We start from the raw sequence: 72,089 nt of genomic DNA, 5'->3' as shown, positions 1-72,089 counted from the left end.
TTCTAGACCACGGGTTTTCAACGTTTTTCAGGTCAAGGACCCCTTAGGCGATAAAGACATGGGGCAGGGACCCCCGATCCAAAATGTGTCAAACAGCCACTGATATTAAAATTATTTATTTTAAATAATATTTTTAATGTATGCATCATGACTAACATATATTTTGCAATTAAGATCAGCTTGTTTATAGATGTCCTTTATTTTAATAGATTTGCAGTTTCATATCTTTTCCTTTTACAATCAGGTGCACTGTTATACATTTCGATAACATCAGCTTTAAATTTAATAGAACTTTATTGTAATAGTGATACCTTTTAAACAAAATATTTAATATTTGATGATTTTACCCATCTTTATTTAATTTGTATTAATTATTTTTTGGACAAAAGATTTTTGTGATTAAATATTAATTAGCAGAACCCCTGCAATACCACCGCGGGCCCCTAGGGTCGCAGACCCCCGGTTAAAGACCCATGAATTTTGCATAAAAATCTAGACCAGTGATTGAAATCAATTTAATAAATAACCCGTGTAGAAAACAAAAAAATTATATCCGACCAACGAATAAAATTTTTTGTTTCTATAAAGAGAGAGTAAATTTATTTTACTCATTTCTGCATTCAAATCATTAACTTGTGTATTCGTTGTTGTACCTACATGTTTCTTCAAGCAGGTAATTCCAGGACCATTTAAACCTTTTCCAAAAAAAAAAAAGAAAGAAATTCTTCCCTTTGCACTCGTTATGTACCTAACTAGTAATTATCAAACCTCAGAACACTGGCAGCTGTATAACTCTAGGCCAATATCAATCCTCGTCTTTATCTCCAAGATTCTGACATTCATGCAATTTATTAAGTCGGGATTCACCATAGCACAGAGACGGCACTGGTTTAAGTGGAAAATGACCTGCTACTGGCCTCTGATCAGGGTTGTGTCTCGTTGATTGTGTGGTTTGACCTTAGTGTGCATTTTGACACCATTAATCATCAGTGGTGTTCCTCTCTCCTGGTTCTGGTCTTACTCGACTGTTATCAGTTAAAAATGTAAATGATGAGTCCAGTGATCTGCAAGCATCTCTCCTGGTTTCTTTAAATGTCGATGCTACCTCTGAATGAAAGTGGTCACTTATAAGTTTCAGCAAATTCAGATGATGTTAAGTAATGTGTGAAGATCATTAGACTGCATGTTAACTTGCTTCTAGTACATTTAAATGAGACAGAAATACTTTTAATAGGACCATATGCACCTTAAAGTAAGCTTTCTGATTTCTGTACATTGTAGGTCTGGATGGTCGTTCTGTCTATCTACATTTAGAAAATATGGCCACATCCCTTCTGTCTAATCTACTCTACAATGGTGTCCAATCAAATCTTGCATTGATTATGCAATACTACTACTGAATGGCCTAATAAAACAATACCTGTGTGAAATTTTGGTCTTTTACAATCCGCCACGCCTACTTTAATTAAAAGGTGCAGGCTTTTTGTTGGTACCTCAAACAGTGAAAACTACAGGGTAGATCTTTCTCTTACAAAGCACATCTCATCTTGCTACAGGCTCACTGAATTAATCAAATCTTTACGTCTATAGGGACTAATTTGTGTATATATAATAAAATATTTTTATTTAAATATATCAATTCATGCTTTATTTACTTCTTTAAAAAGAATATTTTTCATCGGATATTTGTTCAAATAATACAAAAACAATTTCAAGAATTCAAGTTTAAAGTCAAAGTGATCCGAGAATGAAGTCGCACCATTTTAACACACAAGTATTTCGACTTTATTATTCTTGTTCTTGTAGATTTTTTGTTTGTTTTTGTTTTGCTTAACGTGGCAATAAAACATTGTAGTTAGCTTGTATTGCTATGAAAGTGAAGAAAAAAAACATTTGTACAATGTACAAATGCTAACCACATTGCCTGTGAACCATTCTGGCTGAAAACAAAAAATGGATATTTATTTGGTGACCTGTTTCAAGTCCTTGTGAAAAGATTTACAGATGGCACTGAATCCTTAAAAATAATGGAAGATTTTTAAAGAAGGTGCTGGAAAACCTGGTGTATTTTACTAGCGGGTTCTTGAATAATAATAATAATAATAATAATAATAATAATAATAATAATAATAATATTATTATTAGTAGTAGTAGTAGTGTTAGTGTTATTAATGTTAGTGTTATTAATGTTATTAGTGTTATTATTGTTCTTATGATCCAAGATAAAAACTGCTGGTCACAATCAGACAATATTTATTTTACTGCTCATAATCTGGAAAGTGAGATGAACCCATTTGGCCTGATGGTGGTGCTATAGTGTTTTTTTTTTTGTTTTTTTTTGTTTTTTTTGTTTGTTTGTTTTTTTTTTTTACAGGGGTAGAGAGTATAAAAAAATTTTATTAATCTCAAATCACACCAGCAGTTTCCACTAATAGAGAAATGCTTAGCATTAGCGATGTTTAGCATAATCTTCAGCTCATCCTGAGAATTGTAATGGGTGAAAGGATGAGGATGGTAAATGATTGTTAGGCGTGGCACAGAGGCGGAAGCCGGAGTAACGGCAAACAGAAACTTTATTAGAACAAAGGCAGAGCCAACACAAAACACCCGTGCAGTTCGGGACAATCCGGCAAACAGCAGTTCACTTGTATTACCCACGGTGCGTTATGGAGGAGGCGCGGCACGGAGGGAAGCGACGGGAAGCGCCGGTAGTCCGAGGTGCGCTGGGAAGCCAAACGCAGCCGTGGAGTGAGCGAGAGTCCGGGCGAAGAAGGCACGCAGCGGAGAAGCACATAGCGAATACACAGCCTGAACCTGCACGACCACGCATGAACGCATAACAACGGACCCGGAATGTGGGTGAGTGAGTGGTTTATATGGTGGCAGGAAATGAGAGGATAACGTGCTTCAGCTGTGTGCGATTTGCGCTGCGTGCTTGGGAGCGCGCAGCGGCAAAGGCAGCCTCTGAAGGAGGCGTGGCAGGCGGATTCCTGACACCACCCCCCCCCAAAGGGGCGGCACCTGACGCCCCCAAGCCGCCAACAGCCCGGTGGGCCCGGGCACTCGGAGGAGGGCCCCTCCAGTCCTCCAGGGTCGAAGGGGACCCGGACGGAACCATCACGGAGCCAGGACGGAACACATCCCCACGCGGAGGCCAGGAACGGGGCGAGGTCCTTGTTGCCGACTGGAGGCGGAGAGACGGCCATCACGGAGCCCTGGAGCGGAGCGACGGCCCCAGTGGAGACAGGAGGCGGAGGGACGACCCCGGCGGAGACCCGGAGCGGAACGACGCCCTCGGCGGAGACAGGAGGCGGAGAGACGACCCCGCGGAGACCCGAGCGGAACGACGCCCTCGGCGGAGACAGGAGGCGGAGAGACGACCCCTGCGGAGACCCGGAGCGGAGCGACGCCCTCGGCGGAGACAGGAGGCGGAGAGACGACCCCTGCGGAGACCCGGAGCGGAGCGACGCCCTCGGCGGAGACAGGAGGCGGAGAGACGTCCTCGGCGGAGACAGGAGGCGGAGAGACGACCCCTGCGGAGACCCGGAGCGGAGAGACGTCCTCGGCGGAGACAGGAGACGGAGAGACGACCCCTGCGGAGACCCGGAGCGGAGCGACGCCTCGGCGGAGACAGGAGGCGGAGACGACCCCTGCGGAGACCCGAGCGGAGCGACGTCCTCGGCGGAGACAGGAGGCGGAGAGACGACCTCGGTGACTACTGGAAGCAGGGCATAGCTCTCGACGGGGCTTACCAGCAGGAAGGCCTTCTGGACGGAGCCCGGAGATGGAGCGACGTCCCTGACCGAGTACAGCGGTTGAGTCGCGACCTCGTCAGGATTCGTCGGTGCGACGTCAACTTCCCTGGAGCTCAGGAGTGACCTGTCTTCGTCCAGGGAGCTTGGAGACAGGATGTCACCGTGAGAGGGGTCCCGAGGCGAGCCGTCACCTTGTGAGAGGCTGTGGGGCGAGCCGCCGCCTTCGGATGAAGCCAGGAGCAGCGGTTCGACATCCCTTTCGCAGTCCCGGAACTGAGGTGAGAGCTCTGGGAATCCCTTGGGAAGAGAGACGGTCTGTGACGTAGTTTCGCCTACTGAGTGCTCGTGGGGCGAGCCGTCACTTCTTGGGAGACTGTGGGGCGAGCTGTCGCCTTCGGATGTAGTCCGGGGCAGCGGCTCGACGTCCCTTTCGCAGTCTTGGAGTGGAGTTAAAAGCTCTGGGGAACGAGAGATGGCCTCGCCCTCAGGGAGACTGTGGGGCGAACCGTCGCCTTCGGTGGAGCCCGGGGGCAACGAAACGACTTCCCTTTCGCAGTCCAGGGACTGAGATGTGAGCTCTGGGGATCTCTTGGTGGAAGCGGAGCTCTGAGATATGGCATCGCCGTCTGGGAGACTGGAGGGCGAGCCGTAGCCTTCGGTGACGCCCGGGGGCGACGGGTCGACGTCCCTTTCGCAGCCTCTGAGACGAGTTGTGTGCTCCGGGACCCCTTTGGTTGAAGAGGTGCATGGGCTTGGAACCGAGCTCTCCTTGGGACTTGGGAGCACAGAGGAGCTTACGTCAGGAACCGGGAGCGGAGCCGCGTTCTCGTCAGGGACCTGGAGCACAGAGGAGCTCTCCTGGAAGCCTAGGCGCGGGAAGGGAGCCGCCTGGAAGCCTAGGAGCGGAGAGGAGCTCGCCAGGAGGCCCTGGGACGAAGCTGAGCTCTCGGGGACTCTCTGCAGCGGGACCGAGCTCTCGGGGACTCTCTGCAGCGGGACCGAGCTCTCGGGGACTCTCTGCAGCGGGACCGAGCTCTCGGGGACTCTCTGCAGCGGGACCGAGCTCTCGGGGACTCTCTGCAGCGGGACCGAGCTCTCGGGGACGCTCAGGGACAGAGAGGAGCTCTCGGGGACGCTCAGGGACAGAGAGGAGCTCACGGGGTCGCTCAGGGACGGAGAGGAGCTCACGGGGTCGCTCAGGGTCGGAACGGAGCCCTCTTCGGAGACCTGGAGCGGAACGGAGCCCTCTTCGGAGACCTGGAGCGGAACGGAGCTCTCTTCGGAGACCTGGAGCGGAACTGGGCTCTCTTCGGAGACCTGGAGCGGAACTGGGCTCTTCGAGACCTGAGCGGAACTGGGCTCTCTTCGGAGACCTGGAGCGGAACTGGGCTCTCTTCGGAGACCTGGAGCGGAACTGGGCTCTCTTCGGAGACCTGGGACGCAGCAAAGCCCTCCTGGAGGTCCAGGTACGGAGCCGAGCACTCACGGAGGTCTTGGGATGGAGCCGAGCATTCATGGAGGTCTTGGGCCGGAGCCAGGCATTCATGGAGGTCTTGGGCCGGAGCCAGGCATTCATGGAGGTCTTGGGAAGGAGCCGAGCAGTCACGGAGGTCCTGGGGCGGAACGGAGCTCTCCTCGGGACACAGGAACGGAGCGGGACCCACCGGAAGGTTCTGGAGCAGAACGGAGAGCTCCTGGAGGTCCTGGAATGAAACAGAGCCAGCCTGGATCTCCTGGAGCACGGCGGAGATCCCTTGGAGGACCTTCATGGAGTAGAGCTGACCTGAGGGCCTGAAGCAGCGTGGTAACCTCCTGAAGCTCTGATGAGGAACGGCGCTCAGCAGCGGGGAGAGGAGATGGAGATCAGCTGTGGTTATCCCGAGTTCCCTGGTGAGAAGCTGGAGGAACTGGGTGCAGGAGCTGAACTCGCCCGCCATCGTGCTCCACAGCTCTCTGGCAAGGGAGAGATTCTCGGTAGAAGAGACATGTGGAGGCGATTTTCGCCTCTTCAGTGGGATAACCGCTGGGTTTAACTCCACATATTGATCCACGCCTCAAAAATCCTCCATTCGGCTCTGTTGCCGGAGAAGCGAGCCGGGAGTCCTATGGCGTCATGAAGGGGGCGTGGCGCTGCCGAGCGTGCCCGAGAAGCGGCTGCGAGCCCGGCTTTCCTGGGGCGGAGCTTGGCTGCCGCTGACCGCGGCTGAACGAACCCGACCTCCGAGACACGGCTCGCGCCGGGACCACGGCGTTAACCCGATCATGTCCTTTTCCTTTTTCTCCTTCTTTTCCTTTTCTTTTTTTTTTGTCCGATATTCCTATTCAGGGGTCCGTTATTCTGTTAGGCGTGGCACAGAGGCGGAAGCCGGAGTAACGGCAAACAGAGACTTTATTAGAACAAGGCAGAGCCAACACAAAACACCCGCAGTTCGGGACAATCCGCAAACAGCAGTTCACTTGTATTACCCACGGTGCGTTATGGAGGAGGCGCGGCACGGAGGGAAGCGACGGGGAAGCGTCGGTAGTCCGAGGTGCGCTGGGGAAGCCAAACGCAGCCGTGGAGTGAGCGAGAGTCCGGGCGAAGAAGGCACGCAGCGGGAGAAGCACATAGCGAATACACAGCCTGAACCTGCACGACCACGCATGAACGCATAATAACGGACCCGGAATGTGGGTGAGTGAGTGGTTTATATGGTGGCAGGAAATGAGAGGATAACGTGCTTCAGCTGTGTGCGATTTGCGCTGCGTGCTTGGGAGCGCGCAGCGGCAAAGGCAGCCTCTGAAGGAGGCGTGGCAGGCGGATTCCTGACAATGATACTATTATTTTTTAATTGCTTGCTTTAGATTTTTGCTGAAAGTTGGCAAATATAAATAAAAAGAATCTCCAAGGTACATCCTAATTAACGATCACCTACTAAATCTTAAATTCAATACATTTTTCGTCTCGAAGTCGCTTTACATCGAGAAATCAGTTATAAACTTGTACAAAAGATTGTATGCAGGTACGACATGGTCGAACAGTTTTTCGTGTCACTCAGCACGACTGGCTCCATCTGGCTCTGTCTGGCTCCGTCTGGCTCTGTCTGGATCCGTCTGGCTCCGTTTCCATAGCAAAGGAGGCTGAATTTTATCACCCATTTTTTTATTAACACGGTCTATTTAATTAACTAGGAAATTTTTTTTTACTGTATTTTGACGTGAAGGAACCACGGACGATGGTTTAAAATAGCGTACAGAATATAAGGCAATAAAAAAGGATAAAATCTCCTGAATAAATTTTTAATATTAGTGATTGAAAACATACAAAGTCAACAACAAATGAGAGAAGAAAAAAAAAACAATACAGCATCTGTGGTACCCAGTGGCAGAAAAAAAAGTGGCACTGGAAATACTTCCTACATGGAAAGTCGTGCTCAGTGACACGATAAAAAGAGTGAAAATCGTGCCCATGAACACGACTTAAAACATTAAATTACGTGACCAGATCACGAAATTGCTTCGTTTACTTCCTAAGTTTGTTCCTTATCGTTATATGTTTATCCAGTGACAAGGAAAGCTCCCCGAGATGGCACAAGGAGGAAACCTTGAGAGGAACCAGACTCAAAATGGGAAATCATCCTAATCCAGGTGGCACTGAATGACCAATTATTTCAGTTCTATTAAACTCAGCAATTTATAAATATGGCAAGTATGATCACCTTTTATAGGTGGCAGGAAGTGGAAATTTTGATATGACCGATTTCACATAACACAACAAATCCTGCCTCATGAGTTGAGTTGGAGGAGGTTCAGCAAATTTGAAGCCTGTGTGTCCTGTCAGTGTGAAAGTAGTGCTTGGCCCCCTAAAGATCGCTCCTTCTGGAATAGTTGCTCCTTGTGGAATAGTTGCTCTTTGTGCAACATGCAAAAGGTGTTAATCTAATTCCGAATCCAAGACAGGAAAGAAAGTATTGCCCTTGGACACACCTCATCCTCAAATCTGGCCCCTAAGCAGCGAAAGGGATTTAAGAAAGCCTCTTAAAGAGAAGAACAAAAAGGTAAGACACCGCGTGGTCAACTGCTGTCTGAAGTTGATCAAAGGTCGACAATCAGCTTTAGAGCGCCATGTCCATCAAGATAGAGATGTTTCATCCCGGATTAAGGTGATGTCAGAGACGAGCTTTCTTTCTAATAGATGCATATGGCTAAGCCATCCTAGCAAAACGAAAGTATTGCTGTGCTCTTTGCTATTGTTTTTTATAGATGTGGCTAGAAGAACCGAATTCAAAATTTTGAGGTATTTTCTTATAACAATGTTATTTTCTTTAGCAAATTTAAAACCTGCCTTTCAGGAAGCACTTTTACACATTACAGTACACATTTCTGTCCGGAAACTATTTGCTATTCTCTCCGTGCATTTTTTTTCTTTGCACTTTTAAACGGAAATGCCTTAAATTCATCAGACACACACACAAAGCAGACTGAATAGAAATTATCCATGTGTGATTCCTTTCGAGGCTTCAAGTTGCATTTCGAGGATCTGGTCAGGTTTAATTGAATTTTGCTCCTGGAGACCTGGAAAAGCTAATTCCTTTATCAAACTAGACTAATGTACCTGTAAAAACCTGTGCACTTAAAAAAATTAAACCATGGAATGACACCAAATCTTGATTTATTTACTGTATAACCCTTTTTTTTATTATTTATAGGGGGGGAGGCCAGACTCCAAACAAACCTTATGTACGTATATGAAATGTAATCTTTAGTTGGATCTATAACAGTAGTTGGTTTCCTTTCACTCTGGATAGAGGTTCTGGTGCATCTGGACAATTTCAGTGTGACTTATATTTGCTCTCAGCTCTTCCCTTGGATCTAAATTCAACTCCGATAGACAATAAAAGAGCTCGTTTTTTGTAGCACCAGACCTATCAAGATGATGAACTTTAGTGAAGCAGAAAATGTTCATCTTCAAGCCAAAAAACTTCCTACCACTTAAAAAGTTATAAAATACAGGTAGTTCCCTACTTACGATGGAGATACTTTACGTCGATGCCATAGTAGGTACAAAAATATGGTGGAAAAAAAAGTGGAAGATGGTACTACGACTATGACGGTCTTTCCTGCTTTATGCTGATGTATAATGTTAATTTCTTGCTCCAAACTAATGACTTTCCTCTTCTTTTTTTTCCATACCAGCAGGAGACATACTTGGGGGCTTGGAAGTCATGCTTTTATAACAAAAATTGCTGTTTGAAACAGAAAAATATACACACTGAGTCTTTACTCTGTAGAGCGTTAGCTAGAGATACGCTAATCCCACCTGCAGGTCCAACATATCGTACATCATACGCTGCTGCCTGTGCCAGTTGCGCGAAATTTGAAATATTTTAAAATTTTGTCGTATCTCTCACGTCATCGTAAGATCGAAAAATCGTAAGTCGAACCATCGTAACTCGCGGACCTTCTGTACATGTAAATAAAAAGAGGGTGAAAAATCGTGATCATCACTGAATCTTATTATAGGATTATTTACGTTTAAGGCATTTGTCAATCGCAATTATCCAGAACAACTTACATTTTAAAGTTAGATACAAGAAGTCAAACATCTCACCCACTGAGCTACCATGTCTCATTATAGGGGTCCATGGGAGCACAGTTTAGAAGATCCAAAATGAAACGACGTGGGACAGTAAGCGTAAATGATCTATAAAATGGGTCGCTTTCAGCAGTTTTAGTAGCCACAAACCAACATTCAGAGAGCAAACAGGAAAATCTTTTTTTTTTTTAATACCTGCAAGTAAGTATTGGTTCATTTCGCAAACATATAATGGCCAAATAATGGTGGTTGTCTTCCTCCCCTGACGTCAATCCCAACGACATTGCATGTATTAGATACCGCAACTAGAAATGCCTACATCCTGCCGAACAGACTTTTATCCCAACAACAGGAAACCCACAAAATGTTCAGCGTATGAGCAACGCGGCTCTGTGGTGCGCCACAATAAATTACTTCAAACTAGACCAGCCATCATGAAATAATATCACTACGAGTTCAGTTTCACAAAGAGCTGCTATTTCACTTGTCTTTAAAGAAAGTCAGTTTTTTTTAACTTGGAGACAGATTTTGGCCGTGAGGGCAACAAGTCTTGATAAAGAGCTATGGGTCTGGGGGGTAAAAAAAAAGAGAAGTGGAACTAGAAGATCCCAGAGTTGAGGTCAATGTGAAGGACATCAAAGGAGACACATCTAATCTGACATCTAATGAGCTGTAAGCAGAGCAGTTGAGGGTCAGATTAGTTGGTTTATAAATTGGAATATGGTTTATGGTCTACAAAGTAACATTGATGCTATATTTTGTGCTTCCCACCAAACAAACTGAACCTCAGATAAAGGGTACTATATCAACTAAATATAGCAGAAGGTGGTAGCTTAGTGGATAAGACATTGAAGTTTGGAACTGAAGGTCCTGAGTTTAAATCTGAGCCACCCCCTTTAATCCAATAGGTTCTCAGTTGTATAAATGAGATAAATGTAAGCTCATAAGGGCGTCTGTCAAATGCCGAAAATGTATATGTAAATGTGCCTACTTATAGAAATGTGGTAGCATAGTGGTTGAAATGTTGGTTCCTCATTTTCCTGATGAGGTTCTCTGTTTACTTGCCTACATCCCTGTCTTTGGTCTGTAGTCCTGGTTTGGGCTCCAGAAGGAAATCTTACTGTTACAGCATACAAAGATATTCTAGATCAGGAAGCTGTTTAATTAGTCATGACTGGCATTCAATACACTATAAGGTGTGGCTTCCGCTTGATCATAATAAAATCCTGAGGCCACACCAGTCCTTTGTGGAAAAGAATTGACAACCTTGTTTTAGATAATTCCACCGATCAGGCATAAATTTATGTCCACCATTCAGACATAACAGTATGACCACCTGCCTAATATTGTGTTGGTCCACCTTTTGCTGCCTTTAACCACATGAACTTGTTCAGCAGTTTAAGCTACAGGAGCTCGTCTGTTGGATCGGACCACATGGGCCAGCCTTCGCTTCCCACATGCATCAATGAGTCTCGGCTGCCCGTAACCCTGTCGCCAGGTCACCACTGTTCCTTCTTTGGAGCACTTTTGATTCACACTGACCACTGCAGACCAGGAAATCCCACAAGAGCTGCAGCTTTGGAGACGCTCTGACCCAGGTGTCTAGACGTGATGATTTGTCAAACTCGCTCAGATCTTTACGCTCGCCCATTTTTCCTGCTTCTAACATCAACTTTGAGGACGAAACGTTCACTTGGTGCCTCATAAATAAATCCACCCACTAACAGGTGCCATAATAAAGAGATCATCAGTGTTAGTCACTTCACCACTCATAATGTTCTACTGTAATGTCATAATGTTATGCTTGGTATTGGTGAAGGCAACTTCTGACGATCCTGCAAGAGAACCACAAATCTGTGTCCAGAAATAGAGAATTCTGTACTGACCGTCACAGCATGTTGCCATTGCAACCCTAACCCAAGACAAGCACCACACATTAACTCACTTATCCCTTTACTTGCAGAAGGCTTTGTTTTGTTCCTTCAGAATGATTTGCCATGGCTTTTTAGCATCATCATTAGTATCAGCAAAGCAGCTGAAAAGAATTAGGAGACATCCGTAGTCTACAGTTAGCTGATGGATTCCGGTGAAACTTGACTCTAAATGTGATTCAGAACACCAGATCGTCCTTTGTGAAGGTTACATAGGCTTTTACTGTAATGAAGCTTCACCGGTTCATGATGTTTAGCTATTAAAGCCGATTGATTTTTATTGCATTTCGATACCGAATGTGTTGAGGTTAATCTGGTTTCCTTATTCATTTACTGAGAGATATTCAGTGAGCAGAATCATTTGAAGGCCTGTTCATTCTTATGTAAATGCCCGTGTTGTACCTCAGGCATTTGAATTCGAAAGCTGCAGCTTTTGAAGTTCTTTTCAGGTGTTTCTCTTCAAAATCATGCATATGAAACATAAATGCAAATGATAGCATACTGGCTAACAACTGGCTAGCATGTGTGCATCTGGCCCCATGATAATTTTATGGTCTTCAATCGGCAACTCTTTGATGTAATTCCCAGGAGTGCTATGTGCTAAGCGGAGGTCTCAATTCGGAAGAGTTTTCCTGCACTTAAGAGACTCTACATTCTCCATTGCACATTTTAGCAGCTATCAGCTTCTTTTTCAGTGTTCATCTTCTTCATTAGCAACTCAGTTTATCCCTAGCAAGCAACTAGCAAAACTAGCAAGATTTTCTAAACATGAACAACATGGAGACTATGTCATTTCATGTGGTCCAGCATTTCTTCAGACTCACAACCTTAGTTCCTACTTGCAGTTAGTTCTCATTTACTGTCAAAATATAAAGAGTACCTTTTTCATCTTTTCCTGTCAGACAAAAGAGACCCAAGCAACTTGATACCTGCTAGCACAAATGTAGGATTTACAGAGGTTTATGGAACATTCAATGGTACCACCTCCTCTCAGAATGAGAAGTAAGTATACTTCATGGTTCTTCTCTGTTCTGGCACCGAGGTGGTGAATCCTTGAGAGAAACCAGACTCAAACGGGGAACCCATCCTCATTTGGGTGATATCAAGAGTGTGATTATAAATCTTAAAACAATACAAAACACCAGAATGAGAACTACCATGAGTACCGGAGTGTGTGATTATGAGTAATGTCCTTTCTATAGTCTTCTACAGCCAGATGACATTGTGAAAACCAGTGGATAATAAGCAACTTATAAAATAGCTCATAGATCATAGATCCAACACCAACTCCTCCGTTAAATGTTCTAAGAGGTCCAATATCAAACTCTACATGAAGTGGAATCAATGTTTGTGGGCATCTACTTCTTAAATGGTCCATAATCTCAATGAGGTGGGACGTGACTTGACCTGGAGCAACTTCAGGATGACTCGGGGTGGTGCTGTTCATTATTCTAACAGAACAAGTTGATAATGTGCATGTAATCAGATGTTCTGGAGCAAAAGGTTATGATATGTGATGTGTGTTATGTGTAGAACTCGCTAAAAAGATACGTCTTTAATCTGCACTTCAACTGGGAGAGTGTGTCTGAGCCCCGAACATTGTCAGAAAGACTATTCCAAAGTTTAGGAGCTAAATGTGAGAATGTTCTACCACCTTTAGTGGACTTTGCTATTCTAGGAACTAATAGAAGTCCAGAGTTTTGAGATCTGAAAGAGCATGATTAGAAGTCTGGAGACATCCATAGGGGCCAAATGATTTAGTGTTTGGTATGTAAGTAGCAATCGTTTGTAGTCCATTGGAAACTTAACAGGTAGCCAGTGTAGGGACGATAAGATTGGGGTTATATGGTCATATTTTCTCGACCTTGTGAGAACTCTGACTGCTGAATTCTGGACAAACTGTAGCTTGTTTATTAATGATGCAGGACAACCACATATAAATGCATTACAATAGTCTATTCTGGAAGTCATGAACGCATGGACGAGCTTTTCTGCATCAGATATAGATAACATGTTTCTTAGTTTAGCAATATTTCTAAGGTGGAAGAAGCCTGTTTTTGTAACATGGGTGATCTAATTTTCAAAAGACAAGTTTCAAATAACTTCCAGGTCTTTTACTGTTGAACTTAAAGAAATTCAAGCTCTGTAGAACGTTTCCTAATTTTCCGTTACAACCTGCAGTTTTTACAGACTTGAATCGGATTTTAGCGAAAGTTTTAAATTCTAAAAGGTGCAAAATATTATTGTTTTGACACTAAAATTACTTAAAAAAAAATTTGGTTATACTTTTGAGTACACAAGACAAAAAAAATGCCCTCGTGTCTTTTGATGTATCGACCTTAAGCTTTGGAAGAGATGAAAAATGTATGGTAAGGGCTTATGTGATACTACACCCCTCCCCCCCTCCCTCCACCCCTAGCTTGGATGATGCATGTCAATGAATTATACATGTGACGATTTTTTTTTTTTTCCCTCGAATGTAAAGCAAATTTCTTCTACAGCAATTTAATCGATACGTCCTGGTTTTTTTTGGAAATATAAACTGAATTTTGAAAGCTGTAAATCATTTACATGAAGAAATTTGGACGTCATAATCAGACCCCGTAACACGCATTTTAGTAGTAAGATAATGACATTTTAAAGTGTTCCATCCAAATGACATTGAAACAGGGTAACTAAAAGTTCGCCTGTGTGAATGTCATTAATCGAACTGCATTTTATACACTGTTACGTGTCTAAGCCAGGGTGAAATTATCGCATATGAAAAAAAAAATAGCCTTTAAACGCAGGAAAACATCGTGCAGACGTGTTTTAACGCATAGCAAGCCAGAGGCAGGAATTTATTCAAAAAAGTCAATGCTGGGAAATAATCGGAAAAACTGGTTATTAGATAAGTAGAAAACATGCAGGAGTATACCTAATTATACATAAAGGCCCAGAGTGGGATTACAAAAGAACAATGAAGATGTGACACCCGGGATCTTTTGCGTCCAGGGTGGAGCTGGAACGGAGCAGAAACGCTTTGTGATTTCAGTGTTTTCTGGAACTCGGCCAGGATTTTAGAAATATGATTACGGATTTGCTTCACTTTGTCTGCAACATGACGGGCAACAGTCTTTTTTGAAGCTCGCATAGCCAGGTTTTGTCAAGGGTCAAAAAGTGTAAGGGACATGCAAATATACAACCTCAACTCGAACAATGGAGGACAAAAGTGCAAATTGTGGTACTAATTCTAATGTCTAGGGCACCCCTAGTCCAAGTGAGAATTTTTAAATGTCCTGCTCGAAAACTGCATGTGCCCTCGAACGACATTGAATCGTAAAAATACATTTACATTTAAGGCATTTGGCAGACGCCCTTATACAGAGGGACTTACAACTGAGCAGGTGAGGGTTAAGGGCCTTGCTCAAGAGCCCAGCAGTGGCAGCTTGGTGTTGGTGGTGGGATTTGAACCCGTGACCTTCCGAGCCAAAGTGCAATGCCTTCACCACTGAGGTACCAAAGATCACATGTAGAAAAATAAACAAATCATGTAAAAATTGAATGAATCACTTGGGATGGGAATTGGTGTAAAGAATCATGTAAGAAATGAACGGGATTTAGCTTGAAAACACGAAATGCATTAATCACGTATGAACAAAATCATGTGTAAAAAGAATTATAGAATGACAGAATCTCAATAAAGATGAATGAAACCTGGGTAAAAATGACATGAGAAATGACTGAACTATGCCCCCAGAAAAAATCATGAGAGGGATGAATGTAGTGTGTGAAAGCATCACGTTAGACATTAGACATTAAGAATTAGAACTGACATTAGAAAGGACTGAATCCTGTGTCAAAATCATGTGAGAAATGAATTTTTGGTTTGAAAAAAAAAACACAATGTGTTGACATGTATTGACGTATCAAAATGATTCAAAGGAGAATCAAATGAGAATCAAATGAGAATCGTAAAATCTGTGTAAAAAAGAATTTGAATTATGGGTCAAAGAATCGCATGAGAAATCATTTGAATCGCAAAAAAAAAATAATAATTTCTTACAAATTCAATGACAAGAAACAAGGATTTAACATTTAGTATAAGTTGATGGGAAAAGAGACCTTATTAATTAAATTAAATTATTTGGAAAAATTTCAGTGGTATACACTGGTCCCCCGGAACTCACGTTCCAAAAATCCACGAATTTTGGACGCAGCCCATATGGTACCTTAGTGAACTTATCTAGACATTGTCACTTCAATACAGTGTTTAAAAAAATCGTATGAAATTGGTTAATGAAAACATCGTTTAAAATGTAATTCTAACACTCCTGAACATTTCGGTCCGGCTGCGGATTCCCACGAATTTAAAGACTTGCTGTTAGTTAGTTTCCAAATGAGAACCCGCAAATTTTCCGAGCCGCGAATTATCGGGGGTTCACTGTAGAAGGAATGAAACACAGTGTGAATTTGATCATAAAGAACATACTGAGAAATGACATACTGCAATAACTTTCATAACATCATACACTTTTCTGCTAAAAAAATATAGATAAAATATAGATATTATACAACTATTGCGGCACAATATTTTTCATGAGAACATTCTCAGCTGAACGGCGGAACAGGAACCTGTATAAAGCCCCTGGATGGATGGCGTGGGGGTGGGCGGAGGGGGGCTATGAGACAAGACAAGCCACTGCTCTAACCTTACACCATCATTTTGCCCACAGCTTCATTCCTAACATAAACTCCCTCGCTCGTGTAACACGACACCACAAGGTGAACCAAGGACTGTCCATAGGCATGTAGAAATATTACAAATGACTCAGAAAATTGTTGAAAGAAGAAACCATAGCCATCGATGATGTCTGTGTGGGCGTACTAACCACCGCTGTGCATTTCCTGTGTAACTTTATAGAAAATATACATAATTGGATAAAAATCAAATTCGGTTGCACTTTAAATGAGTAATGCACCACCGTACGGTGCCAATAATTATAAGCTTGAAAAAGAGTAGGGATAAAATGTCGGTTATATGTCGTTGCCCGGATTACCAAATGATTTTACAAAGGAACAGGAGAAATAAACGAATCCTGTGTAAAAATCACATTGGAAATGAAAAATCATCTATCAAAAAAAAATCACGTGAACTGAATGAATTGTGTAAAAAAAAAAAAAACGTGTGAAGAAACAATTCAACCGTTTGTAAAAATCGAGAAAGAAGTGGAATAAATCCCTCACGTGAATCGTCTTTTGACCATGTATCAACAAATCACGTGAGCAATCTGTTATGAACAAATCACATGAGAAAGAAATTATGTGTCAAGGAATTACATGAGAAAGCAAATAAATATGTATCGACAATTCACATGAGAAAGGAATGAATTATGTATCAATCGTATCATATCATAAATTAATCGTATATTTAAAAAATAAAATCATATGAACGAGCACAGAAAAATCGCCATTTATATATATATATATATATATATATATATATATATATATATATATATATATATATATATACCCTGATATATTTTTATACTCTCTAATCATTATGTAGCTTCAGAAATTCAATCGAAATGTGTTTTTTGTAGTATTTTTGTGCAGAACAGCACACGTGGGTGGAAGGAAGGATTTGGCTGTGCGGAGAAAAAAAACCCCGTACTCAAGTTGTTCATCCTGTTCTGAGGCTGATTCCTGGAAAGAGCTCAATAAAGCATCGAAGCCGCAGACTCTACGTGCATGCACGGCTCAATGCATTGCCAAGCGGCTCATGCAATTTTATTACGCGAGCAACAAGCTCCGACTCATCCCTCAGCCTGGGAACAAATCTGTTTACGTCTTACGCGTACATCTGATACACGTGCATCATGCAACTCGAACTTTATTATTTCTATACATTTTTGTGTCAAAAGTCCATGTGAAAACACGTGAAGACGATATAATTGCATTAATGGTGTTTTATCGGACGTGTTCAACGATTGACAGTGATTTCAAACTTGCAGATTTGACCCGAAGCCCCTCCTTTACATCGCCTGAGTTTTCGAGATGTTCGAGCCGGTGCACTCGTCTAGACTTGATTCTGCGGCTTGAAATATGCAGCATACTTGCTTTCTGTCATGGTAAATAAAAGATGCTAAGCAGGTTGAGTGCAATAGTAGAGTTAACAGCAGACATTCGACATTCGTTATTGGGGACTGCGATTAGATGAAATCGCAATTGTTACAATTGTGTTCGTGAAAAAGTACCGTAATTTCCAGACTATTAAACGCACCCAAATATAAGTTGCACGCACTGAATTTGACAAAGATTTTTATTTCAAACTTAAATAAGCCGCACCTGTCTATAAGCATGTCTACATTGAAACTAATGAACTTTACACAGGCTTTAATGAAAGACAGTGTCTGTTACACGGCTTGTATCTAAACAGTAGCCGACCAAGAAAGTCATTGTTCACTGTCTTCCTCCTTCCTTTCACAACTATTTTTTAGAGTTTATCTTTTGGCATCGTCGTGCGTTTAAAAATCACCATCGGTGAAGCTTTTCTCCCGATGCCGTGCAGTTCAGAACACAGGTGAAGTGTGTTTTCATGCCCGGTTGTTTTCAGTGTGACGAATGATTCACATTTCCTGTAGACAGTCCGAGTGAGCGGCAGGTCAAACATCAGAGGAACCGCATCCATATTTATGATGGGTTGCGGCCCGATTCAGTGGGAGTGCATCTAATTTAATATAAAAAGTTTCATTGGTTCACCTGAACCCGTTCGGCAATTTCATTGGTCTAATGTTATGTGGCTCAGTTTTTTGGCTTGAAGTTTGTGAAACCGGGAAAAACCCAGGAAAAATCCATAAATTAGCCGCTTCATTGTTTAAGCCACGGGGTTCAAAGAGTGGGAAAAAAGTAGCGGTTTATATTTTGGAAAATACGGTATTTAAAAATGCTATACATTTTTAGAATTTTAAAAAATGCATAGCAAACGTCTTTGGATGCTGTAGCATTTAGTTTTCCCTTCACTTGTGCTAGGAACCTGTTCCACCATGAAATGCTCCATGAAGATACGATTTACATTTATTGGAAGTTCTCGAGAGGCTTGATTTAGTATTCAATGAATGAAAAAATTATTTTAGGATTCTGGTCATTTCGCAAAATTATCGTCCCAACCAGGGCTGTTGCGTGAACGCAAATGTATTTTTGTACTTGTTTTATTAACACGCGATGAATGCGTTTCTGTTTGACCGTTTTACACACATATACGCACACGATTATTCACGACGTCCTTCATTTTCTCGGGTATAAACAAATTAATCACTTTTGCAAAAGCTAAACCTTTGTTTTGCATCTCCGTTCGAGCACCAGAATCCGTCTCGATGCACGCATCCGGCAATTAAAACCGTCCGTGTGGAAACATATCAAAAGTTGAAAAATACAGGAGTTTTTTTTTTTTTTTTACGAGCACGGCTCTAAAAACGACCATAGTAATTAAAGTATTAAAATCTTGAAGTGTTTGCTCAAGGTGCGTTTAGAACAGATGAAAATGCGCAATTAAGTTGCGATTAATCGCGATCAAATATTGACTGATGACCCTGATCTCAACACAATGGAGACAATACACATTTTAGGATTAATTTAAAATAAGCAGAGGCTTATTTTTTAGCATATACACAAATTACAGGCCACTGAAAAGGGTGTTTTTACGATCTCATCTATTTCGTAAAGAGCTATAAAAAGAATGCGGGAAACTAGTGGAACACAAACTTTTATTGTTTATTGCACATGACCTACACGTGCGGCTCTTCAGTTTCGGAAATCGGAAACGTTTTACCGCCTGTATTCTTCTCTTCCAACCACGAGAACTTGTGTGGAGCAGCTTTATTATTGTGAGTAATTCAGCAAAGGACATGTGTTCTGGAAATGAAGCAAATCCATTCGCTCTTTATTCCAGATACCCAGTTCAGTTCACATTTCTTGAAATCGGAACCAAACAGGACATGGTTCCGGTGCCAGTCTGAGGTGTTACGTACGGTGTAATGTAACGCCGTGATCGTTCACAACGCTGGGAAGTTTTTCTGTTGTGCTTATGCTGGTGGCTCTCGGTGACATCATTGGGTTCACTGCTATAGATATCAACATGAGGTCATTGTTAACAATGGGAGAGTGGAACAGCGTGAGACTGGGTTTTTGTGGTGTTACATATACACTATTCGGGTATGCTATAAGTCCATGTGTTTGGTATGTGCTTTTATGAACCATCCCAGACCACATTTAGTCTTCATTTGCTGTTATAAGAACTCTTCTGGGAAGAAGTTGGATTTTGGAGTGTGCTTGTGGTGATTTCTGCTCATTCAGCCACACTGGTGTTAGTGTTAGTTTAGGAACTGATGTAGGTGATGTGAGGTGAGGTGAGGAAGCCTGGGGGGCATTTAACGTTCCAATTCAACCCAAAAGGTGTTCAATAGGGATGAGATTAGAACTCTATCGATGGAGATCTTCCACTCCAACCTATGTAAACCATATCTTCACGGTGCTGGCTTTGTACACAGATGAATTATAATGTTCAAACAGATTTGGGTCTCCAAATTAATCGAAGGGCAAAATCCATTTAACTGCATCAAAAGACATAAAATACAATCACGTGCTAAAAGTTACATGGTTGGAAAATTCAGGTGTCAATATACTTTAGTGCATACCTGTATTTACATCATTCCAGAACAGTGTTTTTTTTTGGAACGTATGATCATTAAACATACCAGGATACGAATTTTTACTGCAATGTATGTTTGTATATGCAGGTTAACGCCTTTAAGCTTTCAGATAACTGGACGTACATACAGCACACTCTCACTGATCCTGTACAACACTCCGTTTAGCCATGAAATGTTTCCTCTGGTATCGGGTCAGATGATAAGGTTACGGCTCATAGCCTGGGGAAGTAAAGTAAATACCTAGGGGGTCGAGATGGGATGGGACGAAGTATGGGGAGAATTCATCTTATCCCCAGACACCTTCAGCATTCCAACTTCCAAACTCATTTTCCCATGCTTAACACACAGTCATAATTGCATGTGTTGATTTTTCCATTTCACTTAGCATGCTTAGATAGATAGATAGATAGATAGATAGATAGATAGATAGATAGATAGATAGATAGATAGATAGATAGATAGATAGATAGATAGATAGATCACTAATAAAATTTAAATAAACTTTAGAATTGTCCAATTTATATAATTATGGAATCGAAAAAATATATTTTATGAATTGTCAAATATTACATTACACTGAATTCAAACCAATATTTCGTTATCTTTTTTATTTTATTTTTTTTGCCGTTCATTCACTACTGCGGACAGAGGAAATGCAAAGAAAAATTGGGTAAAAAAATGCGTTTTAAAATATTGATTGTGTATCAGAAAAATTGCTGATACACAAACAATAACTTTTTTTATGTACAGCGAATTCAAATTAATTATTCCAATGCTACAAACAATATTTATTACCCACAAAATTAGAATCATTAAAGGATTTGCTTACAGTTTACAGTGTAAAACATTTTGATTTGCAATGTTTATTTTTTTTATTTTAACATGTCATGTAATAGTGAACGTCATTTAAATTTTTTAATCTAGGGTTTTTTTTTGTTCATCTTACCTGCAAAACCTTTCAACAACTTCTGCTACAGAACCTCACAACAGACTGAGAAATCCTTTCTGAAAATTCTATCGTGTAAAAAACTACAAAAGCAACGTAAAGACTGAAAGTTGGAACCCATACGGTAAAAAATTATATATATTTGTTAAATATTTTGTTAGCTTCTTTTTTCTTATTTTGTTAAATTCTGGTAGCTCAGTGGTATTTGACTTTGGATCAGAATTTCACAAGTTTAAATCCCACCACCACCACCACCAAGCTGCCACTGCTGGGCCCTTGAGCAAGGCCCTTAACCCTCCCCTGCTCAGTTGTAAATTCGCTCTGTATAAGGGCGCCTGCCAAGTTTCTTGAAAAAAATAAAGATTTTCTTGAAATCTTTCATGTAAATGTATTTTCTTGGATTAAAATATATGGTGGGCAAAAATAAATTTTTAAATGATTTTAAAATATATTTTCGAAATATACAAAAAACAGGGCAAAAAAAGATTTATAGAAAATACATTTATGTAAATATAGCAAATAGCAAATATATTTTTTAGCCATTTTTTCTATATTTCAAAATAAATTTCATTCAATTTATTTTTTTTCTATTTGAAAATATATATTTTTTAATGTATGGGAATAAACAACCTTATAAATATATGCATACTTGATGTGCATATTTCATAGTTAGATCCATTTTTGTATGTGTTTTTGCTTAAAGTTAATGTTCCCTTTGTGAGGGCGCTTTAGGGGTCGAGACGCTGTATTCCAGTCAACGCTCAAGCCATGAGAAAAAAACGTGAAACTGTACTTCCTGCATATCAGTATATCAGTAAAAATACTAATCCTTTGCTTAAATATAAAAAAAACTCTCGCGTTTTAATGGATTTAAGTACGAAAAGTAGTGATCTGAAAACTGTATGTGAATAATTAGATGCAGTTGGGTTTTTCATTCAGTCACAGACTTTTATAAGAAGGTATAATCACACACACACAATGAATGACTTTTTACTTCACACACACACACACACACACACACACACACACTCTCACACTATCACCAGATCCAGTAGGTTACACTTGTACTTTTGAAAAAAGGCAAGTTTTGTGAGTGAAGTAAAAAAAAAAAAAAGGTCTGAAGTACAAATAATTCAAGTCAAAGTTTGCGTAAATGAAAAGTACACAATCTCTCATATATAAAATCAGACGTAAGTACTGAAGTGAAGTAGAAATGCAAACAAATATATTCACAATGACCTAAATTGAACTGCATGTGCAAGAAACAACTTCTTAACTAGATTTCCTGTGAAACCTTCTGGAAAGCGTTTCCGTCTGGTGTGACTGAATATACAAGCGAACTGTGTTGCAAAACAACAAAGTCTGTCTGAAATTAGGAAGCTGTTTTTTTTTATTTTTTTTTATCAGATATACAGTGATGGGCTGTGCATTTGGTACCTGGGCCTTCAGTGGGGACGTACCCGACTTAATCCACCTCTTAATACCACCACTATCACGTTGCGATTATAGAAACCATCAATACAATTCAAAAACACAGTATAACACGTGACATTACAGAGAGAGAGAGAGAGAGAGAGAGAGAGAGAGAGAGAGAGAGAGAGATAGAGATTTTACATATGGAGGTGAAAACCAATTTTACTAAAGCAAGAAACCCAGTTAAGACTCCATTCCTCTACACTACAACCACAACTGTGCACCTACAACATCTGGAGCAGTTCAGAATCAATATTTGTGTAATAACATGACAAAAACATTAAAATGTAAATAAAACACAACCTACTCACCAGAGATGCAGACTCATAATGTGCAGCGCCCCCCAGAGGCTGTAATCCAGTGGTACCGCTCGTATTCACTGGTCTGGAAGTGAAGAACAAACCCTTTCCAGGGCTGAGACAGGCTAGCTAGCTTCGAGGTTGGCAGACTTCCTCACCATGTCTAGCTTTTCTTCAAAATGGATTTTTAAAAATGTCTGCTTCCAAATCAATCTCTCTTCCTCCGTAGGCGTAAAAAAGTCTAACTCAGATGTATTAATGTGTGCAGAGCTACACACGTGTTTTGCCAGTCGAACAAACAGTTTCCCTCTGACCAACCAATCAGAGGACGGAAAAATGCTGGTCCAGCGAGCTGCCCTGTGAGGAGAATATGAAATATGATTGGTTAAAGAAACAGAGCTATTTCTTAAGGAGACTGTGCTAAAAAGGCCAGCAGTACTGACTTTGAAGGCTCTGGGCAGATTAGATTGACATGGCAGCACATAGAGGCTAAAATCTGATTGGACAAAAATCTAACATCTACATACACATACTGAAAGCAGTGCAGCCAATAGAAACTCTACGAAATGAAGAGAATAAACTGTTGGGAATAAATTAATACAATTTCATGGAACAAATATTAGAATTTAGGTTGCAAATGTAGGTCAGTGCTTCTAATAGTGTTTAGTCCAGTAAAGAAGGATTTACTGACCCTGATCACCCGCCACTGTCAAGCTTAAATGTTTACATGGTGTTATAATGTAAGCATGTTTTTTCCTGGGAAGATTATGCAAGTGGACACCTGACCATAAGAAGTAGATGCCGAACTCGCAAACATCCCATCTAGGGACGTACCAGTGCCAATTGGATCCCACTACATGTGTGGTTTTGACATTGGACCTGCTGGAGTGTTTAAAGGCTCTGGCATGGAGAAGCTGATGCTGGATCTGTGATGATCACAAATGTTCAGCTCAGTAGCTCCTAGCTCATAGACTGTATAAGACTGTAGAAAGAACATTACTTATAATCTTATACTCCAGTACTCATGTTAGTTCTCACTCTCCAGTGTTCTGTATTGTTGAAAGATTTATGATCAAACTCTTGATGTCACCCAAATGAGGATGGGTTCCCCTTTTGAGTCTGGTTCCTCTCAAGGTTTCTTCCTCATTTCATCTAAGGAAGTTTTTCCTTGCCACATTCGCCACGGCTGCTCATCAGGGATAAATGCACACCGTTCACCTTGACTGTTGATTTCTGTAAAGCTGCTTTGAGACAATGTCTGTTGTGAAAAGCGCTATAGAAATGAACTTAACTTGACTTGACTTGACCATAAGATGGTATGCTTTTTGACCATCCCATTTTACATTTAGTCCAGAGTTGCCGTTATACTGATTTCACTCTTCTGGGAAGATGATTCCACTCAATTCTGGAGTGTGTTTGTGGAAATTTGTGTGGATTCATTCAGCCACGACGGTGTTAGAAATGCTAGTGGTAGAAGTGCTAGATCTCAGGCCTTGTGTATCAATAAATCTGAAATGAGTGCGCACCACTGTCCAAACTCATTAAATCTTTTATTTTATTTTTTTTTTCTAAAAGGTTCATAAAATGTTATTTGTGTTCAATTTATTCGGCTGTCAGCACTTTCCCACGGCTGTTCCTCAGTTCGGGAGATTTTCTCTGAGAAACGTTTTAGAACGAACAGAAAAACACGTCATGCCACATCCCACCCGCGAAACGCAGTGTTTATTAAAGCATGGCGTGTCCTGGGAGGTTGTGATCTTCAGAGCTGCTGATGGAAACATTGCATTGAAAGAAAATAAGCGGTGAATTAAATGCACTCAGCGGTAATTATGACATTATGTTCGTTGTGTTTCGCCGTATCGATCTTGAGGACTGTGTAAAAAGGAGTTTAATGATTGATGTGCAAATAAAGAAGCTCTGAAAAACATGAGTTTGTTGCAACGTCTTGGGGTCTGGCACACAAATGTATATATTTTTTAAATGTCTGAGGTAATGATTGGAAGGTTGGGGTTGGGGTATCACTAAGCTGTCACTCTTGGGCCCTCGAGCAAGGCCCTTAGTCCCTTTTCATCCCCTCAAGGACCCTTGCATATAATGTAAATGCTTATATGTTTTCTGCTTCCTGTTCCTTTTTTGTTCCACTTGCAAATTATAATATTGCAAGTAGTAATGATGTCAATTTACATATAATGTGCAAAGTGGAAAAACATGTGAAATTGTCCCTAATTGGCCTAAAATTTGGATTTGCTTTATTGCTTTTAGTGTAAACATGTAAATAAAGAACTACGTGTTTATATAGCTACATTTATTGATATCAAAAAAGTACCAGACGTACAGTCTGAGATTACTGTCTTTCTCTAGCGCTCTCTGTCCCACTGTGAGTATGCTGGGAACTCGACCTTGGGTTACAGAATCTCAGAGGTCCTCGGTGTCAACACCTTTTTAACACTGAGGGTCCCTGAGAGACTGCTGCATAGCTGTGAGAATTAGAGGTCAACCTGGTGTTCAAACCCAACCGAGGATTCGTAAATACACTCCATTACAACACTTCGTTTAACACTTATTCCCATGCAGGAACGCAAAAAAAACTTATTACCAATTACGGTTCATAACTATAGTTAGTGTGTAATGTAATGTAATGATGAAACTAACTTGTGAATAAGTTCTTCATGTTTGTTGAATTTAGAAGGAGAATGAAGAGCTTTGATGCTGAAATCAGTGAACTAATAGGTTAGGATTACGTCAATGAAACAGTCAAACAGTTTTCTCAAATAATAATAATTATAAACTAAAAGGATAAGGAAGGAAGTCAAGAAGTAATTTGTACTTTAAAATAGAAACCTTGTAAGCATAGCATCTAGATCTCCAAAGTTTGACCATCAGTCTCCATCATAAAATCACAGTCATCATGTTTACTACAGTGAAGCATCCTCTGTTTTTGTCTATTTACATTTGGGGACTGAGGAGACCTGATACTGGAGTTTTGGTAGAGGAATTTTGTCCTATTTTGTGACTTACACAAGATTCTTGCTGTCTAACAATCCTGGGTCTTCTTTGTTGTATTTTTCATTTCATGATGTGCCAAATGTTTTCAACTGGTTAAATGTCTGTTCCATATTTAATTGTTTTCACAGACAGTGATTTCTGGAAGTGTTTTTTGAGTAAGACGTTGTTAAACCTAAACACAAACCATAAACAGGTTTGTGTAGCAAAAAGCAAAAAGAAAAGAATGATATGTATTCAAAGTGTTAATTTTTTTTTCCTTGAAGTTCATTGCTTTTAGTTTCAGAGTGGTTTTTTTTCCTCACTGTACGTTTTTCTTGCAAAGTTACATTCAAATGCTTTTGAAACCACCGTAATTCCATAAGCTAACACTGTTACATAACGTAGAAAGCTAAATTGGCTTCAGTAGCATCAACAGAAGTCTTTTTAGTAGGTAATAGTTTGACTTTAAACATATACAGTGAGGAAAATAAGTATTTGAACACCCTGCTATTTTGCAAGTTCTCAAACTTAGAAATCAGTTGAACTTAGTGGACTTAGAAATTGTCATCGTAGGTGCATGTCCACTGTGAGAGACATATTCCAAAAAAAAAAATCCAGAAATCAAAATGTATGATTTTTTAACTATTTATTTGTATGATACAGCTGCAAATAAGTATTTGAACACCTGAGAAAGTCAATGTTAATATTTGGTACAGTAGCCTTTGTTTGCAATTACAGAGGTCAAACGTTTCCTGTAGTTTTTCACCAGGTTTGCACACACTGCAGGAGGGATTTTGGCCCACTCCTCCACACAGATCTTCTCTAGATCAGTCAGGTTTCTGGCCTGTCGTTGAGAAACACGGAGTTTGAGCTCCCTCCAAAGATTCTCTATTGGGTTTAGGTCTGGAGACTGGCTAGGCCATGCCAGAACCTTGATATGCTTCTTACAGAGCCACTCCTTGGTTATCCTGGCTGTGTGCTTCAGGTCATTGTCATGTTGGAAGACCCAGCCTCAACCCATCTTCAATGCTCTAACTGAGGGACGGAGGTTGTTCCTCAAAATCTCGCAATACATGGCCCTGGTCATCCTCTCCTTAATACAGTGCAGTCGCCCTGTCCCATGTGCAGAAAAACACCCCCAAAGCATGATGCTACCACCCCATGCTTCACAGTAGGGATGGTGTTCTTGGGATGGTACTCATCATTCTTCTTCCTCCAAACACGTTTAGTGGAATTATGACCCAAAAGTTCTATTTTGGTCTTATCTGACCACATGACTTTCTCCCATGACTCCTCTGGATCATCCAAATGGTCATTGGCAAACTTAAGACGTGCCTGGACATGTGCTGGTTTAAGCAGGGGAACCTTCCGTGCCATTCATGATTTCAAACCATGACGTCTTAGTGTATTACCAACAGTAACCTTGGAAACGGTGGTCCCAGCTCTTTTCGGGTCATTGACCAGCTCCTCCCGTGAAGTTCTGGGCTGATTTCTCACCTTCCTTAGGATCATTGAGACCCCGCAAGGTGAGATCTTGCATGGAGCCCCAGTCCGAGGGAGATTGACAGTCATGTTTAGCTTCTTCCATTTTCTAATGATTGCTCCAACAGTGGACCTTTTTTTACCAAGCTGCTTCGCAATTTCCCGTAGCCCTTTCCAGCCTTGTGGAGGTGTACAATTTTGTCTCTAGTGTCTTTGGAAAGCTCTTTAGTCTTGGCCATGTTAGTAGTTGTATTCTTACTGATTGTATGGGGTGGACAGGTGTCTTTATGCAGCTAACAACCTCAAACGGGTGCATATAATTTAGGATAATAAATGTAGTGGAGGTGGACATTTTAAAGGCAGACTAACAGGTCTTTGAGGGTCAGAATTCTAGCTGATAGACAGGTGTTCAAATACTTATTTGCAGCTGTATCATACAAATAAATAGTTTAAAAATCATATATTGTGATTTCTGGATTTTTTTTTTTTTTTTAGATTATGTCTCTCACAGTGGACATGCACCTACGATGACAATTTCAGACCCCTCCATGATTTCTAAGTGGGAGAACTTGCAAAATAGCAGGGTGTTCAAATACTTATTTTCCTCACTGTATTTTTAACATTTATTATAATTGAATGTATGAATGAAATGTAAAAGCTTTGTGCATAAGTTACTCTTTTTGCTAAACAGGTTGAAAAAATCATCATGTGGACTGCTATAATAAACCAAATATTAAAACCCACTTTCCGTGTGCTAAGACTGAACCAGGATTATGGACAGGGTTTATTCCTTACAGCAAAACAACTCCTGAGGAAGCAAGTTGGAATGCAATATTCGAGACTCACACATGTCTAAAACAACAGAAACAATTTTCTCTCTCTGTTTTATGTGTTATCTGAAACTGGAACCACTCACACCTGTCCACTCGACCTCTCTCTTATCTCTCACTGCAACTCTTACCTCATTAACAAGTCCCCAGGGTCTGATTAACATTCCTCAGCCTTCACAAGCCTCGACCTACCACGAACAAACACAGTGTCTAGTGAAACGCCTCATTCACACCTGTCAGGGAATTGATTATGGCTTAACAGCATGCTAGATAACCACTAACTTGCTGACATGCCATGTTATTTAGCTTGAGCTGGAGCTCTGCTGACCTCCAGATTACAGGAGCAGGAAAAGGAGAATGAATAATTGTGTAGCGTCTGTTGCTATATTAGAAACGTTTTATTTCCAAACAAAACACTGAAAGCATATCAAATGTTCAAACAAAGGAAATTGTAAGGAATAATTAAGGTAAATACATTAAAAAAAAGTTTACTATTAGCTTACCATTGTGTAGCATTCCCTGTTCTGTCTGTTTACATTTGGGAACTGAGGAGACCAGTAGCTGGAGTTTTTTGAGAGGATTTTTTCCCCATTTGTGAGTAGCTGTCTAACAGTCCTGGGTTGTCTTTGTTGTTGTTCAATGTTTCCAATTGGTGGAAGGTCTGGACTGCAAGCAGGCCAGTTTAGCACTTTTCTACTATGAAACCATACTGTTGTAATACATGGAGTATGCGTTAGCATTATTTTGCTGAAATACGCAAGGGCTTTCCTGTAAAAGACTTCATCTAGATGGAAACATTTGTAAATAAACAACACCTGTAAATACCTTTCAAAAGTGATGAAGCCTTTCGACATGTGCAAGCTGGCTACTCCACACATACTAAAGCACCCCCATAGCATCAGTGACACAGACTTTTGAAGTAAACATTGATGATGGTCCCTATTCTCTTTAGATAATGCAGCCTCTATGGTTCCCAAAATAAAACTTTCTTTCGGCTTCACCCATTAGGGGTCGCCACAGCGGATCCTCCGCATGTTTGATTTGGCACATGTCTAGTGGTTAGGATGCAGCCCAGGTTTGATCCCCGGTTAGGGAACCAACCCCAGCCACTTTCAGTGCTAGTCCCAAGCCTGAATAAATTGGGGAGGTTGCGATGGGAAGGGCATCCAGCGTAAAAACATGTGCTGCGGTTCCCAAAATGAATTTTATATTTTGATATGTCTAACCAAAAGAACAGTTTTCCACTTTTCTCGAAACATTTTAAATGAGCTTCAGTCTAGAGAAGTCGATAGCATTTCTGGATGAGGTTCACATACAGGATGGCTTCTTCTTTGCATGATAGAGCTTTAACCTGCATTTATGGATTATTTGTAATAAACAGGATATACTATTTATACCCAATCATCTTACAGACCTCTTGCCAATTAACCTAATTAGTCCAAAACTGTTTCTCCAACTGTTTAATTTTAATAACACCTACTTTTTCCAGGCTTTTTTTTCTCCACTTCCCAAAACTTTTAAAAAGAGAAAGCGAGCTGCACCTTTTTTTAATTGCATTTAAATCCTAGTTTAATTTTAAAGTTTAAATCTTTACAAAATGCCACAACAAAATTCGATTTGGCAGTCACTTTGAAGAAATTTAAGAGAGAAAATGTCTTTTTAAAACTGCACAAGTTCAAACCAACATCTATAACCGCAATGGATAGCGATATATAACGATGCACCCACCACCATGTTTTACATTTATGTTTGTTTGCCTTTGTTTGCCTCAAGAACATGACTTCCTGTAAGAATTAACCCTTACAGCCTGTTCAGGTCAAATTTGTTTGAATTTTGACAGTGAAAACACCCTTGAGTTTTTTTTTTATATAAAATATTTTGTACGTTTGGCACATTCATAACAACATTATTTTTTGGTCACAACATTTTTTATAGCACACCCTGTAGTATGAAGGAGGTACTAACTTAAAACCTGTAGTAACTGCACTATGGGGATAAAATTTCTCCTCAGGGATGGATTAAATGGAACAGAGAAAAGTAGATATGTGAATTAATGACTAATAACTGCATTTTTAAGTGACAAGTTATAGATTTGTATGCCATTATGAGCTATTTATTATTTCTTTATTGCTGTTTACCTTATTTCTTGTAGCTTTGTTCGCATGTGCTACACTAAGCTGCACATTATACAGGTACTCAATACACAGTTAAAGTTTGATATGTTAGGACATAAACAGAAAAAAGTAATTATGACACATGAAATATGTTGTTGCAACTCAAATTTGTTTATTTCATATCTCATTTACTCATGTTTTTTCATTCTGTCCTATTCCAGAATTCTAGCAAATTCACATTTATATGATACATGGAAGTAAATACAAGGAAACACTACAAGAGTACAAGAGTTTTGTACAATATTTCCGCCCCCTTCTGGATAAATTACCCACAAGCCAACTGGCGTCTCCTTCTTTGGCTCCTTCATCTCCATCATGCAACTCAAATAAGTACATGATCTTTTTTTTTTTTTTGACTCAAGTCTGTGATACCAGGACCTGCACATGACATCCACAGACAAGCTTTTGTCGGAAAGCAGCGTGTCCATTTTTTTCCCCTCAGTAAATGACAAACATAGACAACTACATGGTGAATGATCGCCAAAAACAAGATGACGGAAAAGAATCGAGGATTAATTGCAGTTTTTGCAGAATGATAGAACTCTTTCAATCAACAAGAGGCAGGGCTCTTAATACAATTTTAACCAATCAAAACGATTCGTTTGACATGACCATTTTGCATTAGGTAGCATCTGTTCGAAGTCTTCATAGGTTGTGATATAATTCTTAGCGTCCGATAATCCCTAGCTAGCAAACCAGGACATATTTGTTAATATTAGTAAAGAGTTAGCTGGGGTGTGTCAGACTACTGCTGCGTTGTACTGAAATAGCCGGTTAGTTTTGTTAACATTACAAAGTTCATAGCGCGTAAATAAAACCGTGATTTTTTTGTTTTGATGTGGTCGATGTAAGCTCCTTGAATCAGTGGTTTCTGTTGTTTGAGAAATCGAGGCGGTTATTCGTTGAAATCGTGAATGTCAAAGTGAAAAAAAATGGACAAAACAACAAATTTTTTTGCAACATAAAATATAAACAAACCTGATGCTTCTTTCAGGCACTTGTGAGACTCAATATAGTTTTATAAGTGCTTCACCTTATTCTTGTAAAAATAGAAAATAATAACTATTGTACAAATAAAAAAAAATCATTATTAACAGTTAAAAAAATAATAAAATCAAAGCCTACTTACACTTCTGAATAGGAAATGAGAAAACTCCCTCGAAGAAAGAAAAGGGAACACCTTCATTACAAGTGAGAGGTTTATACAGTGTGTTGGCATCATTTACAACATTATTAGTCCAAAAAATATCGTAAAGTCTTTGCCGTGTGTGCGGTCCCTGGATTTGCGAAATATCACTACATATTTTTACAAGGCTACCACGCAAGAAAAGTCGGCTTGCTGATGTGGTTTAGGACACAGTAGGACGTCCTGTTATCCTCAAACATCAAATTTACTGTGTAGCTCAGAACTGGAACGCTACCCCCTGTGGAAGGTCGGCCATCTTGGATTCATAAAGGCGAATCCTGCGAGTTGTTAGCTATGTGATGGAATGTGCATGTTAGCGTTTTTTATTGCCAGGAGCTAGCATGCTAGTTACTCAGGTTACCGATCAGAAAGGCAGATAAATTGCTGGATAAATGCATATACTATGTGCGACAGAAATACATTAGCTATTAGCTCTGTTGATATGGGTAAATCGATGACATCGAACTCAACACTGACCACACCCACTTTTCCACTACCCTGGGTTCTGGAAAATTCAAATACATTTTTTCCATGTAGACATCTTTTTTTATAGAAGTAAAGCCTGAGCGAAGGAATGGCCATTTCCATAATGCACTGTAAATACATTTTTTCCTGTTTATTTACTTTCCGGCTCTTTGAAACGTCATGAGTTCAAATTCCAGCCCCACTAAGTTGCCATTCCTGGGCCCCTAAGCAAGGCCCTTAAACAGTTCCATAAATTTCATAGGTGCACAGTTTTATGAATGAGATAAATGCTCTGTATAAATGTAAGTATCTCAGGGTATTCCTTTTTAATTTGTTTGATTCATGTCAATTATTTATTTTTTATTTTTTTAACGTAGAGTATTCCGTATTTTTTTATTAGTAGTATCTTGGAGTTTGGTCCTGTCTGGTATTTTTGCTTGGTTTTATTATTAGTATTTCAGGGTATTCCTTGCTAGCTTATTTTTAGCATCTCAAAGTATTCCATGCTAATTGTTTTTGGTACCTCATGAGTATTTTTATCTGATTTATATTTAGCATCCCAGTTGGATTCCTTGGATTAACTTGGTATCTCAGAGCATTTCAGCCTAAAGATTGCTTTGGTTCACAAACAAAAATGGCTGACGAATCCTACACGATTCCTTCATGACTATTGAAGGATTGGGAAACGAGGCTTATGACTCTTTCCTGTCAGCTACGTTAGACTTCTCGTGCATTTTGATAAGAACCAAGCGAATTTTTAGCATGCCGATGATTTCGAAAGATAATTCGAATCAAATAAAAAGCACAAGGCCAGACCAGTTCATCGCTTCTGCCCCGACTGTCTCCTGAGGATTTACGGCTGGTCGTTCCACACTGTCAGAATCAAAAGAGAACCGTACGACCTCGACCCTGAACACCGGCCTCCTGTCATCTTCAATCCGTCATCAAAAGCCCCGCTCGAACCCAAACGTCTTTTCAACTTCATGTTAACTCAATAAATCCTCGTTCGCAGATGCCTCAAAGCTTTCCAGTGGACGACGGGTGTGACGTTTTAAAAGGTTTAAAAGTGTCACCGGGGTAAAACCTCAAGATAATGTTCTGCCTCTGGATATCTGTATCTTTTTTTTTTTTTCCAGTTCGCTTATTAGTAACACACAGACTCATCAACCTGTCCAGAGTCATTAGAGTCAGAGAAACTGCAAAGGCTGGAAGGAAACATGCTCCAAATGTAGATGGTTGTGGTGGTTTATGGTGGTCTAAGGGACTAATGTTGCTAATAAACCAAACCTATTCAATGTTTCAAGGTGCTTTCACATACAATGTGATTGTTCAAGTAATCCTCAGGCCTGAGAACGTCTGTTCAAGGTGGACTTTTTAAACATTAAACATTAAACTTTTCCAGCTGGTTCTTCCACAAAATTATAGGACGTCTTTGGAAGCTCTATGAACTATGAGCTTTTACATAGGTTATAGTGGAAGATCCCCTGCTATCTTCTCACCTACATCAGAACCTGACCTCACACAAATCTCCACACTCCAAAACCTAGTGAAACGTCTTTCTAGAAGGTTATGAAAACAGCAAATGGGGACTAAATGTGGAACGGCTTCGCAATATCCTGCTACGGCCTTGTGTTCGAAACCACATCAACAAACTTCACTTCACACACCTCAACTGTCTCGGCTAATGGACATTTCAATTTCAGATCAGGTCTGAACGCCTGAGGAACGACAAGGCAGTGATGTTCTGCGTGTTGTGCTGTTTGTAGCTCGTGTAAAAGCAGTGCTCACTGTGTGCAGCTTCTGCGGTGTCCTGTTTCTCGCACTTATTACAGCCTTCATTTTAATCATGTGGTTTTAGTTATCCTGAACTGTTCAATGGGGTACCGGGTTGCCTCCTCTGTGTGTGTTTGTGTGTGGGGGTGATGGCTAATCTGGGTCATGATGGTTTGACCGAGCTCTTTTGTCATGGTGATGACCCTGGCCAGGTAAGGACTGAGATCAGCTTACCTTCCTGTTCCACAAAAACAACAGCGGTACACCGAGTCTCCCTGCGTTTCAACACGATCACCAGGACGTCAAATCTTTCTCATCAGTCCGTTGGGTTCTCATGCTTCACTTCAAACTACCAGATTTTTTTTTTTCCCAAAATAAAAAATAAAAAGCCACAAAATCAAAAAAAAAAAAAAAGGGATAATTAAATTAAATATCTGCTTGTCAGTAATTAACGAATGTTTTGGCAAAAAATAACAAATGTTCCAACTTTGGTGGAAAGAGCTAAAGCTCCCATTGTCACAAAGCGTTACCATGGCAAGTAAGGAAGTTAGCGTTAAAAAAAAGCAGTAAAAAGAAATAGTGAAGACATACCAAGGCACAAAGGAATCGATTGGAAACGTAAGGTTAACGCAAAAGTTACCGTGGCAACAGTTACTGTGGCAACAAATAAAAAATGATTGGAACAACTTTAGTAACAAAGAAAAATGGTACCATGGCGATAAAAATGTTAAAAGTTATCCAGATGAAAATCAGTTAACAAGGCAACAAACAGTTTTTATGAAAAAAGAGTGAAGAACAATCTAAACAAATTACCATAGCAACAAAGTGTAACAATCGCAACAGTGAACAACAATGTTATGTTATCGTGACATCCGGGTTGCTATGGCAACAAAGACAGTTGACAACTGTTGTTGACAACAAAGGTATCATGACAGCAGGGTTTGCTATGGCGACAAAGAGAGTTAGCAAAAAGGTATCGTGTGGCAACAGCAACATGGTTCCTACGATAAAAACGGTTACTGAAGCAACAGATAGTTCTGGTGACAAAAAGGGTCAACAAACGACAACCGAAGCTTGTCATGACAACGACAACAAGCTATCGCCGTGCTAACCCATAAATCATGAGGAAAAATATAACTATACAATACAAAAAAAAGTAAAAGTCTGTTAGCAATAACACACATTCTTAGCATAAATCATATTTTCTCTTTTTCTTTCAACACAGCATCAATAAATCTCTTTATCTGACGCTTCACTTTCTCCTTTCAGGTTCATTGCGCGGGTTTCAGTGGTAGCAGTCTCTCTCCCTCTTTCTCGCTCACTCTACCTTAGGGAAATATGGCTTAGTTATTCGCTCGCGTACTCCTCAACGTTTTATTTTGGCTGTAAGTGAAGACGGAAACAACGGATTAATTGAATTTTTGATTAGTGCGCCAGAGCTAAAGATTAGAATCGCATTAGCAGTACAGACCAGGACGGATTTGTGTCCTGAAGCTTTGTCATGCTGCGTTCACACAGCCTTGCTAAACTCTGAGCACTGGAGCACCATTGGGGGTAACGGCGTATCCCCCAATGGCATCGATCAAATCATAATTTCCAGGAAATTTAAAAGTGCGACGTTAGCATGCGCTTAAGCGTTGCCGCTGAATGATGATGCTGGACGCCGTGCTGTTTAATGAAACCGAATTCATCATGATAGTTATAAAGAACATGCAAAAATCTAGGTCCTCTGAAGTATTTTGCAGTGGGAAAACTGTTTTCATTTCCTCCGCCCATTTTTTTGCTATTAATTATCAATCGGTGTTGAGTGGGAAAGAATTGAAATCGCTGTGTGAACGCGGAAGCTTCGGCAACGCTAGTCGGTCTGGGTATCGTAACGGCGTTAAGGTTGGAAATGAGCACGGGTGGACCGTGTGTTGCGGTACTAAAGCATGTGGTAGTAGGGGGTGTGGCTTGGTGAGCAGGGGAGCGTGTTTCCTCAGACGACAGAGGTAGCCGTAGACTTAGGCATGATGTTCTGAGCCAGATCTTCCCGGTTGATTTTTTTGAGTGCGGCGCACAGTGTGTCAACGCTGGCCGAATCGTGACTCGCCCAGTCGCTCAGCAACGCTCGGACCGGCCGCTCCTCCTTGCCGAAAGAAGCGATGCGGTCTTCTTCGTACCGAGCAATCCGGCCAGGCTGGACCAGTCTTTTTCCAGCGGTCCCTCGTCATCTAAGAGCTTCTCAAGCTCTTCACAAGCGTGCAGGGGCAAACTCAGGCCTCCGTCGATCTTCACCACTGAGAAAGACATTTCACAGTTCGCTTTTAGACATTTCACACAAGCTTGACTGTTTTAATCATCTGGGGTCTAAGTATAAAAGATTAACTGGCATTTCAACTCTCCTGGAGATTTTTCTACAAGCGTCTTTGCTAAGGTATCCATAACACGACCGCCATCTACAGTTCCCAGATGCCTAGCAACGCTGTCCCCGAGTCCCATATTGAAAAACATTTTGTACTGTTTTGTAGCTTTCTATAGACCCGTTTAAACCAATTCCCCATATAAATTAATAAATTCCACAGTGTCCTTGCAACTCAATTATTAAATGAATCTTAAAAGAACCCTTGGAGAGCCCAGTGGACCCAGTCCATGTTCTTGCTCTTAGTCTCATTCCATAACGAAGAGTAGTGTGAAGAGATTTTCTCAAAGCCCTGATCGATGATGCTGTAATTAAGCATACTGGGAGAAGTTTGTGTATGTGTGTGGTGGTGTTCTTGTTCTTGTTGGTGTGTGTACCTGTGTGTGGCAGGCCTTGTCCCTCCTGTAAGCTTTGGCTGTCTACAGAGATGCCACTGTCACTGTGCAGTTTCTCTCCCTCAGGCGATGGCGTCTGGCTCGGGTTCTCCGTCCCTGACCGATTTCCATCCTGTTTGTTGTGTTTGCAGCTCTTCCACCTGAAACACACAGCGTAACGAACGCAAAGTCAGACGTTATTAAATGTCAATCCCTGAATCCACAGCTCTCATGGTGAAGAACATTGGAAGAACATCAAAAAAGAATTTATTTTTATGTTTATATTTATTTGTTTCTTGTTGCTGTTTAATCATTTACATATTTGACTTACTTCTTTAGTTGTTTATTTACTTAAATATTTATAGAATGACTTTGCGTATTAATTAGTGATGTATTACTTATTTACCTCCTTAAATGTTCACTTGTTTACTCACATACATTTAGTTAAACTTTTTGACTTGTCCATTTGATTGCACACATCACCTACATAACCATACTACCTTCACCACACAACACCTCCATCAACACACCTCCACCACACAACACCTCCATCAACACTAAACCTTCACCACAAACCACCTTCACCACACAACACCTTCATCAACACTAAACCTTCACCACACAACACCTCCATCAACACACCTCCACCACACAACACCTCCTCAACACTAACCCTCCACTACACTAAACCTTCACCACACAACAACTCCATCAACACGAAACACCTCCATCAACACTAAACCTTCACCACACTAAACCTTCACCACACAACACCTCCATCAACACTAAACCTCCACCACACACCACTAATCCACTAATCCACACTATACCCTCTACCAACAGAAATACACCACCAAAATACCGCCTCCACCAACACTTAACCTTCACCTCTGTTGTTAAAATTATTGAAACTGTGTTCAAACATGCAAATGAATTCATGATATAAAATAATCGGAATATGACCAATTTTGAAACTTTCCATCTCCTGAATTTTTGACTTTTCGAGGGCTGAAAAGCTGCAGAAGGTGTTTTCAGAAACATCCTGTTTTTCCATCTTTAAATAAATCAAATCAGTTCACTTAAATCCACCTCACATTTGGACCACTAGTCCTACTATCTTTTGCATTCCCCATGCCGTATTTATTTAAAAAATGGGGGCTGAGTAGGTCAAAATCTGTCAGAAGTAAATAGAAACCAGACATAATAATATAACTGTCCATTTCTTTCCAGCAGTGTACTGTGAAATAAAAATATTCTGCCGTGAATTGAATAAGTCTTAAGAATACAAACTTGAGTGATGTTCAGAAATTATTCAGTACAAAAAAACAGGATTTTTTCTAAAAGCCACTTTACATCCTTTGGCCTGCCTTAGAGGATCAATGCATACTAATGTATTAGACACCAGATTTTCTGCTCTTTTGAAAGGCCTCAGGCCGTCTGTTTAAATATTTCATGTGTCCTCGATTCGAAATCCAACACAGATACGCTCAAAACTGTACGCACATCCTATTTCCTATACATTGAGTGTTTTTACATTTGGTGTCGGGGTGGAGGTGAAATAAGACTGTGTTTAGGGGAGAAGAGGGGGTAAAATATGACAGGGCCTATGTTCAAATTAATACGTTTTCGTTTGAAAACACATTTGTTTCTCTCCATTGTGGCCTTCTGTCCACACTGAGACTGCGTTAGTCAACAGAAATGTAGCTTTTTGAAAACGCTCTCCAAAGTGGAGATATTTGAAAACATTTCACGTCACAATGAGGACTGTGAAAAGTCTGTGAGGACTGTGACTGTGAAAAACGTTTTTAGTTGTTGCCGTTTAGAGAAGAGGAGGTAAAATGTGGCTGGGTTTAGGGGAGAGGATGTAAAATGAGACTGGGTTTAGAGGAGAGTAGGTAGAATGAGACTGGGTTTAGAGGAGAGGAGGTAGAATGAGACTGGGATTAGGGGAGAGGATGTAAAATAAGACTGGGTTTAGAGAAGAGGAGGTAGAATGAGACTGGGTTTAGGGGAGAGGATGTAAAATGAGACTGGGTTTAGAGGAGAGGAGGTAAAACGAGACTGGGTTTAATGGAGAGGATGTAAAATAAGACTGGGTTTGGGGGAGAGGAGGTAAAATGAGACTGGGTTTAGAGGAGAGGAGGTAAAATGTGGCTGGGTTTAGGGGAGAGGAGGAAAAATGAGACTGAGATTAGGGGAGAGGAGGTCAAATATGAATGGGTTTGAAGGAGAGGAGGTAAAATGTGAATGGGTTTGAGGGAGAAGAGGTCAAATGAGACTGGGTTTAGGGAAGAGGAGGTAAAATGTGGCTGAGTTTAGGGTAGAAGAGGTAAAATGAGACTGGGTTTAGGGGAGATGAGGAAGAATTAGACTGGGTTTAGGGGAGAGGAGGTAAATTTAAAGGGGTTTTGAGGAGATCAAAGAGAGAGGAGATAAAATGAGACTGGGTTTATGGAGATAGGAGATAAAATGTGAATATGTTTAGGGGACAGGAGGAAAAAATGGAAGTAAAATGTGAGAGAAAGTGGGACCAGGTATTGGGGCTTTGCAAGGGTAAAATGTGCCTGGGTGTGGGGGAGAAGTGGGGGTGTTTCCACTCACCTTTTGATAACGATAAAGGCGACAAGGCCGAGCAGCACAGCAGGTACAATTGAGGCGTACAGGGGAATGAGGTTATCGCCCAGGCCCAGACCCAGTTTCTTGGTTTCGGGGTCAGAGGTTGGCATGCTCTCCGTCGATTCTGGTAGCACTTCTAAAGGAAAGTTGGTAAAGTCGATCGGTGACTCTGACGGCTCCAGATCAAAAAGTGGCGTGCTTGAAGCATTCAGAATGTTTGGATCTGATGGGTGAGAAACAACACATATGAACAAAAACTGTCTATACAGACTATTTTACATACACAAGCTCACAAATGCCCTTGATTGGTTAGTCTCACTGTGATTGACAGTTGACAGAGTAACTCCTTACCTCTAACCTAGAATACACAAAAACTAATCAAATGCACCACAGATTCTGGTATTAGACTACGTGCCAAACAGCATGACTAGCATGTTTCTGTAATACTAGGTACAAAGCTAACATCCGAATAGATCCCAGCTTGTCACGATAAATCCTTTATTGAATTTGTTGTTATTTTTACTGCATGCGAAATCAAAACCCCGGGCAATCTGAAGGAAAAACCAAGCAGGGCTAAAATGTCATTACACTGCCATGGCGGCTTTTATTTGGTCTGCAATGGAAAGTCGGAGGCAAGTGAAAGATGGGGCAGCGGATGAGATTAGACGTGATTCGATCGGAAGCCATAATAAACACACTCTCGCTCTGGAGTCGAGGCTAATGCACGCTAACGCAGTCTCGCGCTGTAATGGGCCTTCGAGCCACAGGATGTTCAGATGTTCTGCAGCGACAGATGGACGCCCATTTTGAGGATCATTTGATATTCCGGGTATGGGGGAGGGGTGGATGGGTATCTTGGGAGAGACGGAACGGGGGGTATGAAGGGACCACACAGTGATTGAGGTGGAAGGTTTTAGAAGATACTCTGAAGACCGGGTTGAAAAACCCTAAGATGAATTAAATAAGGTGAAATTTGAACTAGAGACTCCTTTCGCCTATGCTAAATTAGCATAAGCGATTTAATTGGATGAACGATTTTTTTTTTGTCCGTTAGAAATGTAATATTTTGGTATCGTTTGGTTATTGTGATGTGACCACTCCCTGTTCTTTTTTCCCCAGTGCAAAACATACACCATATCAACACACACACACACAAAGTCTCTCTCTCCAGTGAAAGGACACCAGACACCAGCGTGGACAGAGATCCTCTTTGTGGTATACAAAACCCTCTCAGTCTTTTCTTTGCTCTCTCTCTCTCTCTCTCTCTTTCCCTTCAAACATCTCGTCTTCTATCTCTCTCTCGTTCTTTCTGTCTCACTCTCTTTATCTTCCCATCTCTTTTCTACGCTGCTCAGGCGCTCCCCATCAATGAAGACCAGACTACCATCTTATTCGACCAGACTCCCCTCTAATCCTTTACATCAATTTCTTCTCTTTCCTCACTCACTTCTTCTCTTTCTTTTTTTTTGTTTGTTTTACAACACACAGAGGTCATTTGTTCTTATTTTATCCATCAGATACTGTCAGGTGGGGCTTTGAGATAAAAGAAAGAGAGCGAAGTGTGTGTGTGTGTGTGTGTGTGTGTGTGTGTGTTCGAATGTTTCCTCATTAGATCCAGTAATGACACTCTAAATGGAAGCAGATGGACTCAGCCACTTCGGAGAGGTTTAAAAGAGATTCGGTTACGCTCTTATTGGGTTACACGTTAACGGCTTGGCTCGCGAGCGTTATCCAAATATCAGCAAGGATTCTGTGACATCGGAAAATCCAAATCATTTCGATTTCGCCCGAGGTCGCGTAAATCGATTAGCCAAGAAATACGAAAGAAACAACAAGCAATTATACGCGTTACCTATAGAACAAATATAGAGCTTAGCCACGCCCAGATGAGACAAACCCCACCCATTTTTGACTATAGAATTCCAAAAATACTGCATATAAGAAAAACCTTAATGCGTCTGGTCTAGAACATATATCCATAAATATTATCTGCTCGTCTTCAAGAACATTCCAAACAATGTGGAAACAAATTTACACACGAATCCTGAATAAAAACGAATGCATGGTAGCTTAGTGGTGAAGGCTCTGGGTTCCTGATCAGAAAGTTGGGGGGTTCAAGCCCTGGTATTCCCAAACTGCCACTCCAGGGGTGCTGTATCATGGCTGACCCTGTGCTCTGACTCACCAGTTCTTTCTAGGAATGCTGGGATATTCAGAGAAAGAATTTCACACACACAAACAAACAACCATACCCACCCACACAAACCCACGCACACACTTTCACACCTGAGGGCAATTTCATTTCATCAATTACCAGCAATACCAGCTTGTTTTTTCGGAGGTGGGCGGAAAAACCTGACCAAAAAAATTACAAATTTGCCTGAAGGTGAAGAATTTAGTTGCGAATTCTGTTAATGGATAAAAAGAAAAACAACACACAGGGACATTTGTTGTTAACCGTCTTAGTATTTATCAGTTAAGGGCCTCATAAAACGCATCGTTTTCGCCATCGACCGACACCGGCATCGCTATCGACGTGAATTCTCCTCATGAAGGAGCATGTCTAGGATAAAAGCCTTTCACTCTCAGGCATTACTCAGATTTAACTGGCCTGTGTCCGGGTGGAAAAAAAAGGAACAAGTTATTTACACACACACACCCCCATATAAACACATCTCAATTGCACTGTAGCCACAAGTCAGTGCAAGTGTGAAAGACGTATTAGCTAAAAGCTGTGACGGAGCAGGAAGCAATTAGCCCCGACTGCCCGACGGCTGCGTGATATTTTGTTTACAGAGCTGCATAGCTACCTTCAAAGCAAGCCATATCATGCCAGGCAGGACAGAAAACCAGCCCCTGTGTGTGTGTGTGTGTTCTCAGAGGTAAGACTGCGAAACCTGATACATCAAGAAACTTCATCTTTTTTATCGACTGCATTTGTGTCTGCGCATCGGCCCGTTTCCCTTCCTTTTCTCAGTCTTTATCTCAGGAGTGCATCAGTCTTGCCTTTCGTTTGACTCCCTCTCCATCTCCTTTCATCGCACTCAAATATCCCTAAAGAAAACGAAAATGTCACATAAATCAGATGCCAATCGGCAACATTCCGTCTCGAGCTCGGGATGCTGAAAGCTGTGAACGGTTCGGAGGCAATTCCGAGGCAGCGCCTTCTGAAATACGACCCGGGTGTTCCTGATGTGTAGAAGAAATCCAGTCGTTCGGGGCATCCACACACTCAAGCAACAGATCGTACAAAGACTCAACGTTATCTGAGCTATTAAGTTAATCATTATCAGTACACGAACCATAAACAACCTGATGGTGCCGGATGTATCGGTTTGTTCCTTATGATTTTAAGTTTGTCCCTAATGAGTGCACCAGCGGAGACTGTAGCGAGGAAAAACTTCCTGAGATGGCATGAGGAAGAAACCTTAAGAGGAACTAGACTCACAAGAGAACCTCATTCTCATCTGGTTGGCACCGAATGTCCATTCACTGTAACTTGTGGTCCTGAGCCATTGTCATAATTTACAGTCCGAATCATTGCTCTTGATTTGCTTGGTAGTTTCATGGATCTTTGTGCTTTTGATGTGGAAACCATCCCCTGCTTCACAGAATGGTCTCCAATCGAAGTAACATAAAATAATTAACAAGAAATGTGGGTAAATAGCGACCCAGAAAATGTGCAGATGGGGGTCGTCAGACTAGTGGACCATGGTCCATAAGCCATAAGTCCATGGCATCTGTTGTGAATCCTCTGCTTTAGTTTATCAGGAGCACTGGTGTCAATTGTGTAGCTGAAACCAGCTTGTCAAGCAAACTACGATTTTTTTATTGACGTTCAGACATTTCACTTTGGTCACATTAGTATGAAAAAAAAAGTTGATAACGAAAGCGGAATGTTTAGACAACTGGGTTTATTCGAATCGCTCATCTGTTCTGAGTCAAAACTGATCATGTTTTGTACAACTATGGTGTCTGTGAGTAGATCACAAGGGCTGACCAGGATATTTATTTGTAAAGTCACAGCAGGACATAAAATGGAAGAGAACCAAGAGTAAGATTTCTTTTTTTCAGCTGCCCCTCTGGTAGGGGTTGAACTCATTGGTCTAAATATATTTGATTTGGCACAGGATTTTAAACTCGGATTACCATTCTGGGGTTTTTTTCAACCTTGTGCAGAATCCCCTTGGGGTCTTATGAAATCCTTGTGGCCAAGGTCAGTTCACTGGCTGGGATGTAAACCTGGGCACCTAACCACTATTCCTCCAGAGATCTGGGGTAAGGAAACTGATGATGCAGCTGTAACTAGACAATTTTAGTTCCCTTGACGTGGAACCAGATGTACAGCTTGAAGATCTTTATCCCGCTGATGAAGTGGTCTAGTAATGCCAATCAGGAACAAATTCTCGGGGTCCTCAACAATCTGCCCTAATGTTTTCCCTCACAACAGTACTGGTGAAGTTAATAAATGATTAGTCTGTAACCCATAACAAGCTGGTATGGCATATTATGTTTGATGTACTTCATTTATCCATGTTTACACACTATCACCTTCAAAATAGTCCCCTCGTACAACAATTCAGCGCTTCCAGCGTTCTTTTGGAATGTGTCTCGGAAGTCTTCTTTTCAAAGAGTGTCAAGCACCTTGAGCTGAATCTTCACCTTCAGGAAGAGGAGGAAGTCCGCAGGAGCCAAATCCGGCGAGCGGGGTGGGTGCGGAAGTGAGATCATGTGGATTGTTCTCTGGCTATCATCATACACAAGTTGTGAAACAGTTTCAACATTTTGGGTAGTTGAGCTCATTCCTGATCTCTCGTCCTCTTCCAGTGACGTTCTTGCACTCCTGAAGCACGCATGGCACTCCAAACACATAAAAAAACGACTCATTGCAAGGTCACAGTATGTCAAACGTACATCAGGTCTCAGATTTCTGGGCGCAGATTTGCCCAGTTTCACATGGTTTGTGATGAAATCATGAGATCAGACATGGAATAGCACCAGTTTTGCTTCGAAACTCTTTGATGCCACCTCAAAGATTTGAAGCATTCTAGATGTTGAAGATATAATTATTAGAAAAGTGAGGTCCAATCAAACATATCTTTCTTCGACAAGCAGCAACGATGTCAAGCAAGGGGCAGAGCAAGTAAAGCCTTAGATTTCTTACAGATTAGATGGAAGGATAAGAGAACAAGTAAACCACAACCACAAAAGACATAAGCAAGCAACTCCTCATCAGGAATGTCACATTCTGCACTGGGAATTCTGAAATGTAATACTCTCCAGTTCTCTGGGTCATCTTGGTGAAATTTATGAGGTGGAGAGGAAAATGCCACGGGCTCAGGCACGTGCTCGGGCTTTCAACCCCGGACCTTTGCGGCTACGGAAAATTATAGAAAAACTCAGGGAATGTGAAGAGGGTAAGAACCAGCCAGGAACATGAACTTTGTTGTGTAGGAGCGTGGCGAGAAAGCCACAGAGAGATGGAGAGTGATGGAAGGATACCGGGGTGAGAAAGAGGACGGAGAAGAAAGATAGAGAAGCACATTAAGGCAATGTCTCTCAGGCCAACAATGCCTTACATTGTAGCAGGCAACGGGCTATGGTCAAAGGTCAGCTGCAGCCGTGATAACTCTATCAATGTCCTGCTGTCGAGGGTCGGCATACAATGTGTTCTCACATACAATCTGAGTGATAACTGTGTGACGAAGGGACACTGGAATTCACAGGAAGAACACATAAGAGTTACTCAATCAGCTTGATCTTCCATAACGGCTTTGTTTTGAACCCCTGAGTCAGGAACTTTCAAGGTCAGAACCACTAAATTCCCTAGGGGTTTTTATTCAAGGGCTACTTCCTGCTTTTGGAGTATCGATGGATCTCCAAGATTACACCACAGTGCTGTTGAATTCAAGATTCTGACTGGTCAAGTTGAAAGTGTGAAAACACTTTGCTCCAGGCCACATCTTTGTAAAGAGGGCTCCAGTGTCGGGGGCTTCGTTTGATGTGGGAGTTTTGACAGTGCTTAGTTCTTTTTGTGGTCAGACCTTTCATTCTTTGTCACCTGTTAAATAAAGTTCTTGTCTAAAGTTCTTTGTCCCCAGGCGAGGGACAAGATCTTGTAACTTGCGTAGCCCAGACAATCATCCCGTACTCAGTCACAAATGCATTTTAGAGGGCTTTGCAACTTTCAATCTGGAATCCCGACTGTACCCAGATTGCATACTCTCTCCAAACCAAGCGTAATTGTCTCTTGAGATCGTGTACAAGCTGCCCTATGTGCATTACAATGTCTGTGATTTTATCAAGTTAAAACAAAGAGCGGACGTGAAATTGTGCGTAAAATCTGCCACAGAGACTTTCGCCCTACCCTACTCACCAAATTTGGCTTCAGCGAACTATGCCCTCTTCCTGAAGATGAAGATCCGACTCAGATGTCGCCGTTTGACACTGTTGCAGAGATCCGGCGTGAATCGAAGAAGGTGCTTGACACAGGGTCTCGCAAACAGAGGGATTTTCGAAACATTTTGATCCCACCCCGCATGTAGAAGAGGGCTGATAGCAGCATGTTACACTGTGTGGACGAGCATTTGGCAGGCTTCACGGTTCTTTGGTCAAAGCATGTGTTCGTGTTCACTCCCTGGCTCCCCACAAAATGCGACACATTCACATTCATGAACCTGTTTGTCTCTGTTGATCTTGCCCTTGTTTTGACCTCTATCTGTATTGTATTAATGTCGGTAAGTAGATTTAGTGATATAGCAATGAAGCTAAACCCTACACTGTCATGGTAAAATGAGTGTAATTGATTGGACTCTTCTTTCCTGGGAGTCTTCTCTTCCCTTCAGTCATTCATCACATGCTCACATGGTAGAAGCTCTGAAAACCAATGCAGTTTATTAATGAGATTACACACTACTTTCACGCAGACTCCTCTGCCTACTCAAATGGCTTTTTGTGTGGCCCACACCCACACACACATTATTTCTTTATCTCAATTACTTATAACGGCAAAACCCGAGAGCAGATTCAGACAAGATGTTTTTTTTTTTTTTATTGTTCTCCCTCACTTTTTTCCTGTCTGAAAAACCTGGCAGATTTCTCCTTTCTCACAACACCACACTTTTTTTCTGAAAAACCCTGATTGTTTAGAATGAAATTTCCCTGTGGTACAAAGATAAGATCCTGTCCTGTTGCTGAACCTCAAGCTAGTTAGCTTGAAGCCTTTCATCAGCTGAGCACTTCAAGGCTGTGTTTAGAGAAGTAGTGGACACAAGCACAAACGAGTCCACTCTATTCATTAACCCCATTGCCTACAGTAGCCACTCTCAGCCTTTGCCCTTTCACCCCGTTGGATTGAGATTGGAGCGAACAGTTTTGCTTATAGCTAAACAGCTCCAGCAGTTAGACAACTTTATATATTTATATACAATAGCCAGACATTCATTTGTGCATTTTATAAAAGTACGGGTACGGTTAGCTCGCCTGTTCCCCGCAGGTGACAAGTATCCACAGGTACAGGAAATGACTCACCCGTAAACAGGATATTAGCCAAACTGACAATAATAATACAGAATCTGTGCAACGCAAAATCACCAATTAGATGTGTTATTACTTGACACGAGGGCTATCATTAACTGATTGATGTTTACACCTGTGACATTTATCTCTGCAACACTTAGCCTACTGACTTAGCAGGCTTAATGTGCTCTGAGCAACAAAAAAAACGCATTTCAAAGAAAAATACGAGGTTAAAAAGTGTACCTCAAGACTAAAAAGGTCACACCTTAGAATGCTAATTACCAGCCTGCGAGTTATGCTGAGACAGCATGGTAGAAAAAATCTCATTGTTTTCAAAGGGAGGCAAAATTGTTAGCATTTTTCCGAGACTAGCTTCATATTTTCTTTAATACCCTACAAGTCTTAGCAAGTTAGTAATCATTAATTGCAAGGTGAAATGACCTGTTAGTAGCATAGCGTTTGTTTTGTTCAGGTTGTTAATAGCAGCAAGCTTTTCTATTTTTACGAATTTTTCACTTTGTAGCACACTATTGTTGTGAGCTCAGCAAAAAAAACGATGTTAAACATTTTCCTTTCCTTTTCCATCAGTCATGTGTGTCAAGAAATTTCTTAAAATGTAAACACTTTACAAATGTGTTGAATATTTACCACAGAAAACAGACTATTCAGCCTTTAATATATATTCAATGGGTCTAAAAACCTATCTTTGTTAGCATTTTGGTGAAATGGCCTGTTTGTAGCCTAGCATGTCTTTTGTTCTCGTTGCATATAGGATAAAATTTTTACATTTTACACCTTTATAACTGTTTGTAGCTAACGATATTGATGCAAACAAACATTTTTTCATTTCCTTTTCTGACAGTAGTCTGTTGAATATTTATCACAGAAAACAGGCTCCTCACGAGCAGCCAAGAAAAAATAAGCTAGGTTAAGCTAGCTCAGGATATGTATTTATTAATATTATATTTATTTAAAGGTTGAATGGCTTAGAGGAATTAAGCATTATTTTAGCTAATTAGTACAGGATTAGCTAGATTTCCAACACTCTGGTCGCACAGTGGACGGGCAAAAAACGAAAATGACAGTTTTACCATATCGGGTTTAAATTGGTGCATAGCGAACGAGTGGACGAGCAGGTTAAAGGTCATAGTCAGAGTTAACCTCTGACCTTTAGCCCTTCAGGGTGCTAGACAGTTGGCTACAATGGTGCATTTGTTTGGATTTATGATAGGCCAAGTGTTATTAGGATTCTCTGTCTGTCTGCTGGTTTCACACCTGTTTCACTTTTTCTTCTGTCACCTGTCGCTTTTGATTCCTGGTACCTCTCTTCACTCTTCCTCTTTTATTCTTGTCTTTCTTTCTATATCTATCTATCTATACCGGATTCTGATTGATCACAAGGAGTTGAAGTTTTGACCAAAGTGCAGGTGCACATTCCCTAAATAAGAATTGTGATGACACAGCATTTTTTTCAAACCAGTGAGACTTTTCCGTACCTTTGCAAATGGTATCGCTGTTAGCGGTGCAGTGCACGAGCTCCTCGGTATCCTCGCAGATGGTGCATGGCAGGCATAAGTTCAGCTCGCTCTCCTGGTCCGAGTACGTATCGTCCGTGCACGTTTCGCATACAGTGTCCTGCTTGTGGTCGCAGCGTCTCAGTACGCCGCTGCCCACCGGACACGTTGTACACACATGGCACTCCCCAGTTAGATAGGACATGAAGTAGCCGTAGTCGCACACACAGGTGGCGTCGTTGGCATCTGTGCATGGCGTGTTCATTCGTAACAGCCCGGTACACTGGGTGCATGGCATGCATTTCTCCGTGTGGCTGAAGTTCTCAGAGAACATCTCACCTGCGAGGAGCAAAAAGCGAAGTTCGGTATGTACAATGTTTCGAAAACAAATCTGTATATTGTATGAATCTGCAGAGAGTTGATTTGAACTAAATACAAAAGATTCATTCTTTCCAGATCATATGATAAAAATAAAAATAAAAACTGCTCCTAAAAGGCACCTTGTGATAGCGGCGTGAAATGAGAAGAAAAAAGAAGCTAAGAGAGTGAGCTAGCTCTGTCCTATATTTAAGGTCTCATCTGACCTCCTCTGGTCTATACAGAACAAAAGTATTGGGAAAACTGAGTTAGAAGTTTCTGATACTAGTTGGACTAATGACTGCCTATCTTCAGAATCTTCAGTTGGCACTTTGGGGCATTTGACAATTGGGACTAAACTGGAGAACCAAGCGTTAACCAACTCCTACATGAAGAACAAGAAAAACAATGACCCTGGTTTAAAGATTGAATCAGTAACCTGGTGAGAAGGCAATGTCTATCTTTAGGTGACTTTTCCAGACATACATGGTTCTTATCCAAAATGTTTCAACAAAGTTGGAGGTACACAATTGTATTTGGATATAATAGCATTCCATCTTTCCTTCCCTTGAAGGAAGATATGGTTTGCATGGGTTGAGTGGCTCTGACCTCAATCCTATTAAACACCTTTGGGATGAATTGTAATGCTGACTCAACCATTCTTTTCTTAAAGGAAACCATTAATTTTTTCCCAAAATCTTGTGGTTCCTCTCGCCATCTGGTGTATGTGGCAAAACAAATTGGTATTGTCCATTTGCAGCTGAAAATAATTACTCTGTGAGCTTCCTGTCTTTGAATAAAACATTTGAAAGTTAAGATTTGGTTTTTCAAATCTCAATTTTTTTCACTTCTGACTAAATTAAGTAGTTTCATTTCCACTAAAGTAATAAACGAATAATCTAAGGAAGAAGATACACAATAATAAACAAGACATTTATCTCGGAGTCAGAAAATGTTAAGATCAATGTTTGGCATTTCAAATACTAGTTGGACTACTGACTGCCTAACTTCAGAATCTTCAGTACGCGTTTTTCCTGTTCTGGGACCTCCTTGTTGGTCATTCCAGGGCACTTGAAAATTCAGACTAAACTGGGAAACCTAGTGTTGACCCACTCAGAGATTAAGAACATGGCTGTGATTCAAATGGCATTGTCTTTCTTTAGTTGAAATTTGACATATTTAGGGTGTTACCTCAGCAGAGATGCCGCTACTATTCTGGATTTCTTAGTGTCCAGAAACCCATAGAAATGTGAAGATATACTTTCACAGTCTTAAATTTATCAGAAAAATATACCAACTTTAGCAAGGCGGGTTTCTATTGATTAAATGCCACTAGCCATGTTTAGTCGTTGGTAAAATCGATACAGTGCCTGCTCCAGTTTCAGCCCACATCACTACTTCTACTGTTTCAGTCTGATTCCTGTTCCTGTTTATGTCCTCAGCACTGCTTCTGTGTCAGATACCACTCCAGACTGCCCAAATACAGACCTGGGCATTGTCCTGTTGTTACCTCAGGCTGTGGTTGAGTTTCTATTGTCCAAGAAGCCTGAATAATCTCCAGCCTACTCATTTCTTGTTTACAAACCCCCCAAAAAGTACGTTTTTGTGTCTTTAGATCGCTTGCAGATCTTATCCAGGTTCGAAAGCATAAGTCTTTTAGCCCCTACCCTCCCTGGTTGGTAGCTTCCACTGCAATTTAGAAGGTGATAATTGGCAAATGGAAAAATAAACAGGTTGCACCAGAAAACATTAAGATCTGGAGTCACGTTTGGTGGCTTGTGTAAGCGTCATTGTGTAACATTCCCAAGGAACAGTGATATTTTTCCCCTCAGAAATCCAAGAGGCTTCAAAACAGGGTAACAGTGTAAACTGGTGCATCTCAAAATTGCAGAAATTATGTCATTGGTTTAAAAAAAGGGTTGGGTCTTATTATTGTCGAATAACATGCGCAACATATCTGCGTCATCGGCTAAACAAGAAAAAAGCTTTTGTAAGCTTTAGACCTGTATAATTTTGAAGTCTATAATTTTTAATCTTAATAGTCTGCTACACAGCAATAAGGTTGGTCCCATTTTGTTCAGTTTTTCATGAAAAAAACTTAAAGAATGCCACGTGAAAAAAACAAGATACAAATGGAACATTATGTTATTGGTATTATTAAAAATCTAAAATTATAATGATTGATGTGGCACCATTTTCATTGCGATATCACATGTCGCAGAAAACTTATGGAGCCCCACTTTTTTATCTTCAAATTATTTTTATGCAATTTTGACCTAAAGCTGTATCTTGGAAACTGGAGCCAATTAACACTCAGGACTTAATTTTTTCTTGATTAGTGAACCGTTGTTATATAATAAGAGCATTTTCCAGGCAGTCTACCATAAGATGTAGAACATCTAGTTTAATATTTTAGAATTACATATCTTCTCAGGGTGGCTGCAAAACGTTCACTGCAATCTAATGATAGTGTTTTTCTACGGAATCCAAGACTGTTTGAAACATGTCCAACAACACTGACAGTAACAAATGTTTTCATTTCCAGTAGACAGATTAAAAAAAAAAAATACAGTAAGTAGGACCATTGAGCACTCGGGCTGCCTCGGATCTTCATTGGCCACCTGTTATGTTTTACGTTTGACATTTAAAGCTCTAAATGGCTTAGAGTAGTACCTAAGCAATCTCACTTGGGCTCTATGGTTGCTAAATGCAGCTCTCTGATCAATATAAATAGACCACAGTGGATCCTTTTCCTATATAGATCTTCCTGACAATAATCAGGATTTAGGAACTGTTGAGTCAAGCCTAAAACTGACTTTCATGCTTTCAGTTCGATTTTATTTCTATACTTTCCAATTTATTATACTTTTATAGAACAAAATTCACTTAGATTGAAATTGATGTGTATTTATCCCCGATAAGCAAACCTGGGGTGCCTATGAAGAGGAAAACCCCCTTACATGGTATGAAGAAGAAACCTTGAGAGGAACCAGACTCAAAAGGGAAACCCATCTTTATCTGGGTGAGTGTGATCATAAATCTGTAAATCGTTAAGACATAAAAATAAAGAAAACACCGGAATATCATGGTAACCAGGGGCTCCTGAGCAACTCATAAATTAGCTCAACATCTGAGATCATTAAAGATTCAATACCAGCCCCTCCTCCAGCTCCTCCTCCAGTCTTTAAATGTTCAATGATGGAAAAACAGCATATGTGGAATGTTTTTTTGAGTATTGATCAAGAAGTTGTTCACCCTCAAAGTCTAATGTCTGAAATCGTCAGGAAGTGGGATCCAACCGGAGCTCGTCCGTCTCTTAATGGGTTCGGAATCTTCTCTTTGAAGGTCCGAAATCTTCGCAATGGAGCTGGTGCACACTTTTCTAATGCATCTTTGACAAGCAAGTGTTACTGGTGTCTCCAAACTCCCTCAATCACTCGGGTGCATCATTCTTTTATTGATAACAATTTTGCAAGATTAAGTCTTTTTGAAGACTTCTTGATGATCATATACGTTTCGGCCCACAAACGAAATCCACTAAATCCACATTTCTGGTCCAATTCAGATCCCGAAACTAAAGCTTATAAACTTTCACCTCTATCCTGATCCTACCCCTGCCACCAACAGCGCAATAAGCTCCAGCTGCTCCATAGCGTTATAAACTCTAGTCCTTATTCTGATCCCATTCCTTACACTTTTAGGCCCACAAACCTTTGCTTCACCTCTCCTTAATCTACTCCATCGACCATAATGATAATGTGCTGCTGTTTTTTCAAGGCTTTCTGTATGGGCTTCCTTTTTTATTCTGGATCCAACATTAGCCATCTTGAGGGCAGGACGCCCTTTAAGCTTCTGCCCTCATCCAGATACCACTCCTTTTTTGAATTCCTTTCAAAATCTGGAAAATTTGGCCACGATTACCTCCTGTTCCCTTCCTCTGAGATCCTGCAGATCCTGGAAACCAGAACCCCCCTGATTGTTTCTCTTCAACAGCCTGGACTACAGCTAACCTGCCGACGCTATAATAGTTCACACAAATAAGGCCAAAGAATGCTGTTAATCGAGAGCTAGTCACAAGGGTAGCATTGGATCCCTACACACACACATCCACACACACACACACATACACTCAACACACACACCCACACCAAAACATTCTCCACAGACCCTCACATGCTCATCAGCGCCTGATCATTACCTCTTTAGATTCCCTGGTGGCTCGTGCACTAATGGACTTTCTGATGATGGTGCATCTAAAGTGAAGGAAAGCACCCACTCAGCCTTTTCCTCTCTTTTTTGCCCCCCCCCCTCTTTTTTTCATCCCTTCTTTCTTCAATCTCGCTCTCCACCCCTCTCTCTGCTCCCCTCTTGCAGCTGTTACCATAATGTGCGCCATCAATAATGCATATCGGTGCATTATTTCAGGCAAACTGCACCGTGTGTGTGTGTGTGTGTGTGTGTGTGTGTGTGTGTGTGTGTGTGTGTATATGTGTGTGTGTGTGTCATTACCAGGGTTGGTACACTACAGAGAAACAGCAGGAACTTCTGTTTGGCCATAAAAGGCAAACATGATGTGGCCAGCTATAATTTATGTTGAAGCGTGTGTGTGTGTGTGTGTGTGTGTGTGTGTGTGTGTGTGTGTTGGGAAAGCAGCTGGTTTATCTCTCTATCATGCCACAGTCTTTCTGTCTACATTTCCCTGGTTCATGTCCCTGTCAAGTATTCTGTAAATTCTAGCCATTTATGCGCCCGGAAGTGGAAATGAGAATTATTACCTCACATCCTGAAGTTATCTAAAACACCTTCATCATAGCAAAAAAAAAAAAAAGTTGGGATCCAAATTTCACTCCATTAGTCTACAAACTGTTCATTCAGATTTTAAAATAGACACGTTGCTGGACCTAAACATCCTCTGGACCTGCCAGATTTAAAATCTAATCTGAAGGGTTCACATTTCTGGCTCTACTTCTAGATGTTTGCACTGAAGCTTCACCCTCACCCTTGCTTCAGGATATAATCTCGCCTGGATACTGTTGATTTTGTGAAGTAAATGTACTTGTTAGTGTACATAAGTAGCATTTTTGTGTAGTAATATTTTACTAAGGTGTTTCCATTTGGGGAGACTTTTGTACTGTACAAGTCAAATATTTAACGTTTTACTCAGCTACGTTGTGTATGTTGTTCCTTTTTAGTTACAAGGATAAAAAACGTAATGGGTTTTACACTTTTTTTGATTGGCGCTTGGTTTATCTACTGATCACCAACATACAGTTCAGCATCAGTTCAACAGCAAGCAGAACATTTAGAGAGGAATTTTGTTCTATTCATGATCATTTGAATAGAAATCAATCGGTGTTTGAGTCATTAATATCGTTCTAATAATAGATCAGTGTGCTGAGAGTCACATTCAAGTCTAAACTGGGTTGATTAAGAGTCAACTTGTGATAAAAATGTTAATTGAAACATTATAGCTGTGATAAAATCATAGTACTTTGGATACTTAAATACATTTGAAGGCAAATACTTTTGTATTTTTACCTAAAGTGAAAGTTTAAAGGGAAACCGAGTCAAATTTGGAGCTCAACTTTAACTTTAACTACAGGTAGCCCTCTATTTATGGAGATCGTTACAACGATCCCACTGTAAGTCCGAAAAATCGTAAGTTGAAGATGGTGCTACGACTGTGACCAAAATGATGGCTTTCCTCTTCTTTTCTTCACTACACGCAGGAGACATACTTTGGCGCTTGGAAGACTTGGTGCTGCCTGTGCCAACTCTATCATCATTGTAAGACCGAAAAATCCTAAGTCGAACCATCGTAACTCGGGGACCATCTGTACATGGTTTGTTCCACCACAGTAAATTTGCCCCCAGTTGTGCTTCCGTTTTGAGTCTGGTTCCTCTCAAAATGTTGTCCTCGTGTCATCTCTGGGAGTTTGTCCCCTACCACCCTCACCACTGTCACCTCATGGGTCTGGGTTTGAAAACTGGAAATCTGTGGCAATGCTTATTGTAAAAAAAATAATAACAAACCGCTGCCGGATGCTACACTTTTAACAGTCAAACGTCTTGTGGCTCATCTGAGCAACGATGATCCCATCATTTTGATGAAACACTTTTCTGGCTTTCAAAAGGCTTTCACTTGAACAGGAAAAGATGTTGGGAATTAACACTGGTTAGAGATTGTTGGAAAAAAGTGGAAAAATATCATTATACCAGTCCCCATATACTATTAAAAACTTGTCAAAAGTGATAAATAAAGCTTCCATAAAACCAAAAAAAGAGCAAAATTCCAATTGAGGTGACAACGAGGGCATCTGGACCATAAGCATAAGGGGAGAAAGTGACGGATCAGATCCGATCAAGAAAGAAGGCGGAGAACCTCGTGTGTGTTGACGGAGTATTTTGGCCCGAGGTGAGGGAGTTCCATCGAGATACGCACGCATGGGCGCTTTAAAAGCTTATCAGATCCTCTTGAACACGACGGATCACAAGCCCCGGGCAAAGAAATGACGTTTTTTAGGGGGGTTTTTTGGTAGGTCAAAGTTTGTTGTTAACGTTGGGATCTGGAATGTTACCCTAGAGTGATTTTCCAATCAGCTGATTCGACAGAAATTTTAAAAAAAGAAATTACAAATTGTCCAGTTGTGGAAGTTCCAAGTCTAACTTGACATTAATCACTGCCCTGTAAAAAAGAAGAAAAAAAAAAAAAAAAGCAGGTGTTGCCAGAACGTTTTCCGGCGTCGCCTTGTTAAAATATCATTTTGGGTTGTTTTTCAGCATGTTGTGGTTCACCCTCGGGTCACGTTCAGTGACATTTTACTGATTTTACTGCCAAATGTGTGCAGACAGGCGGAATAAAAGCTGCTTTATTAATGTTATTACTTTTTTAAAGCGTCATCATTGTATTTAATGATGTTTAATATCTCTATCTGGGGACTTTGAGGAGTCAACATAATAGGAGTAACACCAAACACACATAACAAACATAGGCCCTGGGTAGTTCCAGCTAAGGGTCTAACCTAGTCTGCTTTCTGGAGTTGATTTATTGTGGTTATAAGTCATGATTATGGGTTTATTTTATATATTTTGACTAGGCTAGACCCTCCGCTGGAACTACCTAGGGCCTATGTTTGTTATGTGTGTTTGGCATGAACTGCTCCTATTATGTTGACTCCTCAAAGTTTCACCTATAGGTGATGCGACATATACTGTTAATGAACATTTCCTTTATTTTACAAGATGAAATATGACTTTAATAAAGTGTTTTGACAGCTTGGAGCAGTTGAGATTCTTCAATTAGCTTGTAACTAAGTTACACATGTACCACCCTTTAGTAAACACATGGATGCATGGATGAACTCTAAAAATGGTGTGAAAGTGGTCATTTTTGGGAGAAGAGAGGGGATACACAAAGAAAAATCTCTTATCCAGATTGACAGTTATCTCAGTTATACAGCTAAGCAATTAATGGTTGGAGTGGTGGGATTTGAACCCATGCCCTTCCGATCAGCAGTCCAAAATGAGACTCCTTCCATAAATATTCATCCAAACCCATTTTGGTTGTCAGCTATAAGTCATGTTTTTAAAGGAGTATAACATTTTCAAACGAGTGCATTCATCAGTTTCAATCTGTCAGGGCTGCTGTTATAGAAAACAAATCCACTTCAACCATCCAGACACGTGAAAGACCTTCACACATCTGTTCCCAAGTGTGAAAGCACCCATCCGTTTGACTGGAAGACGTCTCCCATACTTCTATGATTTATTAAACCCATGGCAGCGAAAATCCCAAGAGCGCTAAACCCTTCCCTTCTGTTCACCGTCAAACATGACACGTTTTAATCACCACACTGACCCCGCTGCCGTGACGCTCAGATGTTCGGGCCTCGGGGTGGAATTCGCGTTTCAAGCTCAGACGTATTGCCTTGTGTTTATATATAAACATTACTTTTTCGACAGCAGGGACCGTGTGTGAAATGATTGAATTCGCCAGCATTGGAATCACCAGCATACGGTAATCGTTTGTGTTTCGTCACGGCGTAACCGCTAAACAAATTGTTTCTAGTGTAAAAAATTATCACATTGCTGGGGAAAAAAATAGAATGATTGCATTATAAGAATTCATTAACAACACATAGAATATACTGGCCACTGAAAAGCAAACCACTGATCGCAAAACAATACAAAGCTTTTTATTTTATTTTATTGAAATGCTGATTTTGGTTTAGAGTGCGAGTGAAGTCGTGCTACACTGAATTACAATCACTGTCCAATCACAGTCTTGAATTCTACTCAGCCCACTCAGGTAATTGGAGATGAGCGAATGGTCCTGAAAGTATTTTCGAACAGCAAATAAATGAGTTACTTCATACAGGACGAGGGTTAAACATGAGGCTAATCACAGATTAGTATTTTAGTAAATTGTTCCAATGTTTTTTGCTGAATGCTAAATCAAGCCATGGAGATGTAGAGAAAATTAGATGCGGTGATAACATATGGTTTTATACAGTATGTGTTAAAGGTCAAAACACACAACAGGTGAAAACAATCAGGTAGCAGATCAATGATATCACAGGGGTGGAGACGAACATAACAGGTTTAATTGCATTAACTGAAGTGGAAAAAAACGAGGACATTTTAGCATGGCTTGGTCGTGTACTTACTGTCAAGGCACGGTTGACACACTGTTTGTGTCCCTCCACATGGCTGGACCACTCCCTCACCTGGTGGACACTGTTTGCAGCACTCTCCGCTGGTGGTGTATTTGCCTGACTTACACACTTCCTTAGCTGAGAAAACTCCCACCTTGACACAAACACAGAGATGGTCGAAGAGTTAACAGACAGGGATCGTTACTACCGTTCGTTCAGAGAATGTGTGTACACTACATTTACGCTAGATGGAAAAAGTGCAGAAAATCTACAGCAAATCCTCTAGTAAAATTTGAAGTACGCTTCAACACAATCTTAAAAGTCGAACACATACATTTTACACATAAAAGAAATGTTACTTCCTGAAAGAAAATTAGCGCCTCTTCAACCAAAGAACATTGAAACGCTTTAGCTTAGAATGACAACAAATAAAGGGTAAAGATACCGTTCGTCTGGGACATGGAAGAATGTTTGCTTATAGGCTCAGTAACATAAGCTTTGTTCCTAATCTCTTACTTTTTCACAACGCATGTTACTAACTAAATGCGATTAGCGAAATGTGGGAGCTTCACTTTCCGATGGTAAATTTGCTCTGAATGCTAATAGCAACTTAGTCTGTTGCTTTCCACCTAACAAGGGATGATGTTTGTGAGTGTTTTATTGGGAAAAAATTACATTTTATATTTTATCAGTAACCTAAAAAAGTGTTATTGGAAGTAAAAAAAAAAACGAAAAGATAAGAATCCAAGCTAGCACTGAACAAATCAATTAGCATATCGTTAAACCCAAAATATGAGGTGAAGTCAACATTTATTATTAAATTGAACGATTCTAGCCCGATTCCCGAACTGGAAACGCAACCGGCGTGTCGTTAAACAAATTTCGTTGGATGCAGATTTTTTCCAGTCTCCCGTGACTGAACTCCAGGCTCCTCATCTCCCGCTTATCTTATCAATATTAAATTCACTGTTGGCGTTAACTCCACAGTAAACACACGTCTGTTAAAGCAGAACAAAAGAAACAAGGCAGGTTTTATACAGTGAAAGAAATAGATCTTAGAACTTGTTCCAGCGAAGACATTTCCCCTCATAAAGAAAAGGCCGAACCCCAAAACCTTGTGCTGGTACATGTCCTATTATTTATAAACCCACAAACGATTCCAGGTACGATTATCATTATTATTATCCGGCACTAAAATACAAGTACGCTGTGTGCTTTTATTTCCTTTGTTGGCTGGGATTAGTCTTCTCAGACACTAAAAATGTCATCATGAACGTTCAGCTGTCAACATGTTCTTTAGTATAATCGGGGGGGTTTGAGTCTTGGAAAAAAAAATCACCAAGGGGAAGATTTCATCGACGTCCCGTATGACAGTCCTTGGATAACATTTTATTTTGAATGCTTGGCAAAAGACAGAAGAAGCGTGGGAATCTCTGAGAGTCCATATATATAGGTCAGATTTAGGTCAGGTCCCAATATAAATTTGTGTCCACACAAAAAAATGTGGGCCAAAAGCTCCTGTTTTATCTCAGACAATATGGACACAAGTCCAAATATATATATATTTATACAGTATTTAAATAAATAAACGTTTGTGGACACCTAACCATAACGTTCTATACTTGCAAAACTATTACTAAACTAAAGGTATACATAACAATTGTTTCTATTTGAGTATACTTAGAACTTAGATTGTATAACAGGAAGCTGACAGTGTACTTGACCATTAAATGTACTTAATTAGTATACTACTAAAAGACAGTATACTAGTAGTAAAGTGATGATCTATCTGACAGTGTACTTCTATTAATTTATATTATATTAAATATACAAAGAAACAGCATACTAAATAGTATACTAGCTGTAAGTTTGAAGTCATGTACAAAAAGAAATATACTAGAAGTAAATTATAGGTCTACTTTAAATTTAGGCTATTTATTAGCCAATTTGCAGTTGTGTTCAGTAATTGGTTAATATTTATTGTTCGTAATTCGTTTCGGTACTTAAGTAGCTTTTTCGCCACTTTCACTGCACTATATTTCGAAGTCGAATGTCCAAGATAAATGGGGAGGGTTGCGGAAGGGCATCCAGCGTAAAAACATGTGCCAAATCAAACATGCGGATGATCCGCTGTGGCGACCCCTGATGGGAGAAGCCGAAAGAATGTTTAGTTGTAAAGAAGGTTTTGGGCTCATTGTTATTATAATAAATATTAATAAGGGTTTGACTCTATTAATAGATCGGTGTGCTGGGAGTCACATTAGAGTCTTTTCGCATTAACTGAGTGGATTAAGGAAGAGTCTTGTGACAAAAATGCTAATAGAAACATTAGCATTAGCATCATAGTACTTTGGTACTTAAGTACATTCCAAGGCAAATACTTTTGTATTTTGACTCAAGTGAAAGGTCAAATGGAAGACTTTTACTGCCAAATTTATACTCATGGTCAAGTTGTTTTGATGCCTGCTGCGATAAAACTGTTGGTGTTGAGCAATGCACGGCAGTAAAAGGCAGAACTAGCATGGAGGAGTTACGCTAAATCTAAAATTACAATCTGACAAGGAAAGCCACCAAATGACGAATGGTGAAGATTAACGACGCAGATACCTGTCAACAAGTGCTTGAGTGAAATGTGCCTAGTGGCCCCTTTCAATTCAGGTGAATGGAATTTTTTCACTGAGAGTGAAGAGATAAAAATTAAAAACGCAACTCTTCTTCTATGCATGTTGGAGTCAGCTGGATAAACCGCACACTGAAGGCAAAAATGGAAGGCAACACTTTTCGCCCAAGTTTACATTCTTCACATTTCTTGCCTCTCACCCCACTTAAGCCCTGCGGCGATCATTCCAGGCTCGAACTGACAATCGAAAAAATTGCAGGTCAAATGCAGTAAGTACTTCATTCTGTTCCCAGGGAACCTGAACAAGGCCATAAAAATGGCGTTTGTGTGCAGACAAGTGTTTCCGCCCACACGGTCTGTTTTTTTCCTCTCAGGTATTTTTTGTTTATCGTCACCTGAAAAACATCGCACAAAAAAAAAAACACGTCAGCTTGTGTTTTTAATTTCATGCAAAACAGAACGTAAGGGACATAAAGTATCCAGATCTATTTCACAACTCTGAACTAGATACATAAAGGGATGACACCACCCAGCTGTTTTCTCCTACCGTTCCTTTAATTCCTTGTCATTGAAAAAAAGGCTCTGAGTGCGGAACTGGTTTAATCCCTAAACTCGATTTCACCTCTTTCCTTCAGGTAGGTTCACAAACTAAAAAGCAAACACATCTGTTGCCAGGTAATACACGTGCAACTGCCTTGCCCCTAAGCCACCCTAAACCTTTCATGCGAACATACGTACGGGACCGAATAAATAAGTCCGAAAAATCCTGTTTACAGTATGTGAAATGATGGCCATGTTGCACTAATGTTTTAGTTTTTTTATTTTAGGAAACATGCGTTTCCTTCTGTACTTCGCAGTACCGTGCCTCACAAACAAACATTTAAGAAATGTTTTTAATAAGTGGACAATTTCTTCTGCACTTTGGTACATTTTAGCCATGAACGTGAACACACAACTACATATGCACATTAGGTTACGTGATCTAATATCTAAAGGTCCCATTGCAACCCTGTGCCACAGAGACCTTCCCTGAAAAAAGGAGGAACTTGCGTAAAGATCAGCCTCTACCAAAAAAAGGGGCAATATCAATGTACGTGTCCATTGCATCAAGTAGAATTTTCTAGAAAAGATACCCAGCTGATATTTGAAACACGACCAACATCTTGCAGATTCTTTTATCTTGGACACAAACGGTACATGGTACAAACTTCAAACGTTGCCATACTCATTTACTATATGGCCAAAGAATTGGGGCACATCTGACCATTACCCCCTGAAAAATTGCTGTTATAATAAGCTCTCCGTTCTGGGAATGAGAATTTGTATTTGTTATGGCTTACAAGCCAACTTTCAGTTCCACCGGTTTATTCTTGAAGGACCACATATTGGGTGAGGGGTGTGGAAGCTCAATAGTTAAGGCTATGGATTATTGATCAGAAGGTCAAGGGTTCAAACACTATCTCCACCAAGGTACCAATGTCCTTTAATCCTCTCTGCTTAGAGTTGCTGTATCATGACTGACTTCCTAACAGGTTGTGATAAGCAAAGAAAGGTTTTAGTGTGCTGTAATGAGTACATGACAAATGAATGGCTGCTTGCATGTTACTTCGATCCTGACCGAAGCCTGCATTTTGCTAGCACTCAAACGAAAACCTCTTTCAATTTTGCGGTTTTACTCGCATCTGTCTCACAGCTTTTCTCTTCGCAATAACACACACGCACACATTTCCACATAGGATGATAATTCATTCCACTAGCTTTATGGATGTCTGGGAATCCGATGATTCAAGTTCACTTCGGATTTTTTCAATCAATCATAGAGTCAACTTTTTGTAGTTTTTGTTTTTACTGACCTGTCGCAGTATGGCACCACAGAATAGCTTAGTCTTAAAATGGCATCTAATGTACCCTGAAGAACATCTGTCTGGGGTTGAAAAAAAAAGAACATTCTATCACTGTACTATTTGTATTGAAAATACACCAGTTTCTATGCCAAAAAAAAATCATTTGCATTTGTTATGATCATAAATCCTTACACTACCATCCAGGAGATCCCAAGCTCCTACTTCCATCCTAGGAATCTCAATTTCCTACTCCTCTCCAGAAAGCTCCTAATCTTGTAGTCATAAAATTCATAAGTAAATGTAATCCTGAAGTCCAGATGAATTTGAGGAACACACAATTCTACTTTGCTTCCATGGAGGACAAAGTCTTACTTGCATATTAAGGCATACTCTTGTTTTCAGTTCAACTTCCACAAGTTCCAGCTACTTTAATAAAGCTCTATGATCATTGGCTCCGATCCAGATCCTTTCTGTGGAGATCATTCTCCTGTCCTGCTAATAAACTCCTGCTCAAGATCTTCCACAGAAACATCATAGGAAACCAAGACATCATAAACCAAAACTCCTGACTCTTGGCTAGAAAGGTTTTTGGGAATACTGACTTTAAAAACATGGCCAAACTGGTTGAAGACTAGTGATCTGAATGAAACGTATTCCCCATGAGTGATTTCCATTTGTCCATTGGCAGTTTTTGGCAGCTCCTTCAGGCGTGATTGTGCAGGCATTAGGGATCTCCTAATGCCAATGGGCGTCGTTTTGCAAATGGGGCGTGAGCAGCAAGAAAACATGCCGATTATACGGGAAGCTTTCATCCGAGATAATTTTTACATGAAAGCACTTAACCTTTTTAACCCTACCCCGTCAACATTGGCTTACCGCACTACAGTAACCTCTGCGCACTCCTCAAATGAGGGACGAGTCCGAAGAGCGAGGTCGCTGTTTTAATCGTACATTCAGACTATATAGTACATTATTAGAAAATTATATGAAACCAATTACTAAAGCAGTGACTGAAAGACAGTCCAGGACAAATACAAAGAAGAAAAAGAACACATAGGATTTCAGTTCTTCAGCTCAAAATACATAGGATATAGGTCACAGATGCTGAGATGCGACCTAGCACCAACAATAAGGACACAATGCTTGAAAAATGGTCGAAATAGTAAAGAGACGTTAGCGCAAAAGCTATCAAAGTAGCTGAGGCACATGGCTAAGAAATGTGCAGTAGGCATATTATCAAATAAAAAAAAAAAACAATTTCTCAGAAATTGGACAGGTACAGGTATGAGGACAAAGGCTAGGACATGATCTATTAGAGAAGTAAAACGTTTTGAAACCGGCTACAGTGCTAGCTAGGACATATATGGCTAGGATAAACACTGAAGGATATTTACTCCAACAAGTCAAATATCCGGGGCAAGATGCAAGACGTTAATTCCGAGGTTCAGAAGTCACGAAATTGACATCAAATTGCACTTTAAAACAGTGGTCCCCAACCCCCAGGCCGCGGACCGCCACCTGTCCGTGGGTCAGTTTCGCACAGAAAGAATACATAACTTTTTTCCATTTTATTTAATATCTGATTCCGAACGATGTTTTATTTTGGAAAATGACCAATCCGCCACATCTGTCTCACTATCATTTGATGCCCATATTCGCAGCCTCTCCAAAACGTCTTTTTTTCATTTACAACGCATTGTCAAACTGCGACCTTTTATCTGCAGAAATGATGCCGAAACATCAGTGCATGCTCTGATTACGTCCCGTCTCGACTACTGCAATTCACTCTTCTCTGGTCTATCAGCTCACTCAATCTCACGTTTACAGTACATACAAAACTCGGCTGCCAGAATGTTAACCTCCAATAAAAAATCTGCCCACATTACCCCTATATTATTTGATTTTTACTGGCTGCCAGTCTCATCTCACATAAAATATAAAATCATACTGCTCATATAAGGCACTAAATGCTCTTTCCCCCCCTATCTTTCCGATCTTCTCTCATCCTATGTTCCTTCACGATCACTCCGGTCTTCAAATTCTGAACTTCTATGTGTTCCTAGATACCGTCTATCCTCTGGGGTGGCAGATCCTTTTCTGTCATTGGTCCAACACTATGGAACTCTCTACCCATTGCACTCAGAACCATCACCACTTTGTCTGAATTTAAATCAAGGCTTAAGACCCACCTTTTCAACCTCCACTATCAGTAAATGCATATGTATTAGGAGTCCTTAATTTTTCTGAAATGTGGTGTATGTACCGTGTACTATGTAGAGTTCTATCTCTTGTACTGTATGTGTTTGTGTTTGTGTTGTCTTCTGTTATTATCTCATGCAGCTGCATGTGATCCTTCCTTCTGGGCAAATGTCCGACGAATATGTATATGTATGTTCACTATATTTCATCTGTCTTGAAATATCGTACCTTGTAAAGCGTCCTTGAGCTTGGGAAAGGCGCTATATACATTTTTTTATCTGTATCTACAGCTCAATTTGTATGAAATAAAACAGCAGAAAAATTCACAAGAACAGGTTTGCATGTTTTCTTTCAATGCCAACGGTATGGGGTTTTTTGTTGGGGTGTCTAAAGTTAACCCGAAGGTTCAAGACCCAGTATCGCCAAGCTGCCACTTTTGGGCCCTCAAGCAAGACCTGTAACCCTCAGTGCTCCAAGGGTTGCTGTATCATGGCTGACCCCAGCTTTCTTATGCTGCTGGAAATTTCAATGTACTTGTGACCTGTAAAACCCCCCTTCATTACCCATTATTAGGACATAAGTGACGAAAAAAGAGCATGTTGGGGGCATTTCGGTGTAAATCGGAGAAACTGTGTGTGTGTGTGTGTGTGTGTGTGTGTGTGTGTGTGTGTGTGTGTTTGTTTGGGTGGATATTGTGGCTCCCATAAACGTTTCCTTACAAAAATCCCTACACCTTCAATGCAAGATTTGTTTGAACCACTGATATCATCATGTCGGCACCTGGTGTCAAAGCGAGTACAAAAGGGAATCCTTGCTTTGAACACACACACACAGACACACACATTGTAACTGAGAAGCGTGCAACTTGCAAATCTACATCTGAATTCACAGCCCGCGTTTACACACTTGCCAAGTGAACATGTGGATTCTGTCCAAGTCCACCTGCCTTAAATCAGTCCTGCAAAAATGTGCATTTCAACACACACACACACACACACACACACACACACACACACACACACTATCTCAGAAAATATCACACTTTTTTGGATACACCTTTGGAAAAAAAAAGTGAGAGTAGAGTTTGGTAACAATTACCTATAAAAAATATGCACAATTTTCCAAACTAGTTCACGAGATCAACGTCAAACGACGCGCGCGCGTGGGTCGGCGTGCGTCTTTTTTTTTTTTTTTAGCTGCGCGCGAGAGGAAACCACCGTCTCGCGCGCGTCGCTGAGCGGTTCACACATACACACGTACGGGCACAGTACGCAGAATACTTACCACTCCTAACACCGTCGCGAGCACTACAGCGTGCATGTCTGTGAAGCTTCTGTGCGCCAAGTGCACGCGGACTCAACTCCGAAAATTTCAACTGAGGATGATGGTGAGGAAGAGGAGGAGGAAGAATCACTGGTGCACGTGAGGCGCCGAACTGAGCATCACTGCCGCTGTCCAGATTCAATTAAATTCTCCAATGGCTGCGCGCGCTCAATGATGTCCAAAAGTGTATAAGAAGAAGGGAGAAAGAGAGAGAAAGAAGGAAAGAAACAGGAGAACAGGGCAGTGAGTGCAAAGCGAGTGAAGTGACAGCTCAAGAGTCTGAGAGAGTGAACAGAGAGGAAATGATCCGGCACTCCTCTTTTCTCTCCTCCCTTCTTCCCCCACCAGCCCTTTTCTCTCTCTCTCTCTGTCTTCTCCTTACACCTGTGTCTCTCTCACTCTCCCTCTCCCCTTTATCTCCCCATCTCTTTCTCTCTCTTTTCCATATCTGTCTCATCTTTCTTTCAGTCCCATTCTGTCGCTCCCTTTTTTTCTCACCTGTCCACCTCTCCTTCTCTCTCTCTCTCACTCCCACTGTTTCTCTATTATCTCATCTCTCCACCTCTCTCTTTCTCTTTCTATCTCTCTCTGTTCGGTCTTTTTTTTTCTCTCTTCGCCCTGTCCATCTCACTTTTCTGTTCTTTGGAGTCTTCAATTTTCTGTACTTTGTTTCTTATTTTTCTGTCTCTCTCTGTCCTATCCTCTCATTTTCTCTTTTATTCTGTCACTTTCTCCTTGTTTCTCTCACCTGTCCACCTCTCCACCTGTCTCACTCTCTCTCTCTCTTTCTCCTTCTATCTGTTCTCTTGGGTCGACTCTTTTCTGTTCTTGGTCTCTCATAAATTTCTTTCTCTTTTTTTCTTCTCTTCTTTTATTGCCCTTTCCTCTCTCTATCTTATTCAGTCTCTTTCTCTTTCTTTTCTCCTTTTCTCATTTCTTCTTTTGTTGTCATTCTAATTTCATAACAATATTTGTGTCAAAACCAGGGGCCATATAAATGAATTATGTGTAAACAAAAAAAAAACGGAATTAAACGAAACATTTGTAAAAAGCTGGAAAAGGCTGAATCATGTAAAAATCACATAAATAACTAAAATCATGAATTAAAACCACATGTGAAGACTAACAATGTTCTTAGTAATACAACTGAGCATTTAAATGTTAAGGGCCTTGCTCAAGGGCCCCAACAGTGGCAGCATAGGGGTGCTGGGATTTGAACCTAAGCTACCCCATTCTCCAAATTCTCAAATACATTTTAATTTACGGAATTTGGCAGATGCTCTTACCCAGAGAAATTTACAGTTATCTAATGTATCTAAGCTTGTTGGTGCTGGGATTTGAACCCATGACCTTCCGATCAGAAGTCTGGTACACAATCATGTGGAGAAATAAACTGAATTATTGAATCAATGAATGATATGTAAATCATATTAATGCATAGAAATCATTGATTTGTAAAACAAAAAAATTTAATAAACCGTGTAAAAAAATCGACGTCCTGTGTAAACAAACGAATCTTGTACAACAAATCGGATGTGAAACAAAAAAATTCTGTAGTAAAACTAAAGGATTTTATCGGAGAACAGGATTACTGAGGACATTACTGAGAACAGGATTACTGAGGACATTATTGGGAACAGAATTACTGAGGACGTTTCTCAGAACAGCATTACTGAGGATGTTACTGAGAACAGGATTACTGAGGACAATATTGAGAACAGGATTACTGAGGACATTATTGAAAACAGGATTACTGATGACATTATTGGGAACAGAATTACTGAGGACATTACTGAAAACAAGATTACTGAGGACATTGTTGAGTACAGGAATACTGGGGACATTACTGATATCAGGATTACTGAGGATTTTACAGAGAACAGGTTTACTGAGGACATTACTGAAAACTGAGGACATTACTGAAAACAGAATTACTGAGGACATTACTGATTTGTAGCTTGTTTTGTTATGTAGATCTATGTTGTGTGATGTAGCTCTATGTTATATGTATCATCATGGTTTTGGAGAAACATTGTCTTATTTAGATGTGTTTTGCATCAGTTAAATATGGTTGGACTGACGATGTAAGCTACTTGACTTGAATACAGGATTATTAAGGACATTACTGAGAACATTATTGAAAACAATATTATTGAGATTAATATTTAGAACAGGATTTCTGGGGACATTACTGAGAACAGGGTTACTGAGGACATTACTGAAAACTGAGGAAATTACTGAGAACAGTGTTACTGAGGACATTACTGATATGTAGCTTGTTCTGTTATGTATCTTAATGTTGTGTGATGTAGCCCTATGCTGTTTTATGTAGCACCAGAGTTTTGGAGAAACGTCTTATTTCATTGTGTACTGCATCAGCTACATATGACTGAAATGACAATAAAAATTTCTTGACTTGACTTTTCTTCACTTGATTTGAGAACAGGATTATTGAGAAGATTATTAAAAACAGAATTATTGAAAACATTACTGAGAACTAGATTACCCTCTAAAATAATTGAGAAAATCCGAAGAACATTTTTCCATCTTTAGCGAAAATTCAGCCACCATATGGGCCAAAGTTTTTACCTGTTCATAAGATTGGTATGTGCTTTTTGGGAACATCCCATTCCATATTTAGTCCCCATTTGCTGTTAGAGTAACCTTCACTCTTCTGTGAAGATGTTAGGAGGGTGATTGTGGAGATTTGTGCTCATTCAGCCAAAAGAGAGTTAGTCAAGTCTAACTTTGGCCTGGGGTTGGACTTTATTAACTTTGGCCTGGGGTACAGGCATGGTTTAATCAAGAGAAAATTCAAAGCTAACACATCCAAAGACATCCTATACAACTGCATGCCTCCAGCTTGGAGAAGAACCATGTATGGCTGGAAAAGTCAGGTGTTTTATATTTTTATCCATATAGTGTTCATATAGTGTCCATATACGTTCATCCATCTGATTAAATGGTAAGTTAGTAAAAAACAAAACAAAACAAATATTTGGCACAAAAGACTAAAAAAACACATCATACAAAGAACATCATCCCCATAGGTGGTAGCACCATCATGCTTTGGTGCTGCTTACTTCAACTAGGGTGCAGGGAATCATTAAATACCAGTCAGCTTTAGTGCAAAGGAATGTCTTTCACCAAAGCAAGATCAAGATTAAAATAAAAGCAGAATTGCGGTGAAAATTTCCCAAACTGATTGACTCTCACTCAAGAAGACTGAACGCCAGGATTAAATCTAATGCTAGTTTCGCAACAAAGCAAGAAATGGTTCGTGATTGATCTTGTGTAACATTACAAAGCCATGACCTTGTAACCAGGCTTTTTAAACTGTTCCCATTCTATAGTGCACTATGTAGGTGTACGGACCACCGTATTGTACTCTAATATATTTTAATGCTCACGTAAACAGTACACAGTCCCTAATGGCTCACTAATGGAAATTTCCCACATTACTTACTGTCCATTATGTTTTTTTTTACTCTATGTCCTGCTTGTGTACTGGTATCGCTAGTGGACGTACAGTAAATCCAAACCTGGCGTATAGAAGTCATCATATTACATAGTATGATAGGATTGGGGAAACTGTTCAACCACCACAAGATGGCGCTAATTTGCATGATGCATACATTGTACAAAGATACACTATCATACAAATGTAAACGTTCACATTACGGACTTTCGCGGATGTGAACAAACTAGTTGTCGACCGTCTACTTGATGTGCACTGGACTTGGGCTAATTTTTTCAAATTAATTTGTTAATTAATTTATTACTAAATATTGTATAAAGTATTTCGATTATTTCAATTGGTTTTAGTATATTTTATTGTTTGTTTGATAGTATTTATAACTCTTACATTATTAGAAGATACGCGTAGTCAATAACGGACACAGTAAAAACTTACGAACAAATTCGTGGTACAAACCGTCATTCGGAACGTAACTCGTCCGTAAGGTCGGGAGCGTCTGTACTAAAGCTGTGGATGCGGAGAGTTTTTTTTTAACAAAAACGACGTTTTTTAATTGTTGCAACTCTTCCAAAATGCTGACACTGAAGACTTCTTCGATAAATGTCCAATGAAATAAACAAAACAACAGAAAACTGAATCGATGCAACATTAATCCACATCTTTCGACCAATCAGAATCCAGATCCCCAAATTAGTCTGTATTACTCGAACTCTTTACCGACTGTATTCTCCAGTGTGATCAAAGAAAAGGAAATAAGTGCACATAGGGTTGTGTTTCCTCTGAACTGTTTCTTCAACCTTTCTTCTCGTCCATTCCTCTCCTGCACAGCATTAACAGGGAAACTGTTTCCAGGCCCGGTTGTGCCTTTTTTTTTTCTTCCCCCACATTTTCTGATTTAAATCTGCACCTCTGTCAGGCTGTTTTTAATGTTCCTTCTGGTATTTCTTTCTCCTGATGTAAATGACCAGCACTGATAACGTGTGTCATTAAGGATTCTTCTGGAAATCGAATTTCTAAATAAACGAGAAGTCCCTGAAACCTCACACGTTCATATCAGATGTATGATGTCAAAATGTTCTTCATGTCGTATTCCTGCCAAGCCTCCAATGCTCCAACGATAAACTCCAGATCCACCGTGATCCAGTCTAGGACGAATCGCTTCCAACAGAATAAGCATGTCAGTGAAAACTATGTTCGAAATTCATCCACAGCATGTCTTGCAGATCTCCGAACACCCTGTGGTGCACTGGCGCCTCATCCATGCTGTATTACCAGAACCTGGACATACAGTATAATCAGAACCATGCGTTCAATTGCACTTCCATTAAAGATCACAGGAAACGCATTAGGAACAATTGTAAAATGGGCAGTGACTTAATGGATTTGATCTGATTCTTAAAGGTTTTTATTAGGGCTGTTAAGACATTGGACTGTGGTTCTGAAAAGTCATGAGTTCGTATCCCAGCACCTCCAAGCTGCCACTGCTGGGCTCTTGAGCAAAGAGAAAAAGAGAAAAAGAAAGAGGTCTTCCAAATGTCAAAAATGTAAATGAAAAATATGGGCTTGTGCAGAAGATCAGACTCAGAACATCGTGGATATATATAAGTACCATCAGAATCAAATAAACTACGAAACAATATTCCAATAACCCCAGAAACATATTAAAAACCTTCATGTTCGATGATATTATGAGCTATTCTTCATGGTGATCCGAGCCCTGGGAGCTCACTGACTCATGAGGTAACTGTAAATCAGCAAAACAAAAAACAAAGAAACACTGTTTTAGTGAATTTTCACAACAAATGCTTTACAGATTAAACACACACTTAAATATTTATGTGAAAAGTGTATTCAGTGCTTTTTTTTCTGTTTGTTTCATCTGGGAAAAAAAAAATGAATGCAGCTGCTGTTGTATTGGTGCGCCATCTAGTGGCGGGACACACGTAAAAGTTACACATTTTGACGAAACAGTGGTGATTTTCGAAAGCTTTTCATTTGTTTGAGAATTAAAAATGACATCTAAAATCTATTAATGCACATAACAGGCATTTATGACAACGAACTGAGGAATTCTGGCTCCCTAGTTACATTTGGGCTTAATAATAAGCGTCAGCTTTTTCAATTCTCAAGCCATTTTTTCTCACAAGAATTGTGAGAAATATTTTGGGTAAAATTGCTTCATGAAATCTACTCTACTTTATTTTATAATCTAACAACATTGCATTTCATTATGATGAACTGAAAAACGATGTTAAATGTTCTTTGAGCATCTCTGCGCTAAATGTTATATCTTAGCTAGCTATTAGCGATCACCTGTTTACCAGCCTACGAATGAATCTTAACTTATCATTTAATCACTTAATCGTTTAAATCCCCCAGAAATTGAATTATTTTGCATCAATTAGCAAAATGAGAGGTTGATAAACGCAAGTCAGCTCTCGTTGTTTGCACATAAAATCCAAAACAAAGATCCGAATCATTTTTCGATGAGTTCATGAGGAAATTCATGGCATTGTTGTTTTAGAAATGAATTTTAAAATAAAGCAAGGCTATAGGAATATTTGTTTTTCTGTGAAAACATAAAATATGAAATATTAATCCTGAAACCTAAAAGAAAGGATAAAACATAGAGACAAAACTGTTAATGCCTCAGTGTTTAGCCACGTTAGCTATGAATACAGCATAGCTATCAACAATATATTGAACTAAAGGAAAGTTGGCCAAACTTTTCATGTAAAGGGCAAAAAAAAAAAACTGGACTGAGGGTAAATTTATACAATATTTATTTTATTCTAGATTGTGGACATACTTCATGTCTGTATATATTGTACAATTATTGTAGTTCAATCCCTAATTTAGCTATTCAATGACCTCTAACAAGATGCTGATCGTCGTTTTTCAGGTCACCACGGCCCAACTTTGGGCGCTAGTTTAGGCATCTCTGCGCTAAATGTTATATTTTAGTTAGCTATTAGCTATCGATTGTTTAATATGACGTACTAAAAAATATATGGAAAACATTTACACTGCATAAGAAACTGCATATATGCCTGCAGTAGCCCACTGATTACTCTTTACCGATCATATAATCATTGAAATAATCCAAAATCTATATTTCTTTTGCATGAATTCCTTAACGCCTCGTGATCCTCTGAACGTGAACTAAGTAATTTATTGTTAATTTAAAAAAAAAACAACAACATTAAGCAAATCATAAAAGGGATAGGTAATGTCCTTATACCAGTGCTAGTTTCACATTTTATGTTTTCGCAAATTCTGTGCTGAGGAAAAAAATAAAATTATAATAATATAAATGTAAAATAAAATAGCCAGGTTTGCTATAGTCGGAAAATCTGGTGAGCAAAGCTTCTTTTTTTTTTCCTGTCAACCCATTTGCTAGCATTTGTAGAACTTGTACATGTAGCTTACATTTTTAGTCTTTTTGACGTTTGATTTCCTGTTTTTCTAATATTTACAATTCAAACCAGCAAAGTGCTTTTACAATATTAAAAATAATAATAATTAGCTGTAAATGCTAATTTCCTTTTCAAAACATGGAAAAAATCCCCAGCCATCAACCTTAATCTACAAGGCAATATCTCAAACCCCGACCTCATTTTAAGC

General features: G+C 40.3%; 1 protein-coding gene across 1 annotated transcript; it reads right to left on the bottom strand.

The window, feature by feature from the left end:
• Window positions 1–30,231: 30,231 nt before the first annotated feature.
• On the bottom strand, window positions 30,232–65,294 carry ngfrb (nerve growth factor receptor b). Its single transcript, XM_046854554.1, is given in 7 exon segments — window positions 30,232–35,730; window positions 35,733–35,846; window positions 36,346–36,503; window positions 38,944–39,181; window positions 47,973–48,329; window positions 57,014–57,155; window positions 64,949–65,294. Coding segments are annotated over 7 exon segments (1,230 nt in total). The 5' UTR covers window positions 64,985–65,294; the 3' UTR covers window positions 30,232–35,545.
• Between the last annotated feature and the right edge of the window lie 6,795 nt (window positions 65,295–72,089).

This window comes from Silurus meridionalis, chromosome 7 (assembly GCF_014805685.1).
Source record: "Silurus meridionalis isolate SWU-2019-XX chromosome 7, ASM1480568v1, whole genome shotgun sequence".
Lineage (NCBI taxonomy): Eukaryota > Metazoa > Chordata > Actinopteri > Siluriformes > Siluridae > Silurus > Silurus meridionalis.
This window is presented reverse-complemented; position numbering and strand designations above follow the sequence as displayed.